The sequence below is a fragment of the Styela clava genome, chromosome 12 (assembly GCF_964204865.1).
Source record: "Styela clava chromosome 12, kaStyClav1.hap1.2, whole genome shotgun sequence".
Lineage (NCBI taxonomy): Eukaryota > Metazoa > Chordata > Ascidiacea > Stolidobranchia > Styelidae > Styela > Styela clava.
Window position 1 is genome coordinate 19,842,093 of NC_135261.1, and position 72,089 is coordinate 19,914,181.

General features: G+C 32.2%; 1 protein-coding gene and 2 long non-coding RNA genes across 3 annotated transcripts; 1 reads left to right on the forward strand and 2 right to left on the reverse strand.

Annotated features, from left to right (window-relative positions):
* Positions 1–15,682: 15,682 nt before the first annotated feature.
* Positions 15,683–17,624, reverse strand: LOC144430772 (uncharacterized). Its single transcript, XR_013479712.1, has 2 exons — positions 17,379–17,624; positions 15,683–16,838 (listed from the first exon to the last, which is right to left on the reverse strand). It is a non-coding gene; the product is annotated as an uncharacterized LOC144430772 (long non-coding RNA).
* Positions 17,625–35,397: 17,773 nt separating this feature from the next.
* Positions 35,398–37,206, reverse strand: LOC144430714 (uncharacterized). Its single transcript, XR_013479682.1, has 2 exons — positions 37,067–37,206; positions 35,398–36,529 (listed from the first exon to the last, which is right to left on the reverse strand). It is a non-coding gene; the product is annotated as an uncharacterized LOC144430714 (long non-coding RNA).
* A 3,223-nt stretch (positions 37,207–40,429) lies between these two features.
* On the forward strand, positions 40,430–48,087 carry LOC144430838 (uncharacterized). The gene is made up of 2 exons (XM_078118962.1): positions 40,430–40,537; positions 47,449–48,087. The coding sequence occupies exon 2, from the start codon at positions 47,540–47,542 to the stop codon at positions 48,035–48,037; it is 498 nt and encodes a 165-aa protein (XP_077975088.1). The 5' UTR covers positions 40,430–40,537; positions 47,449–47,539; the 3' UTR covers positions 48,038–48,087.
* The last annotated feature ends 24,002 nt before the right edge of the window (positions 48,088–72,089 follow it).

Consider the following 72,089-nt stretch of genomic DNA (forward strand, 5'->3'; position numbering starts at 1 on the left):
TTGATCGGATTATATTGTCCTCAACAGAGATGTGTTTTCGATTGCGACCTCAAATTTTGAGAATTGGAAACGTATTAAAACTTTTTATAGATTTTTAAATAACCTCAAAGCACACGAACAGTCAATATTTAAATTTAATAACCCTTTTTGACCATTGTTTAAACATCAGTTGAGACTGCAATTTTTAGAATTTTCAACAATGGTGCGTTGATTCGTGTTGAGCAAACAATTGATCTATGAACAAGTCTTCGAAAACGATTGCTCTCTGGACCCAAATGCCGAGAGAGTGGGTAAAAAAGAAAAACAAGCGAACTGGTGTGAAACTATTTTAAACGCAAAAATGCTCATGAAATATGATTATTTTAAAAATGAACACAGTCATATATTCTATACGCCAAAATCAGTTAATTTTAAACCTACTGAATATAGCGTGGAAGAAAATTTTATAAAGCATTCGCATGAAATGGTTCGTTTATTACAGTTTTCCCATTTTTGTAATCATTACTTATCGATCTTAAGATCGGTAAGTATATTGATAGGTATTTGTCTGTATGTATGTCTGTATGTATGTCTGTCTGTCTGTGTGTCTGTTAGATGACCGCGATATCTCACGAAAGCGAGATTGAATCTGCTCCAGATTTTGCATGTGCATTCATCTTATCTCGGACCAGAAGCCTTTCGATTTTGGGCGAATTATGTCGTATAATTAGCGAGTTATCAATCAATTATTGATATAGTGATCTAGATTTTTGTAAAGCGAGAGAATTTTGAAACCCGCCGAGTGTGTGTGTGCGATGCGCAGTGCGCAAGTTACAAGAGCGGATGAATCGAAACTGCAGTTTCTGTTTTGGGGGATCCCCTAACTATCGATCGATAAGTCTTCGGTTTCCAACCGATATTCTCGTTCAATTATTATTTGAATATCACCTAATTCAGGGTGGTCCAAACTGCGACCCGCCGACACATTCCGTGCGACCCGCAGAACAATTTCAGTGTACACTACTAAACCATTGGCAGATATTTATATTTATTAGCAGAACAATTTTGATTTATTTTTAAACTATTCCAACAGGGAATAGTCCTTTTTCTAATCCCGAAGTCGGGATTGATGTTTGTTAAAATCACGAAATTTCATAGTTGTATCTTGAAACGTCGAGACGGTGCCTATATGGGAATGGAGTCCTGTGAAATGAAGAATGGGTTGTATTATGCAGACAGCAGGACTAAGCCGACGAGATTAGCACGGTCAAAAAATTCTCCATTTGAAAAAACCTCTTGTGCCTATATTTTAGTCAAAACACTCCTCTATTTTCAAGCGTTGGCCGGGTGACAGCAGTGACAAACGAAGATCTGACTTAGTGCGCAATCCAGTTTTTTTCATCTGGGTCGGAGTTTTGTTTTTATCTGGGTCCGAGGTACAAACTTAGACGAACTTGATTGTATTTTGACGGTAGCACTAGGCCTGCTCACGCTACAAGTAATAAATCTTTTCAAGTATAACAATTCGCCATACAATGAATGTAGAAAATCGGTGACCGAAGTAAACTCAGAGGAAATGTATTTCCTTACGCACCACAGTGTCTGGTGTGTTTTCAAGTAATATCCGTTACGAAAGAATATAATTTTAAGCGACTTTTAATTACAAAACCAAACACGAGAAATGATTCCGAAAATACCACGATATTTCTCGGAAAGCAATTTTAAAATATAGTTTCCGTGAAAAACTTATTAGAATGATAAAGTCTTATTATGAAATATATTTAAAGTGAAGAGGTCTCGCGATGGTTTTATCTCTTTTGAGTTTTCTCTGATTTGCGGCCCGCGAGACCTCTTTGTGGTACGAAAAAAGTTTTCATACTAAGCCGTGTACAAAACTGTATAGTTTTCTTTTTTTGCCTGACTGAATACGCCCATGGCAAAATCTACATTCTTTTGAGATGAAATAAAACAATTTTTATTTCGGAATAATATTTTTACCTAAAACTAAAAACTTTCATTGTCAATGTTGTAAACGCGTTCTATATAAAAACCAGTACAGTGTCGTAGAATTTTTAAATCAAACATTTCTTATTGTATACAATATATAATTAATATACTCCTTATTATTTAATATACTCCTTATGTCTATTATGATTTCAGCTACATATTTCCAAGAAAAATTTAATTACTTCTATATGGTGGCAGATATGCTGTAAATAACGTAAATGTAAAAGTAGTACAAATTTATGATTGCGCCACACCTAAGAATCTAACTTTTATCTTCTGAAGGCGTACAGGTCTTATAAACCTTGCCATAAACAAAAATTATGTCGGAGTAGACAAATAACAACATCAACAACAATATATTAGTACGCCGATTCGTCAATTTCTTCGGTGTCCAACAAATATAAAATGTGTTTCTAGTACATCCAAGTACCAGAGAAAAAATAACGTCATTACTTGAATATTAGTCTAAAATTCAAACTAAAGATTCTTCACAGGCGAATGATTCTTTATAAAGTTAGTTGACATGGGTGCCTAATAAACCTTTAAACTAATAATACAAAGAGTTATAAGGTAAATTGCTCCTCCAAAGTTATTTTTAATATGTCATAGCAGTAGACTACTTTATGAAACTACAGATTATAGTTCAACATGTACAATTATCGTGTTAATTTCTATAAGTCGTATGTCTCCATGAAAGAACAATCTATGTGGCGAAACTCCTAAATTTGTGTTCGAAGTCACAATCTCAGCAATTAATGTCTATATACAGGGCATTTAGGTCGTTAGGTATTTTATATAATAATCAAAAATCACGTATTTGAAAGGTCTCCGCGACTATTTCGTGTACCACCGAACAAAGTTTATAGTGTTATAATACAGAAGTAAAAATGGTTATTGGCATCTCTTGCAAATGCACATATTCATTTCACCCGGAGTTTTATTTGTAAGTTACATCAAGCTTAAACTTTTAATTTTCTAACACAGAGTACAACATTGATGTTTATAAAAAATTTTGGAAATGTTCGAATTAGTTGGGAGACTCAAATTGCGACATCGATATAGTAAATCGACGAAAAACTAAGTGCAAATCACATAGAAAAAATGTAAGGAGAATGTGCGGATAAAATGGTGTGACCATTTGCCATTGGTTATTCGATTTGATTACTCAATAAGGGCCTATTTAGCAGCAAATCTAAAATCTCATCTTATACTTATGCCCTCGTGATCTTTATTAGTTTTTCATAAAAAAATGGGCGTCATACATGCTATATCTCGTCACTGAAAGTCGAATCCACTGAGGTTCAAGCGGGTTGCACAAGACTTCTAGGCGGCTGCTTCAGCTAATTCTATTTAATTATCCATACTTATATCAGATCAAGTATTGTCGGAAATAGAGAAATGTATACGATTGTGGTTTGGATTTAAGAGATTACAAAGAAGCATCAAAACTTTTTATAGCTTTAAAAATGTTAAAAAACCTCAAAGCACACGAACAGTCATTAATTAAAATTTAATAAACAGTTTTAGATCAGTGCTTAAGTATAAGTTAAGGCTGCAATTAGGAATATTATTAACACTGCCACGCTTCATTTGTGTCGGAGAAACATAATTAGCCTGGGAACAAGCTTTGAAAAACAAATGCAATCTTAACGCAGGAACCGAGAGAATGAAACAATAAGAAGAGATGTCAAACTGTAGTGAAACTGTTAAAATGTATATTGTCGGTTTGTCTCAAATAGAACCTACGAACTCTACTTTTACTTTCAAAATTACATATAATCAATAATGTTGAAGTCATTTTAATAAATTAGATACTTTGGAGAATAAATTTTGCAATTTGATTGGATGAATATTATTTTTTTTAATACTACTGGGAAACTATACCAAAAATCTATTCATTGTACTTTTCAAAATTAAATCTAGTTAAATCTGGTCCTAGACCAAACGTTGTTCACAAATAAAATGAAAACAAGGTCGTTGAGGCTGTTTATTTGACCTTTAAATCAAATTTGTATTTATGTTAATAAATAATAGCTATTTGAAAAAAATCTTTACTTATAGTCAGATAATTTAAATCTCACTGAATAATTGAAATGTAAGGCTTTAGCAAATTTCATACGAGACTTTCTGAGGTATCTTCTTTACTATATTTACCTTCCAATTATCCATTCTTGTCTTTTATTTGGCTCAAAAAGTTCACTCCTCGAATTGACATCAGGCATATAAATCTTCATAAACAAAATTGTTTTGCCCTTCACTTTGTCCTCCATTTGAAGACTTTTAGGGCTAAATACACTTTCTTTTAGAATGTAATAAAACATGTTTTATATTGCAACAACATCCACAGATGTATTGGCTATGTTAACTTTTTTATACTGTTCGAAGCAGTCATGATTAATTATGGCACAAGCTTGATTGCTACATCTGATTTTGCATTTTGTTTATATATAAATAATAAAAAGTAGTTTATTTGAAATTGCAATTGGGATTATTCATATAACTAAATACAGGGTAGTATTAACTATTACTACTGCTTGAACTATTAAAAAAATAAATTACTTAATTTGAGGACTGTATTCTTTGATGCAATTATTGTTTTAATTCCGGTTTAAAATTATCATACAATCATCCAGTTAGCCAAGAGATTTGAAATTTGCAGCCAAACAGGAACTTTCCGAATAGATTTATCGAATAAATAATAGCAAATGTTTACACCATTTTATCCGCACATTCTACGCACATTCATTTTCCGCCTTTTTTAGTTATGATATTTTTGGTATTATTTGATTGAATTAGTATATCGATGAATAATGAAAATGCAAAATGAAATAAAATGCCTCTTCTCCCTGAATGTAGACGTTAATTGCAGAGATTATGCTTTCAACCACAAATTTAGGAGTTCCGTCACATAGATATATTGTTCTTTCATAGAGACATACGACTTATAGAAATTAACATGATAATTGTACATGTTGAACTATAATCTGTAGTTTCATAAATTACTGGACTGCTATAACAAATTAAAAATAACTTTGGAGGAGCAATTTTCCTTAAAACTCTTTGTATTATGGGTTTATTCGGCACCCCTATCAAAAACGTTTAGTTTTAACCTTTATAAGAGATCATTCGCATGTAAAGAATTCTTTATTTGAATTTTAGACTAATATTCATGTAGTGACGTTATTTTTTTTCTGGTACTTGGATGTACTAGAAACACATTTTATATTTGTTGGACACCGGGAAAATTGACAAATCGTCTTACTAACATTTTGTTGTTGATGTTGTTATTTGTGTACTCCGGCATAAATTTTGTTTATGGTAAGATTCATAAGACTCATACGCCTTCAAAAGATAAATATTAAATTCTTAGGTGTGGCGCAATTATAAATGTGTACTACTTTTACATTCACGTTATTTACAGCATATCTACCACCATATAGAAGTAATTAAATTTTTCTTGGAAATATGTGGCTGAAATCATAATAGACTTAAGGAGTATATTAAATAATAAGTATATTAATTATATATTGTATACAATAAGAAATGTTTGATTTAAAAATTTTATGGCACTGTACTGGTTTTTATATAGAATGCGTTTACAACATTGACAATGAAAGTTTTTAGTTTTAGGTATTAATATTATTCCGAAATAAAAATCTCAAAAGCATGTAGATTTTGCCATGGGTGTATTCAGTCAGGCAGTCAGGCAAGATTTGTGGTCGAAGTCACAATCTCAGCAATTAATGTCTATATACAGGGCATTCAGGTCGTTAGGTATTTTATATAATAATCGAAAATCACGTATTTGAAAGGGGTCCGCGACTATTTCGTGTACCACCGGAACAAAGTTTATAGTGTTATAATACAGAAATAAAAATGCTTATTGGCATCTCTTGCAAATGAACATATTCATTTTAGCTTACATCAAGCTTAAACTTTTAATTTTCTAACACAGAGTACAACATTGATGTTTATAAAAAATTTTGGAAATGTTCGAATTAGTTGGGAGACTCAAATTGCGACATCGATATAGTAAATCGACGAAAAACTAAGTGCAAATCACGCGTCATACATGCTATATCTCGTCACTGAAAGTCGAATCCACTGAGCTTCAAGTTGGTTGCACAAGACTTCTAGGCGACTGCTTCAGCTAATTCTATTTAATTATTCATAGTTTGATCAGATCAAGTATTGTCGGGAATAGTGCAATGTAGACGATTGTGGTTTGGATTTAAGAGATTACAAAGAAGCATCAAAACTTTCTATAGCTTCAAAGCACACGAACAGTCATTAATTAAAATTTAATGAACAGTTTTAGATCAGTGCTTAAGTATCAGTTAAGGCTGCAATTAGGAATATTATTAACAATGCCACGCTTCATTTGTATCGGAGAAACATAATTAGTCTGGGAACAAGCTCTGAAAAACAAATGTAATTTTAACGCAGCAACCGAGAGAATGTATATAGTCAGATAATTTAAATCTCACTAAATATTTGAAATGTAAGGCTTTAGCGTATTTCATACTTTCTGAGATATATTCTTTATTATATTTACCTTCCAATTATCCCTTCTTGTCCTTCATGGATTTGAAAAATTTCACTTCTCGTAGTGACAATAGGCTTATAAATTTTCATAAACAACAATTGTTTTGCCCTTCATTTTGTGCTCTCTTTGAAGACTTACGAGGCTAAATACACTTTCTTATAAAATGAAATGAAACATGTTTTATATCGCAACAACATTTACAGATGTATCGGTTATGTTAACTTTTTTATATTGTTTGAAGCAGGCATGATTAATTATGGGACGAGCTATAATGCTCCATCTGATTTTGCTTTTTGTTTAACGCTATATATAAAAAAAAGTATTTCATTTGAAATTGCAATTGGGATTATTCATCTAAATAAATACAGAGTAGTATTAACTATTACTACTGCTTGAACTATTGAAAAAATAAATTACTTAATGTGAGGACTGTATTCTTCGATGTGGTGTTGATTGATGATAAAATATTTAATTTACCTTAACTGACTGATTCCATTTGTGCATTAGCCTTCGAACAATTCACCGATAACGAGATATTTTTCGAAACACAAAACGAGAGAAAAAAACTTTTTCATCACAGTCAATACCATAACGTATATAAACAACCGCTAGACGCATATGCCTGTAGAATATTCTGTTAACGAGACTAGTACAAGATTGTTCAACAATATGGCAATCCTGCAGATCGTTGAAATATCTGGAATCATCGAGGAAAGCAAATCAACGAGCAAGTCGAAACAATCAAATTGTGGACAAAAAAGTAGAAAATCAAAAATAGAATCGACTTATGGGTTTACCGTTACTACTGGACAATATTCATCTGAAAAATTGAAGCATAAAATGAAAAAAAAGTCAACAAGAACATCATTTCTTCATAACAATTTATCTAACATTGTCGAGGAAATTGAACCAAATGAAATATCCGAGATCGATTCCACAAATTTACTTCAACGGAAAAGAATGGAACTCATTATTCGCCGTAATTCTCATTCTAATCGATTTTCGTCAACATGGCAGAAAAGATTTTCAAGATATCAAAATGTTTTGCCTATTATTTTGGAAGAAAGAACAGAACAGTATAAAATTCAAGTTTGTCGACCACAAAAATCAATTTTTTTAAACCATTCAAGATTTTGTACTATTGGAACAATGATAAGAAGTCGATAAATACTCAACTTTGATGTTTCTTTATGCTCACGTGTTTTTATTTATTTACTATTCACTTGAACTATATATGCAATACAACAAATAAATGTCAGAAAATTATTCTCTGAGATTTTATGGGTGTTGGGCTTGGTATGATCAGAAGTTTTTCACGTGGTTACGTTAATTGTTATATTGGGAAAGCGCGATAACCTCAACACGATAACAGATAGCAGCTCTCAGATTTTGTCATTAAGTATAGGTAATCTTATGTCCGAAAAACAATTCAGAAAGTACCATCTTCGATAAGTTCCCACCACAGAAAGTTTCCATGACGTATTCCGACCCTACAACACCCAATCCAAATTTCCATTAAGAGGAAATTTCTAGATGAATGAGTTGTGTATGTGTGTGAAACATGTATATACATCATTATTCGAAATGTTCGTATTCATTTTGATTATACGTAGGTTATGCGATTTTGTTTCATCCCCAATGTCCACTAATTGGTTATACAGTCGTTATCAGCATTGCAAGTCAAAAAATCTCAGTTTTGCGTTTCAAACATGCAGGCAGATATATGCTGCTTACGATTTCTGCTGCGTAGTTCAACAAGGTAAACTCAACTCACGATAAATTTTATACAACAAGTTTAAAAAGTAATAGGGTACAGAATCAGCGTACAAAACATATACACTTAGTTACCAGATTATTACATTAACATGAATTCACAATCAGAATATTACCTGTATCAAGAACAACTAACTACTGGATGTACAATAATCGTATAATTCGTTAGCTTTCTGGCTTTCATCTTAGATTTCTGTTGCAAAAATAAATTGAAGTAATATCAACTTCTATAATATTTCATACCACATAATTCCTATATACGCATTTGTTCTGTATATCGATCAATTCTGTATTAATTTGTAAGCATCATTAACTAAAGGCAATATTTCATAATAATTTGCGAACTATTCAACACACAACTCCATATTATTACAAGGAAATACGATATATAATCTTTACATATTTTGAACCGTTCGATTCAAGTTCAATTGAGTTCAGTGAACAGATGATTTTGTAATTATAAGTATTGATTTATCTCAATTGTTTAAAAAAGAACCATCTATGTTGTTTTAAACAAAATACAATTACTACATCACCGATGTCAAATCTCTGGAGAGCGTCAGTTATTAGCGTTGTAACTAAATGTTACGTAAGTTTAAATTCTAGTTTACAACCAGACTGTTTACGTGTTGTCTTAAAACACAAATGCTTCTTTATCAAAATAATGACTAACAGAGATAAATACGTGGAAATAGGTTGCCATTTTCATCTCATATTTAAAATCATATTTTTAAAATATGCGGAGATATAACAGCATAAATGGATGACCAGCTAATAAAAGGTGAATAAAACGGGGCATGAACATAGAGCATAATGGCCAAATGAGATGGGTATATGAAAAGAAGTAAAAGTTGCTTGTGGCGAAATAATGATCAATACCACGAAATCACATTTGAGGTATTTTGCGTAAAGTTGTATACATTGAAATAATTTAATAGAATCATGCCATACCTAACTTTACGTACAAGCCGGAAAACTCGCTAGAATCTTTTTATTTTCGGTCTATTAAAGCATTACATATTGGCTAATCCACAAATCTCTGCCAAAATAAATCATATTAGCCAGATTGAACCACTAGTATAGAGTTTCTACAATTTTCCAATCAGAGATTTTATTTGTAAGCTACTTACTTTAATTACTTACACATATAGAATTAAATATATCTAATGAGATGGTTATTTCATTGATTTTACAAGACAATTACAAAGTGGAAACAGAACTTTATGAATGAAAATGATTTCGACCTTCCTCCCATAACATCATCATAGGCATGGCCGGATCAATGTCTTCAAACGCCCTAAGACTATGGTGCCCTATATTTATGAAATAGTAATAATACGAATGTAACTCGTGTTCCATGTTATCTGAAATTAAATAAGTAAGTTTCAATATTCATAAAGACCAAGTTATGATAAATTTACATGATATTTTTTGAAAATAGTTCTCATACCTCATAGTTCTCCAACATTTATAGAGAAGGCTAGAATGATACTTGACGGAACAAATAAGCAAAATTTATTTTAACCGAGCCATCATTGAGCCCTGAATCGTTTGACTAATTCGAATCACTTCATTGAAGACGGAGATACTATTGAAAACTCGGTTGGGAAAATTTCTGTGGTGCCGTCTTTTCATTGGTGCCCTAATCGCGCTCTTATTTTGTTTAATTGTTAATTCAGTCCTGACCCAAGATGAAATGGATTGGGTGGCAAATGCCGAAACGTACGTTTGTCTTTTTATACCACAAATAGTTGTTTCGTGCGTATTAGTTTCTTCTTGAACAGAGCCCTGTTGTAGTGTTGTGCCTCAAAAAAAAAAAATAGTTGTAAAATTACATTCAGAGTATACCCAAATATGTAATAAATTAACAATTTCTGTAATAAAAAGTGTTTGGGAAGTATTTATGTTAGTCGATCCCGCAAGTTCAATTTTGATTATGTCGAAACTAACTAAGTATGGGTGTTAACAGATTTCGTATAATTTTTTTTAGATTTTTTGTCAAACTTGAATCATAACTAGGAATTGGACGTCTAACTATAAGTCAACTAATAATATAATTATATACGCATTTGTGTTTCCGCTTTCGATAACATAATTATGGTACATATAGTGTTGTTTGCATGACCTCTGACTTTCGATAATGACAAGTAACTATTTTTCTATTATTATTGGTATTGTTGTTTTGGGCTATTGACCAGGAGTTTGCATGGACTTCGACCTAATTTTTGATGAAATGGTTTCTTTCAAATTATTGATCTTCTATGAGTTTCGTCGGAATTCAGTACAGATTGTTTAAACGAATTTGATAAATTGATGATGAATAAGTTCTTTATCTAGACACAATTTGTTTTAAAAAAAAACTTCTGTTTTAGTGACTTAAACAATAATTGCTAGAATTCTTGTTTAAAATTGTCATACAATCAACCAAGTAGGTGAAAGATTTGAAATTTGCAGCCAAATAGGCACTTGCCGAGTAGGGAAATCGAATAACCAACGGCAAATGGTCACACACACCACTTTATCCGCACATTCTACGTCTTTTCTCATATTCCCCCCTTTTGAGTTATGATATTTTGGGCCCTATTTGATCGATTTACTTAATCGATGAAAAAGGAAAATGTGAAATGAAATAAAATGGATATGTAAATTTCCTACAAACAGATACCAATAAACATTTATATTTCTGCATCATAACACTATATCCAAGGAGTCCTCGAGTTCCGATGGTCGTGACTTGCGCTGCTTCGAGGTTACGAACGCACTCCATAAAAATACATAAGATAATACTGCACTGTAATATCTAAGCCTGTAAACTGGATCATTGTGATCTAGAAAATCAGTGCTTTGGACTCATTGGTTTTCGACAATTGCGAACTATTACGATTATGAAAAAATAATTATATACTAATCTTTAGTCTCGTGGTAAACAGTTTCAGTGATACTGTACGCCAGGCCTGCACAACTCAAATTACCACGAGGGCCGTAAGCATAAATATGAAGGCACGGTGGGCCGCAAACTTTGCCACATACATATTTCACAAGATGAACTGCAAATCAAAATAATATTGTGAAACAGTTGAATTTAATGAAACACTTTCATTACTAGGGAGCTTAAAAATATGAGGAATCTTATTTTCTTTAGTAAAAACAAGGTACAGAATTTTTGCATATGAAACGGCAAATATGTATTTAATGGCTCATCTACCTTGAAAACCCACCCTTGATTTCCCAAACTGGAGGGCGAGGGGTCGAGCGACGAATTTTGGGGGTCGCGAAGGGCACACCAATTTTACACAAAGTTCGATATTTATTGAAACTAGTGCAAATCATAAATCTCAGGATTTCGAATATGATCAGAGTAGCGGCGCCCTTGCATAACAACGCCGGCTTTGATTGTTACCCGAGAAGTGGCGTGTGGCAAACTACCCGCGGGCAGCACAGAAGTATCTAGCGGGCCGTATGTTGTGAAGGCCTGCTGTACCGCGATTTTGGTTGTTCCGACTTACACTGAAATTTGGGTTACACCGCGTCTCAAGAACGGAGCAACGTCGTAAGTCGAGGACTCCCTTTACTTTGTTGCAGTGGTACACAAACTAGTCGCGGAATTTTTCCAAATACGCGATTTTTATTATTATGTAAAATGCCAGAATGTCTCATGTCCCTGTTTGTAAACGTTAATTTCAGAGATTGTGCTTTCGACCACAAATTTAGGAGTTCCGCCACATAGAGATATTGTTCTTTCCTAGAGACACACGATTTTATGAAAATTAACATGATAATTATACATGTTATACTATAGTCGATAGTTTCATAAAGTACTGAACTGCTATAACAAATTAAAAATAACTTTCGAGGTGTAATTTTCTTATAACTCATAGGTTTATTAGGCACCCACATCATAAACTCTTAGTTTTGACCTTACTTACCAAGTTGCTAAAAACTTCACTCTATTGTCAGGTATTTATTTTTGGAAATATTGCTCACCCACTCTGTGTTTAGTATATCAAACTGCCAATTCTTGACCGAGGCGATCTATGAAACTGTTAAGCTATATTCTGTACTTTCATATAAGATACTGGCCTGCTATGACAAGATAAATATAACTTTCGATGTGCATACTTTCCCTTTCCCATATCGAGTAGGTTTATTAGGCAGCACCCAGTTCAAAAACTTTTAGTTTTGACCTTACGAGGATCATTCGCATGTGAAGAATCTTTAATTGTAATTATAGACTTACATTTGTGTAACCACGTCATTTTTCCTCGTTTCGGTCTTTGTTTTACAATATATTTGTCAGCCCCACAAAAACTTTTAGACCCTCGATATAATACAATGTCGTAAATACATTTAAACACATTAGAACAAGTCAAACACATATGCGCAAGTAATATCGCCGGCCATTCATTTACGTATTGAAAAATAAAAAGTTTGTACATACCATAGCATGAGTTATGCTAATACAAAAAAACTGTAGTTATGCTGGGAAATGAGTGCTTGTAAATCCGCATAGAATACTGCATGGAATGGTAGGAAGAATCGTATTGTGTACAAACATTTTGAAATCTAGTTTAACCGACAATATAATTTGACAGTCCTATCTGCGCTATAATATCTTTAGTTTGGAAGCATAATGCTTAGATGTACAAAGTTACACATTTGCACAATACATTACTATTCATTTAATGAATTTCACACATTTAGTTTTTGACTCGGTCGCGGTCATACACTGGAATTATCATATGTTGTAGTTTTGATAAAGCCTTCGTCTGTGGGGATTTTATTTACTGTGCAATAATAAGGCAATTGAAAGCACATTATTTGATGCAAAAATTTTTACAGTCAAATACTCAAGTATTAAAATAAAATAATAAGAAGTCAAATCCAGAGTGAATATTTTGATTATCACTGAACTTTGTATGTGGTATGTTGTATATTGGACAACATTTGTCAGCTACCATTCTGCATTAGTTCTAATTAGCTGTGCCTGACGTGCATATCTATCTGGTGTACTGAAATGACAATAAGAATGACCAAGAATCTCGATTATTCCGACGTTATTATCAAAATTAGACATAAATTTTGAACCAGTGTTTTGAAGACAATGCGAGAAAAGTAGGTAATATATTTCATTAACTCCACTTGATCGGTGGTTTCAATCGCATTCATCAGTTTTTTTTACGAATATTAATTCCAGCGAATTTTTGCGACAACCCACAATCTAATACTTCCACGAATTCTAAATATGTAATTCAATTTTATGGCTGTAATTTGCGGTTATATGTTAAATACGTTGGGAGTACGCAATAAATTTTGACGTTATTCAAAAAACTGTTTAACAAGAAGAAGTCAAAATATAGAACCGGATATTTAAGATAATAGCATTTCCAGATAAATATACTGCACGATAAGAAATATCAGTGCATCTCATCTGAAATACAAGTTAACAAGTCACCCCATCTATGTCCACAAATGTTATGTTACCACAAATTACTTCGAGAATATGACTGAATATGCTGAATATTTTTGTTAGTGTATATTTGTATACATAAAAAGTGGGATAAACGGCATGATCCAAACTAATGAATAGGAAATTTTCCAAATATTTTTTTTATGTTTTGAAAATTCGGCGCAAATTTTTCCGAAGTTGAACTTCTGCTCATTCTGTTTATATACACATAATCCCGCAAATTGTATAGACGAGAGACGCGTTCGGTCGCACAAGTATTGTTGTAATACTTTTTTAAATTATTCAATTTTTGAAAAGTTTATTCAGGTCGGATATTTGTAATTTGCGCTGATGTATTATTTGTTTTATATTATTTGAGATGGCTTCCCAACTGTTACTTAGGTGAAAAATATGATGCTTTTATCTTGAAGTATTTGCGAGGGACCGGGAGCTATTCCATACTGTCGAGAACAAAATCATGCTTGATTGGCTATCTCATGAGAAAGTAACAGTTTTTATGATCTTAATACCGATGACAACATAAATCAACGAACGAATTTTCAAACTGGACCCATTGCTAAAATAGCTTCTTTAAACCAAAGAATCAGCTTTCAATACGAACAATATAAATATGTTATCCGAAGTCGTTTTGAGCAGTTCAAGGCCGTAGCTAAAACGAATATTTTAAGGTCAATGTTGCGCTCACCACTATAAAGATTTTATACTCCCACATGAACTTCACTGAGCGATTGTAAATCTATAACACTTCCAGTGAAAACTATCGTACATTTTAATATTGTATTTCATTTATTCCGCAAATGAAATCGTAAATATAAAAAATAAGATAACGTAAAAACAAAGAATGACAGTAAAACATGGAAACACGAGTGGAAACACGAGCCTTTATCTACATCTCATCATTGTTTCAATTGTACAAAATCGTGAAAGGTTTTATAATATTGATTCCTGTCGTCGACAAACTTGAATATCATTCTGTTTAGCCGCTTCTTCCGAAATTGAAGGTAACTTATTTATAAAGCTTTGTAATCTTTTCAAAATTCACATCATGACAAGTTCTATTATTTTCCGTTGAAGTAAATTCTTTAAATTCGGCTCTGCTGTTTTAGTTGGTTCAATTTCCTCGACAATGTTGGAAATATTTTTATAAAGACATGTTTTTGTTAATAACTTCTTTGTTAAGTTATTCTTTTATTAAGTTATTCTTTTATTTATCGAATGAATATTGTCTCGAAGGAGTAAACATATCTCTACCGCAGTATTCAATTTTTATTCCAAGAAATTTTTGTCTACGATAAAAATGTATCAACTTGGTAGCGACACCGTTTAAGAATGATTCGTTTTCCTAAATAACTTATGATGTTTCAATGATATGTAAAGTTGTCATTTCCTTGAATCGACAAGACTCAATTATACGAGAATATCGGTCGGAGACCGAATGACTTATCGATCGGAGGTTAGGGGGACCCCTAAAACAGCGCTCTTACTCCATAGTGACACCGTGTGTCCCATCACTAATTAATTAATAACTCGCAAATTATACGACATAATTCATCGAAAATCAATAGGCTTCTGATCCGAGCTGTGATGAATGCACATGCAAAATTTTGAGCAGATTTAACCTTGCTTTCGTGAGATATTTGCGTGCATCTAACAGACAGACAAACAAACAAACAAACAGACAAATACTTATCAACATACTCACCGATCTTATGATCGATAAGTAATGAGGAGTAATGTAACAATGCGGCAATGATGCAAAGTTCCCACTCTCGTTTTGTATTTTAAAAATATATCTCTTCATTGGTTTCCGAATTATAAGAGTGCTGACGTTTTTAACAATATATGTACAACATGTAGAGTTAATTTAATTTTACCCGGAAATATGTGGTTGAATTCTTAATAGACTTAAGGAGTATATTAATTATATATTATATACAATAAGAAACGTTCAATTTAAAAATTCGATGTCACTGCACTGGTTTTACAACGAAATCGTTTATAGCATTAAAAATGAAAAGGGTTATTTAGTTTTAGGTAGAAATATGATTCCAAAATAAAAATTGTTTTATTTCATCTCAAAAGCATGTCGATTATGCCATGGGTGTAATCAGTCAAGCAATGAAAATTAGGAAAGCTAAACAGTTTACGGCTTTATATAAAAAACTCATTTCCGTACCACAAACTTTTGAAATGTCGAAGCATTTTGCCATTTTTAATTACTTGGGTGATATTCTAATATTAATTAAACGATTATAGAAAAGGGGAAAACTTAATAGTCTCATCATTTCATTGCAATTGCTTTATGAATTTTCTTTTACGATATAAGGAAAAATTATCTGATATTGAAATATAGCAAATATCATCGTGTTTATTCTAAAAATAATCATATTTCATGAGCATTTATGCGTTTAAAAACGTTTTAAAACAGTTCTGCACCAGTTTGCTTGTTTTTCTTTTTTACTCAAACCCTCGATATTTGAGTTTAGACAACAATCATTTTCGAAGACTTATAAATAGACCAATTAGGTTTGCTTGACATAAATCACCCGCCATTGTTGATTACAGTACTTAGAATTGCATTCTCAACTGATGCTTAAATAGTAGTCAGAAATGATTATTAAATTTTAATTATTGAATGTTCGTGTGCTTTGAGATTATTTAGGATCTATAAAAAGTTTTGATGCGTTTTCAATTTTCAAAATTTGAGGCCGAAATCGAAAACACATCTCTGTGAGGACAATATATAATCCGATCACACTAAAAAATAATTATATAGAATTAACTAAAGCATCCGCCTAGAAGACTTGTTTAAGCAACACGATCCTAAATAAATTAGTATCATAATTACTCGCTATATGCTGATTTACAGACATCTAGTTTGCGGTTGCGATGGCGTGTTAGTTAGGGCGTTCGTAGGCGCCGCAGATGTACGATCTAATTTTCATGTCCATCATCTCATACAGGATAAAATATGTTGTAGGGTAGGCAAGATCGGGCCAAAAAAGTTTGTTGTTTCAAATGAAGTACCTCTCACCCAATCTGTTGCTCTTTTTCTCTGTCCATCACCTTTTAGTTAAAAAATGACCCATTTTTTTTAAAAAGCATCAGCCAAGAAATTGAAAATGTTTCGAAGACACAACATACGTTTGCACCATTTATTTCAATCAACTTCGTCTTTTAATTTGTCGTTATCAAAAAATAAAAATGAAAAAAAGTAATGGCGTACCCTGTGCTTAGTTGTATAGCACATGTTTAGAAGTTAGAACAATGATATTAAACACTGCCAAAATGAAACGATAGACGCCAGCAGCGATAAAGAATTTAACTTTCTGAGGCATTGTACTATTACAAATCCGTAATCTTTTTTTTTTTGATAACATATTTTGCAGTACAATATGCATCAATATGTCCATTGTGACTAATTTAAAATGTTTTTTTTTCTGAATCTGTTGGTGCTGTCGGGGTCAAAACAGTATTTTCCCATGAGTGTCAATAGTTCTGCTAACTTGTTTATTTGAAAGGAATATTCGGAAAAAAACATGACTAGATAACTCGATTTTTTTATTTGAAATAAGGGGTATAAATCGACAAATAAAAATGACAAACCCCATAATTCTCTGATGCTCTGGCGAGTGTCTTATCAACCATAATCAAGACATGCACTCGATATTTCTATGAAGAATCATTTTGCCACGCGACTTTAAACATCTTTCCGTTGCCGAAGCAATCTAAATTAATTGCACGAGAATAACTAGCAAATAAATAGCGCTGTTAAAAGGAGTTGTAGACGTTTAAAGCAAGTTAATTCACTACAATTGATGATTTTTAGTCGTATATCTCGATTCATTTCATATTCAACTGTTCATACTGGACTTCAGATAACACAAGATGAGGTGTAAGAAATTTCCAGCGTTAAAAAAACTTGAACGTTATCAAACTATTGCTATTGTACTTCCTATCCTACTGCGGAAAATAAGATTTTACGGTCGCAGACCAAATAGTGTTTTGTTTTATAAGTCCCTGAAACGCATAAAATTGTTTATTTACTCTAATACACGGTTTCCTAAACTTTTTGATCATAGGCAGCCTTCGGACAATTTATAGATCGCTCGTGTACCCCCAAAACTCTCTCATATTATCGGCTCTGATATTTTCTTTAGCTGCGACAACTATTACATTTCCTCTAAATTTGCTGGATAAATATGGGAACACTGCGTGATCAGTTCTAATCAAACCCATGACAATGTAATCCAAGCTTAATCAAACACTACAATCAAACTAACAAAATATCGACAAACTAAACCAAGCAATCCTGTATCTAATTTGATGAATGAATATCTCCCTCTATTTTCAGTCAATATAAACATCAAACTATTTCATGAGGTGAGTTACATGCCGATGTTTGAAAGCTTTTACTTTTCATTTGAAGATTTAATACAATTTTGAAGAAGAAAATGAAAAAATAAAAAAATATTTTTCTATTTTTGAACGTCTTGATACATAAAGAATATATTGACGTTTCTGGAAAGTTTTTATCTAATCAAACCCGATCAAGCTAGAAAATGCATCGAGAAATACTATGTCTACGTCTATATTGTTCATTCTACTTACCTATACATAAATATATCTTAAAAACTTTTTTGGCTATGTGTGTTAGAATACACATCGTTCTTGATCTATCATAAATTTTAAATGGTTAAATTTATTCTCATGCTCCCCAGTTGGATAAACAATGACATCTTCAATACTGCAATAATCTAGCCCTCCTCCAAATCAAATATCTTGATGCGCCACTGAGTTCAATACTCAAACATGATACTATGTTGTTATTGTTGTTTGCATTTAAGTTACCGTGATTCTGCATCGTACGTATTCGAAGTCAATTTAGTAATTACGCTTGATTGCAATTTATGTACATCCAAGCACTGTGTACCGTTTCAATTCAATCAGTCAACTAATTGAGATCGGCATCTTGACAGCTTGTATGGTGTTTTGCATGAAATGCTGATGTGACTGAGGATGTTGAAAGTTTGATAACAATACACAATATATAAGTAGGTTTTAGATTTCTAACTTTTGCACTGAACAATCACTGAACATTGAGTGATGGTCAAACTTTAAGCGTATGATTGGCGATAAAAAAAAAAAATTGGTACTTCAATGTGAATAGAAGAACAGTCGTGGAATAAAACTTAAAAACAATGGGCCAATCGCTCTTACGCGAGATAGAATTCTCATATACATTTGAATTTTTCACGCATGCAAGCTGAAATACACGCAAGCATCAAGATATTAGATCATTAGATGTAGTCACTAGTCAGCAGTCATACGGAATACTTTGATCACTATAGTTTGTTTAATATTAGGCACCATTAGTGTACCAAACTGCATTGCCTCTCAATTTCAATTGTCGCGAATATGAAGATTTGACGCAAATACTTATCTGGCTTTGACATGATGATAAGCATAATCAAGAATAATTTCATAGTTACGAGGTCACGCGCTTTATCTCTCTATCTCAAGAAATATATTCGCAACAGTCTTTTGTCTACATCTTATCATTGTTCCAATTGTAGAGAATCGTGAATGATTTGTAAAAATCGATTTTTGCCGCAGACAAAGTTGAATTATTTTCTGTATCTCAACAACTTTGATCAAGACATCAATTCTAAACATTGCTACCAGCTATTCAGACGCCGGTCTGAAATTTTGACTGATTGAAATAAACACAGTACTTCTGATTTGCATTTCATATTGTGTATACTATTTTCAAATATTGTTCGAAGAATAAATAAAATAAGAAATAAAAACAACGCACTTGCTGAACTCGATTTTTTTTATTAATTTACATTCTGTATTACTTACTGTATTGTTTTATCTCAAAACCCAATGCGAAGTTTCAGATTGCATACGTGAGAAGTTAAAATGATTTTAGGCCAAGCGCGGTGTTATCAAGTTTCATGAAATAAAGGAGTTGCATTGTTCTAATTGGCATCGGCGTCCAGCTAGAAAATACATAAATTTATTTATTAAAATGATTGAAATTGAATTCGCAATGTTACTCCAGCCGAGTGAAAAGACTCATCATGTCGATACTAGGGTATTTAAGTTAAAACGTTGTTTGGCCATATGACTACAGGTTGAAGATATGCGATTTCAAACTCATTCACATCTTCCCGTTCAGAGTGTAATAAATTGTCGTAGGCCAAAGGGAACGATTCCAGACCCTCCGGTAACATTAGCTTCTTCCTTATATAAGCAGCCACTCATATATATCTTAGTTCATGGCATATTTTGAAAAACGTATTATTGAAATGTACCACTAAAAAGTTCTCCTTCGCCTTATGTCCCACCCCATTACGTCAATTCCGAACCATACTTTTGCGGAACAGTTTGTTTACTTCTATGTTTACCTCATTTACCAATATGTTAATAAAAAAAAATATAGTGCAATACGGCATGGTTTGTGGTAAACTTTGATCAATTGAAAGTTAGATGAAAGTTAGAAGTGGTAAAATATTCATCTTATTTTGATGGTTTGGATTGTACCATTACAAATCAGGAAGCTGTATTACCTGTGACATCATATTTTAATGTTTAATTCTTGTGCATCGGTATGCCCAACGTGTTTAGATATTTGTTATAAAGATATCCTATTTTTCACCATTGGCCAATTCCACGAAACACTGATGGATTGAAAACAATATGTTTTAGTCAATATTATCTGTATTATTACCCGCGATGTTCGTGGACAGCAGGTGACATCAATTGCATTCATGTAATAAGTCATTTGTGAGAAATCTTTAATTTTCTGTCGCGCCGGCTAATGTGCTACATCAATCACAATTAAGACGTGCAATTAATATTTCATTTAGGATTATTTTGCCACGCGACTTTCATGAGACTTAGTTTTAAATGTAGATATTTATCCAATTATCTATGACTTACAGTTGCTCGGCAAAAGGTCATAGCTGTTTACAAAATATGGCTTCAATAATTATGTTTCAAAAACTATATTTTAATTAGGGAGTTGCAGTTTTCACTTGTAGAAGAACTATACAGATCAAGATTGCCTCAGCCCATACTTAAGTATATGAAATACTAGGCAACGATAAACCAAAGAATAAAGAGGTGGATCTATCATTTAAATGAAAATAAAAAAACTTCTTCAAACTACTCTACTCAGATCAAACATTGATAAGTAAAATACAATTGAAAGTCCACAGAATGCTGTTTCCAATTGATCAAGAGACCAGGGATGGCAAACACTTCGATCACGATTGAGCGATCGATGGCCACATACTGAGTGTCGATCGCGTGTGATATTGAGTGAACCTGACAGAATGCCTAAAAAAAAATTCAACAAATATTCGAGCAGCGCTTGTTTTGTGTTTTATTTTGAAGAAAAGTTTTAATAGAACATTTTGTTTTGTCACTGAAAGGTTATTCCACTGAGATTCAAGTTGGTTGAACAAGACTCCTAGGCGGCTGCTTTAGCTAATTCTATTTAATTATCCATACTTTGATCGGATCAAGTGTTGTTCGCAATAGGGCAACGTATACGATTTTGGTTTGGATTCAAGAGAATTACAAAGAATTACAAGAATTACAATTACAAAGAAACATCAAACCTTTTTATAGCTTTTTGAAATTGTAAAAAACCTCAAAGCACACGAACAGTCATTAATTAAAATTTAATAAACAGTTTTAGATCAGTTCTTAAGTATATGTTAAGGCTGCAATTTGGAATATTATTAACAATGCCACGCTTCATTTGTGTCGGAGCAACATAATTAGTCTGGGAACAAGCTTTGAAAAACAAATGCAATCTAACGCAGCAACCGAGAGAATGAAATAATAATAAGGGATGTCGAACTATAGTGAAACTGTTAAAATGTGTATTGTCGGTTCATCTCAAACAGAACCTACGAACTCTACTTTCACTTTCAAAATCACATATAATCAATAATGTTGAAGTCATTTTATTAAATTAGATTCTTTGAATAAAATTTTTTGCAATTTTTACACTACTACTGCGAAATTATACCATCAATTTCTTCATTTTACTTTTCAAAATTAAATCTAGTTAGATCTAGTCTCAGACCACACATCATTCGAAAATGAAATGCAAATAAAGTCGTGGAGGACCTTTGTCTAACTTTTAAATCAAATTTGTATTTATGACTAAATACTAGCTATTTAGAAAAAAACTAGATATCTTCTTTAGTACAATTCCCTCTCCAATCATCCCTTCTTGTTCTTCATTTGGCTCGAAAAAATTCACTCCACGTATTGACAATAGGCGTTTGAATCTTCATAAACAATATTGTTTAGCCCTTCTCTTTCTCCTCTCTCTGAAGACTTTCGAGGCTAAATACACTTTCTTTTAGAATAAAATAAAACATGTTTTATATCGCAACGACATTTACCTATGTATTGGCTATGTTAAACTTTTTATACTGTTGGAAGAAGTCATGATTAATTATGTGACGAGCTACAATGCTGCATCTTATTTTGCATTTTGTTTATATCTATATAAAAAAGTATTCCATCTGAAATTGCAATTGGGATTATTCATATAAATAAATACAGGAAAGTATTAACTATTATTACTGCTTGATCTATTGTCAAAAATAAATTACTTAATGTGAGGTCTATATTCATTGATGTGCTGTTGATTGATGATAAAATATTTTATATTCTATATACCCTAACTGACCGATTCCATTTCTGTCATTTGTGCATTAGCATTCGAACAATTCTTAAACCGATAACGAGATATTCTTCGAAATACTACAAAACGAGAGAGAAAACACTTTTTCATCACAGTCAATACTATACCATATATAAAGAACCGCTGGACGCATATGCCTACAAAATATTCTGTTCAACGAGACTAGTATCAAGTTTGTTCGACAATATGGCAATCCTGCAGATCGTTGAAATATCTGGAATTATCAAGGAAAGCAAATCAACGAGCGAGTCGAAACATTCAAATCGTGGACAAAAGAATAGAAAATCAAAAATAGAATCGACTTATGGAGATACCGTTATTACTGGACAATTTTTTTCTGAAAAACTGAATCATAAATTGACAAAGAAGTCAACAAGAAGATCATTTCTTCATGACAATTTATCTAACATTGCCGAGGAAATTGAACCAAATGAAATACCCGGGATCGAATCCACAAATTTACTTCAACGGAAAAGAATGGAACTCATTCTTCGCCATAATTCTCATTCTAATCGATGTTCTTCAAAATGGCAGAAAAGACTCCCAAGATATCAGAATGCTTTGCCTATTATTTTGGAAGAAAGGACAGAACAGAATAAAATTCAAGTTTGTCGACCACAAAAATCAATTTTTTCAAACCATTCAAGATTTTGTACTATCGGAACAATGATAAGAAGTCGATAATTACTCAACTTTGATGTTTTTTTATGCTTACGTGTTTTTATTTATTTACTATTCACTTAAAATATATGCAATACAACAAATAAATGTCAGAAAATTATTCTTTGAGATTTTATGGGTGTTAGACTTGGTATGATCAGAAGTGTTTATATCACGTGGGTACGTTAATTGTTATATTGGGAAAGCGCGTAAATCTCAACACAATATAAATAATAGCAGCTCACAGATGGCTACTCTTGTGTCGGAATAGCCAGTCAGAAATCATCATCCCCTGCCAGTTCCTACCACGGAGAGTTTCCATGAGATATTCCGCACCGACAAGATTCAACCAAAAACTCTTTGATAGTAAATGTCTAGAGAAATGAATTTGTGAGTGTGTGAAACATGCATTTCCAACATTATTTGCAATTTTCGAATTCATTTTGATTATCCGTAGGTTATGCGATTTTGGTTCAGCCCCAAAGTCCAGTTATTGCGTTTACAGTCGTTAACAGCATTCCAAGTCATCGAAATATCTCAATTTTTCATTTTAACCAGGCAGATAACAAAAACAATTTGCGGTCGGAGGTGCAAGATGTTTTTTTCTATAAGATGCAACTTCTGCTGCGTAGTTCCCGAAAATAAGTTTAACTTACTATACATTTTAAACAACAGCAGGTTTAAAAGGTGGTAGGGTACAGAATCATCATATAAACATATAACTTAATTACTAAATCATTGCATTAACATCAGATCACAATCAGAATAATATCTTTATCAAGAACAACTACACGATGAACAAAAATCGTATTATTTCTGACTTGCATTTTAGATTCCTGTGATGAAAATAAATTAAAATAAAGTCAGCTTCTATAATATTTCATACCACATATTGTCGGTATACGCATTTGTTCTGTATATCGATCAATTCTTTAACAATTATTCAAGAAACAATAAAATAGATCAGTATAATAGGTTACGAATTATTCAACACATAACTCCATATTAGTACCATGAAATTCAATTATATTTATTACATATTTAGATTCAAGTTAAATTGAGTTCAGTGAACAGATGAATTTGTAATTATAAGTATTGATTTATCTCAATTGTTTAAAATACCACCTAACTAGCTATGTTGTTTCAAAATGAAGAATAAATAGATGAAAATGAAGAATTATAAAGTAAGTCCAGAATAAATTACAAGCATAGACATTTGCGTCATTACATAAACAGTACTTGAATTTCAAGTTGTTGTTCAGAGTGAAATAAACTAATTTATAAGTAAAAATATGAAACGCAAGGACGACAATCGCGTTTGTTGTTATATATTATTGAGTGTTATTGCAAAAGTCAATTCGCTAAAGCCGATATGATTTCACGGTAAGTATGAGCACAAGCAAGTATTAGTTGCATTGGTACACAAACTAAACGTGGAGACCTTCTAAATACGTGATTTTTGATTATTATGTGAAATACCGAAATGCGTTTTCTCCCTGTATGTAGACATTATTTGCAGAGATTGTGCTTTCGGCCTCAAATTAAAGAGGTTCGACACATAGATATATTGTTCGTTCATAGAGACACACGACTTTATTGAAAATAAATGGTAATTATACATGTTAAACTATAATCTGTAGTTTCATGTAAAGTACTGGACTGTTATAACAAATTGAAAATAACTTTCGAGGTTAAATTTCAGTCCATAACTTGATTATTGAGTACCCACATCAAAAACATTTAGTTTCAATCTTATAATAAAAGATAATTTGCCTGTGACGAATCTTTAGTTTAAATTTTAGTCTAATATTCATGTAACGACGTCATTTTTTCTCTGGTACTCGGATTTACTAAAAACACATTTCATATTTTTGGACACCAAGACTTATACTGCTTCAAAAGATAATGGTTATTTCCTATGAGTGGCACAATTATAAATTTGTTCTATTTTTACATTATCAGCACGTAAGTGATGGGATTCATCTTCCTCTCTTTTTGTGTTAGCGAATCCGCTGTAAAAATTTCCTGTGTGTTTGTAAACACCAGATAGATCCAAACACGCTTTGGTATTTGATTTATAAATGCGGCCTACTATTCTGCATTAACTCTCCTTAGCTGTGCCTGACATGCATAGCTATCTGGTGTTCCGAAATGACAATGCGGCCGAAATGACCGCAGAGATATATTTTGACAGAAATTTTCTTGTTATGAGAATCACCAACCTGCAGTCTTATCTGCCCGGCCAAATCCTGAATTCAAAAAAAAAGTTCTGATTTGCATTTCATATTATGTAGACTATTTGCAAATATTGTTCGAAGAATACAAAAATATAATTTAAAAACAATGCACTTGCAGAACTCGATTTCGTTATTGATTTACATTCGAGAAAATTTGTCTGTTTTTTGTATCGCCATATCTAAAAACCCAATGCGACGTTTTAGCTTGCGTACGTGAGAAATCAAAATGATTTTAGAAAACACAAGATATATATGTTTCTATAAAGCAAATTCAATATTTATCGAAACCGAGTTGTGGTTTCATCAAGTTTCGTGAAATAGTAAAGTTGCATTACTCTTTTCGGTGTGGCTGTCCATCTAGCAATTACATACATTTTATTTAATAAAATTATTGAATTTGCATTGTTGATCAAGCGAGGTGAAAGGGCTCTACATCGTGTCGATGCTATGGCATTTTAGTTAGAACGTTGGTAGGCCGAACGGCTACAGGTCCTCTTGCCACGCGACTTTCATGAGACTTATTTCTAATTGTATATATTCATCCAATTATCTATAACTTAAGGGTGTACTGCAAAAAGTCGTCGCTATTTACAAAATAAGGCTTCATTACATATGTTTTAAAAACTATATTTCATTTAGTGAATTCCTCATCGTGAAATGTTAAGATGGTAAATAAATGTTCCCAATGAACAAACAAACTGATGTGACTAAATAGATGGGATGGCCAACACTTCGATCGCGATTGGACCGTCGATTGTCAGATTCTGAGTGGTCGTTCGCGTCTGATATTGAGTGAACGCAGCAGAATGCATAAAAAAAAATTTTCAACAAATATTGGAGCACCGCAAGTTCTGTGTTTGAAAAGGGATATTTTGTGCAAGCGCAAAAGATTACAAGTTTCGTCACTGAAAGTCGAATCCACTGAGCTTCAAGTGGGTTGCACATGACTTCTAGGCGGCTGCTCCAGCTAATTCTATATAATTATTCCTAGTTTGGTCGGATCAAGTATTGTGCAGAATGGGGGAATGTATACGATTGTGGTTTAGATTAAAGAGAATTATAAAGAAGCATCAAAACTTTTTATAGCTTTTAAAATGTTAAAAAACCTCAAAGCACACGAACAGTCATTAATTAAAATTTAATAAACAGTTTTAGATCAGTCCTTAAGTATAAGTTAAGGCTGCAATTAGGAATATTATTAACAATGCCACGCTTCGTTTGTGTCGGAGCAACATAATTAGTCTGGGAACAACTTTTGAAAAACAAATGCAATCTAACGCAGCAACCGAGAGAATGGAATAATAATAAGAGATGTCAAACTGTAGTGAAACTGTTAAAATGTGTATTTTCGGTTTATCTCAAACAGAACCCACGAACTCTACTTTCATATCCAAAATCACATATAATCAATAATGTTGAAGTCATTTTATTAAATTAGATTCTTTGAAGAAAATTTTTTGCAATTTAATTGGATGAATATTATTTTTTATTTTTACACTACTACTGCGAAGTTATACCATCAATTTCTTCATTTTACTTTTCAAAATTAAATCTAATTATATCTAGTCCTAGATCACACATCATTTAAAAATAAAATGCAAATAAGGTCGTTGAGGCCCTTTATCTAACTTTTAAATCAAATTTGTATTTATGACTAAATACTAGCTATTTTCTTTTTATACTGTTGGAAGAAGTCATGATTAATTATGTGACGAGCTACAATGCTGCATCCTATTTTGCATTTTGTTTATATCTATATAAAAAAGTATTCCATCTGAAATTGCAATTGGGATTATTCGTATGAATAAATACAGGGAAGTATTAACTATTATTACTGCTTGATCTATTGAAAAAATAAAAATAAATTAATGTGAGGTCTGTATTCATTGATGTGCTGTTAATTGATGGTAAAATATTTATGTTTAATTTACCTTAACTGACCGATTTCATTTCTGTCATTTGTGCATTAGCATTCGAACAATTCTTTTAAACCGATAACGAGATATTCTTCGAAATACAAAACGAGAGAAAAAAAACTTTTTCATCACAGTCAATACTATACCGTATATAAAGAACCGCTGGACGCACATGCCTACAGAATATTCTGTTCAACGAGACTAGTATCAAGTTTGTTCGACAATATGGCAATCCTGCAGATCGTTGAAATATCTGGAATTATCAAGGAAAGCAAATCAACGAGCGAGTCGAAACATTCAAATCGTGGACAAAAGAATAGAAAATCAAAAATAGAAACGACTTATGGAGATACCGTTATTACTGGACAATTTTTATCGGAAAAATTGAATCATAAATTGACAAAGAAGTCAACAAGAAGATCATTTCTTCATGACAATTTATCTAACATTGCCGAGGAAATTGAACCAAATGAAATAACCGAGATCGATGCCACAAATTTACTTCAACGTAAAAGAATGGAACTCATTCTCCGCAATAATTCTCATTCTAATCGATGTTCTTCAACATGGCAGAAAATATTTCCAAAATATCAGAATGCTTTGCCTATTATTTTTGAAGAAAGAACAGAACAGAATAAAATTCAAGTTTGTCGACCACAAAAATCAATTTTTTCAAACCATTCAAGATTTTGTACTATCGGAACAATGATAAGAAGTCGATAATTACTCAACTCAGATGTTTCTTTATGCTTACGTGTTTTTATTTATTTACTATTCACTTAGAATATATGCAATACAACAAACAAATGTCAGAAAAATATTCTCTGAGATTTTATGGGTGTTAGACATGGTATGATCAGAAGTGTTTATCACGTGGATACGTTAATTGTTATAATGGGAGAGCGCGATAATCTCAACACGATATAAAAATAGCAGCTCTCAGATTTTGTCATTGTGTATAGATATTCTTGTGTCGGAAAAACAATTCAGAAAATACCATCCTCGATAAGTTCCTACCACAGAAAGTTTCCATGAGGTATTCCGCCCCGACAAGATTCAACCCAAATTTCCAAAAGACTCTTTGAAAGGAAATTTCTAGATGAAGGAGTTTGTGGGTGTGTGAAGCATGTATTTACATCACTATTTGTTCGGATTCATTATGATTATCCGTAGGTTATGCGATTTTGTTTCATTCCCAATGTCTTCTTATTGGTTATACAGTCGTTATCAGCATTGCATGTCAAAAAATCTCAGTTTTGCGTTTCAAACATTCAGGCAGATATATGTTGCCTACGAGTCCTGCTGCGTAGTTCAACAAGGTAAATTCAACTCACGATAAATTTTATACAACAAGTTTAAAAAGTAATAGGGTACAGAATCAGCGTACAAAACATATACACTTAGTTACTAGATTATTACATTAACATGAATTCACAATCAGAATATTACCTGTATCAAGAACAACTACTGGATGGACAACAATCGTATAATTCGTTGGCTTTCTGGCTTTCATCTTAGATTTCTGTTGCAAAAATAAATTGAAGTAATATCATCTTCTATAGTATTTTATACCACATATCCCCTGTATACACATTTGTTCTGTATATCGATCAATTCTGTATTAATTTGTAAGCATCATTAATTAAAGGCAATATTTCATAATAATTTACAAACTATTCAACACATAACTCCATAATATTATGAGGAAATTCAATATATAATCATTACATATTTTGAACCGTTCGATTCAAGTTCAATGAGTTCAGGGAACAGATGATTTTGTAATTATAAGTATTGATTTACCTTAATTGTTTAAAATAGAACCACCTTTGTTGTTTCAAACAAAATACAATTACTACACCACCGATGGCAAATCTCTGGAGAGCGTTAATTTGTTTGTAACTCAATGTTACGTAAGTTTAAATTCTAGTTTACAACCAGACTGTTTACGTGTTGTCTGAAAACTTCTCGTCTAAATGCTTCTTTATCAAAATAATGACTAACAGAGATAAATACTCGGAAATCACATTTGAGGTATTTTGCGTAAAGTTGTATACAGTGAAATAATTTAATAGAATCATGCCATACCTAACTTTACGTACAAGCAGGAAAACTCGCTAGAATCTTTTTATTTTCGGTCGATTAAAGCATTACATATTGGCTACTCCACAAATCTCTGCCAAAATAAATCATTTTAGCCAGATTGAACCACTAGTATAGAGTTTCTACGATTTCTCAATCAGAGATTTTATTTGTAAGTTACTTACTTAAATTACTTACACATATAGAATTAAATATCTAATGAGATGGTTATTTCATTGATTTTACGAGACAATTACAAAGTGGAAACAGAACTTTATGAATGAAAATGGTTTCGACCTTCCTCCCATAACATCATCATAGGCATGGCCGGATCATGGTCTTCAAACGCCCTAAGACTATGGTGCCCTATATTTAAAAAAAATAGTAATAATACGAATGTAACTCGTGTTCCATGATATCTGAAATTGAATAAGTATGTTTCAATATTCATTACTATGTAAAGGCCACGTTATGATTAATTTACATGATATTTTTTGGAAATAGTTCTCATACCTCATAGTTCTCCAACATTTATAGAGAAGTTTAGAATGATACTTGACAGAACAAATAAGCAAAATTTATTTTACCCGGGCCATTATTAAGCCCTGAATCGTCTGACCAATTCGAATCATTTCATTGAAGACGGAGATACTATTAAAAATTTAATTTGTTAAATCAGTCCTGACCCAGGGTGTAATGGATTGGCTGGCAAATGCCGAAACGTACGTTTGTCTTTTTATACCACAAATAGTTGTTTCGTGCGTATTAGTTTCTTCTTCAACAGAGCCCTGTTGTAGTGTTGTGCCTCAAAAAAAAATAATTGTAAAATTACATTCAGAGTATATCCAAATATGTAATAAATTAACAATTTCTGTAATAAAAAGTGTTTGGGAAGTATTTATGTTAGTCGATCCCGCAAGTTCAATTTTGATTATGTCGAAACTAACTAAGTATGGGTGTTAACAGATTTCGTATAATTTTTTTTAGATTTTTTTGTCAAACTTGAATCATAACTAAGAATTGGGCGTCTAACTATAAGTCAACTAATAATATAATTATATACGCATTTGTGTTTCCGCTTTCGATAACATATGGTACATATAGTGTTGTTTGCATGACCTCTGACTTTCGATAATGACAAGTAACCATTTTTCTATTATTAAATTGTGTTAGGTATTGTTGTTTTGGGCTGTTGACCAGGAGTTTGCATGGACTTCAACATAATTTTTGATGAAATGGTTGCTTCAAATTATTGATCTTCTATGAGTTTCATCGGAATTCAGTACAGACTATTTAAACGAATTTGATCAATAGTAATATTATTGACGTAATTAAGACACAACATCAACAAAAAGTGATGGAAAATAATGATGTTTGAGGACTCTTAGTGATTTTTGTTGTTCAATTGTACACAGTTACACATAAATAGCGAATAAAGCTTTAATAATTGATATAATGTCGACCCGAAGACACGCGGATAACTAACTAATAAATGTAACATCATTGATGAAGAAGTTCTTTATCTAGATTCTAGACACAATTTGTTATAAAAAATAACTTCTGTTTTAGTGACTTAAACAATAATTGCTAGAATTCTTGTTCAAAATTGTCATACAATCAACCAATTAGGTAAAATATTCAATATTTGCAGCCAAATAGACACTTGCCGAGTAGGGAAATCGAATAACCAACGGCAAATGGTCACACACACCACTTTATCCGCACATTTTACGTCTTTTCTCATATTCCTTCCCCCTTTTGAGTTATGATATTTTGGGCTCTATTCGATCGATTTACTAAATCGATGAAAAGGGAAAATGTAAAATGAAATAAAATGAATATGTGAATTTCCTTACAAAAGATATCAATAAACATTTATATTTCTGCATCATAACACTCTAAACAGGGAGTCCTCGGGTTCCGACGGTCGCGACTTGCGCTGTTTCGAGGTTACGAACGCACTCCATAAAAATATAAAAGATAATACTGTACTGTAATATCTAAGCCCGTAAACTGGTGACCAAGAAAATCAGTGCTTTGGGCTCATTGGTTTTCGACAATTGCGAACTATTACGATTATGAACAAATAATCACTAAGCTTCAGTCTCATGGTACACAGTTTCAGTGATACTGTACGCAATTTTTGGTTGATTCCGACTAACACTGAAATTCGGGTTACACCGCGTCTCAAGAACGGAGCAACGTCGTAAGTCGAGGACTCCCTGTACTTTGTTGCAGTGGTACACAAACTAGTCGCGGAATTTTTCCAAATACGTGATTTTTATTATTATGTAAAATGCCAGAATGTCTCATGTCCCTGTTTGTAGACGTTAATTTCAGAGGTTGTGCTTTCGACCACAAATTTAGGAGTTCCGCCACATAGATCTATATTGTTCTTTCCTAGAGACACACGATTTTATGGAAATTAACATGATAATTATACATGTTATACTATAGTCGATAGTTTCATAAAGTACTGAACTGCTATAACAAATTAAAAATAACTTTCGAGGTGTAATTTTCTCATAACTCGTAGGTTTATTAGGCACCAACATCAAAAACTTTTAGTTTTGAACTTACCAAGTTGCTAAAACTTCACCCTATTGTCAGGTATTTATTTTAATCTGGCGCCGAATAATTTAATAAACGTTGATATTTAATAATTAAAAATATTGCTCACCCTTTCTGTGTTTGGTATATCAAACTGCCAATTGTTGACCAAGACGCTCTATGAAATTGTTAAGCAATACTGTACTTTCATTAAGAATACATGACCGCTATGACAAATTAAAAATAACTGTGCAATCTTTCCCTTTCCCTTAACGCGTAGGATTATTAGGCACCCAGATCGAAAACTTTCAGTTTTGAACTCACAGGAATCATTCGCCTGCGAATAATTTTTAATTGTAATTTTAGACTGATATTTGTGTAACCACGTCATTTTTTTCTCGTTTTGGTCTCTGCTTTAATAATGCGGTCGACAACACAAAAACTTTTAGGCTCCTGATGCAATACAATGTCGTAAATACGTTTAAACACATTAGAACAAGTCAAACACATATGCGCAAGTAATATCGCCGGCCATTCATTTACGTTTTGATAGATAAAAAGTTTGTACATACCATGAGTTATGCTAATACAAAAAAAACTGTAGTTATGCTGGAAAATGAGTGCTTGTAAATCCGCATAAAATACTGCATGGAATAGTAGGAAGAATCGTATTGTGTACAAACATTTTGATATATAGTTTAACCGACAATATAATTTGAGAGTCCTATCTGCGCTATAATATCTTTAGTTTGGAAGCATAACGATTAGATGTAGAAAGTTACACATTTGAACAATACATTTCTATTCATTTAATGAATTTCACACATTTAGTTCCTGACTCGGTTGCGCCCATACACTGGAATTATCATATGTTGTAGTTTTGATAAAGCATTCGTCTGTGGGGATTTTATTTACTGTGCAATAATAAGGCAATTGAAAGCACATTATTTGATGCAAAAAATTCTACAGTCAAATACTCAAGTATTAAAATAAAATAATAAGAAGTCAAATCCAGAGTGAATATTTTGATTATCACTGAAGTTTGTAGGTGGTATGTTGTATATTGGACAACATTTGTCAGCTACCGTTCTGCATTAATTCTCATTAGATGTGACTGACGTGCATATCTATCTGGTGTACTGAAATGACAATAAGAATGACCAAGAATCTTGATTGTTCCGACGTTATTATCAAAATTGGACATAAATTTTGATTCAGTGTTTTGAAGACAATGCGAGAAAAGTAGGTAATATATTTTGCATTACCTCCACTTGATCGGTGGTTTCAATCGCATTTATCAGTTCGAATTTCCGCAACAACCCACAATCTAATACTTTCACGAATTCGAAATATGTAATTCAATTTTATTGGCTGTAATATGTTAAATATTTCGGGAGTACGCAATAAATTTTGACGTTATTAAAAGAACTGTTTAAACAAGAGGAAGTCAAAATATAGAATCAGATATTTAAGATAATTGCATTTCCAGATAAATATACTGCACGATAAGAAATATCAGTGCATCTCATCTGAAATACAAGTTAACAAGTCACCCCATCTATGTCCACAAATGTTATGTTACCACGAATTACTTCGAGAATATGACTGAATATGCTGAATTTGTATACATAAAAAGTGAGGCATGATCCAATCTAATAAATAGGAAATTTTCCAAATATTTTTTTTTATGTTTGAAAATTTGGCGCAAATTTTTCCGAAGTTAAACTTCTGCTCATTCTGTTTATATACACATAATCCCGCAAATCGTATTGACGAGAGACGCGTTCCGTCGCACAAGTATTGTTGTAATACTTTTTTAAATTATTCAATTTTTGAAAAGTTTATTCAGGTCGGATATTTGTAATTTGCGCTGATGTATTTTTTGTTTTATACTATTTGAGATGGCTTCCCAACTGTTACTTAGGTGAAAAATATGATGCTTTTATCTTGAAGTATTTGCGAGGGACCGGGAGCTATTCCATACTGTCGAGGACAAAATCATGCTTGATTGGCTATCTCATGCGAAAGTAACCGTTTTTATGATCTTAATACCGATGACAACATAAATCGACGAAACAATTTTCAAAATGGACTTATTTCTAAAATAGCTTCTTTAAACCAAAGAATCAGCTTTCAATACGAACAATATAAATATGTTATCCGAAGTCGTTTTGAGCAGTTCAAGGCCGTAGCTAAGACGAATATTTTAAGGTCAATGTTGCGCTCACCACTATGAAGATTTTATACTCCCAGATGAACTTCACTGAGCGATTGTAAATCTATAACACTTCAAGTGAAAACTATCGTACATTTCAATATTGTATTTCATTTATTCCGCAAATAAAATCGTAAATATAAAAAATAAGATAACGTAAAAACAAAGAATGACAGTAAAACATGGAAACACGAGTGATATATCCATAACAGCCTTTATCTACATCTCATCATTGTTTCAATTGTACAAAATCGTGAAAGGTTTTATAATATTGATTCCTGTCGTCGACAAACTTGAATATCATTCTCTTTAGCCGCTTCTTCCGAAATTGAAGGTAACTTATTTATAAATTTGTAATCTTTTCAAAATTCACATCATGACAAGTTCTATTATTTTCCGTTGAAGTAAATTCTTTAAATTCGGCTCTGCTGTTTTAGTTGGTTCAATTTCCTCGACAATGTTGGAAATATTTTTATAAAGACATGTTTTTGTTAATAACTTCTTTGTTGAGTTATTCTTTTATTTATCGAATGAATATTGTCTCGAAGGAGTAAACATATCTCTACCGCAGTATTCAATTTTTATTCCAAGAAATTTTTGTCTACGATAAAAATGTATCAACTTGGTAGCGACACCGTTTAGGAATGATTCGTTTTCCTAAATAACTCATGATGTTTCAATGATATGTAAAGTTGTCATTTCCTTGAATCGACAAGACTCAATAATGGAACAATACGAGAATATCGGTCGGAGACCGAAAGACTTATCGATCGGAGGTTAGGGGACCCCTAAAACAGCGTTCTTACTCCATAGTGACACCGTGTGTCCCATCACTAATTAATTAATAACTCGCCAATTATACGACATAATTAATCGAAAATTGATAGGCTTCTGATCCGAGCTGTGATGAATGCACATGCAAAATTTGGAGCAGATTTAACCTTGTTTTCGTGAGATATCGCGTGCATCTGACAGACAGACAAACAAACAAACAAACAGACAAATACTTATCAACATAATCACCGATCTTATGATCGATAAGTAATGAGGAGTAATGTAACAATGCGGCAATGATGCAAAGTTTCCTCTCTCGTTTTGTATTTTAAAAATATATCTCTTTATTGGTTTCCGAATTATGAGAGTGCTGACGTTTTTAACAATATATGTACAACATGTAGAATTAATTTAATTTTACCCGGAAATATGTGGTTGAATTCATAATAGACTTAAGGAGTATATTAATTATATATTATATACAATAAGAAACGTTCAATTTAAAAATTCGATGTCACTGCACTGGTTTTACAACGAAATCGTTTATAGCATTAAAAATGAAAAGGGTTATTTAGTTTTAGGTAGAAATATGATTCCAAAATAAAAATTGTTTTATTTCATCTCAAAAGCATGTCGATTATGCCATGGGTGTAATCAGTCAAGCAATGAAAATTAGGAAAGCTAAACAGTTTACCGCTTAATATAAAAACTCATTTCCGTACCACAAACTTTTGAAATGTCGAAGCATTTTGCCATTTTTAATTACTTGGGTGGTATTCAAATAATAATTAAACGATTATAGAAAAGGGGAAAACTTAATAGTCTCATCATTTCATTGCAATTGCTTTATGAATTTTCTTTTACGACATAAGCAAAAATTATCTGATTTTGAAATATAGCAAATATCATCGTGTTTATTCTAAAAATAATCATATTTCATGAGCATTTTTGCGTTTAAAATCGTTTAAAACAGTTCTGCACCAGTTTGCTTGTTTTTCTTTTTTACTCAAACCCTCGATATTTGAGTTCAGACAACAATCATTTTCGAAGACTTATAAATAGACCAATTATGTTTGCTTGACATGAATCAACCCGCCATTGTTGATTACATTATTAAGAATTGCATTCTCAACTGATGCTTAAACAGTAGTCAAAAATGATTATTAAATTTTAATTATTGAATGTTCGTGTGCTTTGAGATTATTTAGGATCTATAAAAAGTTTTGATGCGTTTTCAATTCTCAAAATTTGAGGCCGAAATCGAAAACACATCTCTGTGAGGACAATATATAATCCGATCACACTAAGAATAATTATATAGAATTAACTAAAGCATCCGCCTAGAAGACTTGTCCAAGCAACACGATCCTAAATAAATTAGTATCATAATTACTCGCTATATGCTGATTTACAGACATCTAGTTTGCGGTTGCGATGGCGTGTTAGTTAGGACGTCCATCATTTTCATGTCCATCATCTCATACAGGATAAAATATGTTGTAGGGTAGGCAAGATCGGGCCAAAAAAGTTTGTTGTTTCAAATGAAGTACCTCTCACCCAATCTGTTGCTCTTTTTCTCTGTCCATCACCTTTTAGTTAAAAAATGACCCATTTTTTTAAAAAGCATCAGCCAAGAAATTGAAAATGTTTCGAAGACACAACATACGTTTGCACCATTTATTTCAATCAACTTCGTCTTTTAATTTGTCGTTATCAAAAAATAAAAATGAAAAAAGGTAATGGCTTACCCTGTGCTTAGTTGTATAGCACATGTTTAGAAGTTAGAACAATGATATTAAACACTGCCAAAATGAAACGATAGACGCCAGCAGCGATAAAGAATTTAACTTTCTGAGGCATTGTACTATTACAAATCCGTAATCTTTTTTTTTTGATAACATATTTTGCAGTACAATATGCATCAATATGTCCATTGTGACTAATTTAAAATGTTTGTTTTCTGAATCTGTTGGTGCTGTCGGGGTCAAAACACTATTTCCCCGTGAGTGTCAATAGTTCTGCTTACTTGTTTATTTGAAAGGAATATTCGGAAAAAAACATGACTAGATAACTCGATTTTTTTATTTGAAATAAGGAGTATAAATCGACAAATAAAAATGACAAACCCCATAATTCTCTGATGCTCTGGCGAGTGTCTTATCAACCATAATCAAGACATGCACTCGATATTTCTATGAAGAATCATTTTGCCACGCGACTTTAAACATCTTTCCGTTGCCGAAGCAATCTAAATTAATTGCACGAGAATAACTAGCAAATAAATAGCTCTGTTAAAAGGAGTTGTAGACGTTTAAAGCAAGTTAATTCACTACAAATGATGATTTTTAGTCGTATATCTCGATTCATTTCATATTCAACTGTTCATACTGGACTTCAGATAACACAAGATGAGGTGTAAGAAATTTCCAGCGTTAAAAAAACTTGAACGTTATCAAACTATTGCTATTGTACTTCCTATCCTACTGCGGAAAATAAGATTTTACGGTCGCAGACCAAATAGTGTTTTGTTTTATAAGTCCCTGAAACGCATAAAATTGTTTATTTACTCTAATACAAGGTTTCCTAAACTTTTTGATCATAGGCAGCCTTCGGACAATTTATAGATCGCTCGTGTACCCCCAAAACTCTCTCATATTATCGGCTCTGATATTTTCTTTAGCTGCGACAACTATTACATTTCCTCTAAATTTGCTAATAAATATGGGAAAACTGCGTGATCAGTACTAATCAAACTCATGACAATGTGATCTAAGCTTAAACAAACACTACAATCAAACTAACAAAATATCGACAAATTAAACCAAGCAATCCTGTATCTAATTTGATGAATGAATATCTCCCTCTATTTTCAGTCAATATAAACATCAAACTATTTCATGAGGTGAGTTACATGCCGATGTTTGAAAGCTTTTACTTTTCATTTGAAGATTTAATACAATTTTGAAGAAAAAAAGGAAAAAATAAAAAATATTTTTTTAATTTTGAACGTCTTGATACATAAAGAATATATTGACGTTTCTGGAAAGTTTTTATCTAATCAAACCCGATCAAACTAGAAAATGCATCGAGAAATACTATGTCTACGTCTATATTGTTCATTTTACTTAACTTTTTTGTCTATGTGTGTTAGAATACACATCGTTCTTGATCTATCATAAATTTTAAAGGGTTAAATTTATTCTCATGCTCTCCAGTTCGATAAACAATGACATCTTCAATACTGCAATAATCTAGCCCTCCTCCAAATCAAATATCTTGATGCGCCACTGAGTTCAATACTCAAACATGATACTATGTTGTTATTGTTGTTTGTATTTAAGTTACCGTCATTATGCATCGTACGTATTCGAAGTCAATTTAGTAATTACGCTTGATTGCAATTTATGTACATCCAAGCACTGTGTACCGTTTCAATTCAATCAGTCAACTGATTGAGATCGGCACCTTGACAGCTTGTATGTTGTTTTGCATGAAATGCTGATGTGTTTGAGGATGTTGTAAGTTTGATAACAATACACAATACATAAGTAGGTTTTTCTAACTTTTGCACTGAACAAGCACTGAACATTGAGTGGTAGTCAAACTTTTAGCGTATGATTGGCAGTAAAAATGAAAAAAAAATTGTTAATCCAATGTGAACAGAAGAACAGTCGTTGAATAAAATATTATATGAAATAAAACTTAAATACAATAGACCAATCGCTTTTACGCAAGATAGAATTCTCATATTCATTTGAATTTTTCACGCATACAAGCTGAAATACACGCAAGCATCAAGATATTAGATCATTAGATGTAGTCACTAGTCAGCAGTCATACGGAATACTTTGATCACTATAGTTTGTTTAATATTAGGCACCATTAGTGTACCAAACTGCATTGCCTCTAAATTTCAATTGACGCGAATATGAAGATTCTGACGTAAATACTTATCTGGCGTTGACATGATGATAAGCATAATCAAGAATAATTTCATAGTTACGAGGTCACGCGCTTTATCTCTCTATCTCAAGAAATATATCCGCAACAGTCTTTTGTCTACATCTTATCATTGTTCCAATTGTAGAGAATCGCGAATGATTTGTAAAAATCGATTTTTGCCGCAGACAAAGTTGAATTATTTTCTGTTTCTCAACAACTTTGATCAAAACATCAATTCTAAACATTGCTACCAGCTATTCAGACGCCGGTCTGAAATTTTGACTGATTGAAATAAACACAGTACTTCTGATTTGCATTTCATATTGTGTATACTATTTTCAAATATTGTGCGAAGAATAAATAAAATAAGAAATAAAAACAACGCACTTGCTGAACTCGATTTTTTTATTAATTTACATTCGAGAGCATTTGTCTGTTTTACTTACTGTATTGTTTTATCTCAAATTCCAATGCGAAGTTTCAGATTGCATACGTGAGAAGTTAAAATGATTTTAGGCCAAGCGCAAGTTTCATGAAATAAAGGAGTTGCATTGTTCTAATTGGCATCGGCGTCCAGCTAGAAAATACATAAATTTATTTATTAAAATGATTGAAATTGAATTCGCAATGTTATTCCAGCCCAGTGAAAAGACTCATCATGTCGATGCTAGGGTATTTAAGTTAGAACGTTGGTTGACCAAATGACTACAGGTTGACGATATGCGATTTCAAACTCATTCCCATCTTCCCGTTGAGAGTGTAATAAATTGTCGTAGGCCAAAGGGAACGATTTCAGACCCTCCGGTAACATTAGCTTCTTCATTAGCTTAGCTATTGAAATGTACCACTAAAAAGTTTTCCTTCCCCTTATGTCCCACCCCTTTACGTCAATTCCGAACCATACTTTTGCGGAACAGTTTGTTTACTTCTATGTTTACCTCGTTTTCCAATATGTTAATAAAAAAAAAACAATATAGTGCATGGTTTGTGGTAAACTTTGATCAATTGAAAGGTAGGTGAAAGTTAGAAGTGGTAAAATATATTCATCTTATTTTGATGGTTTGGATTGTACCATTACAAATCAGAAAGCTGTATTACCTGTGACATCATATTTTAATGTTTAATTCTTATGCATCGGTACGCCCAATGTGTTTAGTTTTTTTGTTATAAAGATATCCTCTTTTTCACCATTGGCCAATTCCACGAAACACCGATGGATTGAAAACAATATGTTTTAGTCAATATTATCTGTATTATTACCCGCGATGTTTGTGGACAGCAGGTGACATCAATTGCATTCATGTAATAAGTCATTTGTGAAGAATCTTTAATTTTCTGTCGCGCCTGCTAATGTGCTACATCAATCACAATTAAGACGTGCAACTAATATTTCATTTAGGATTCTTTTGCCACGCGACTTTCATGAGACTTAGTTTTAAATGTAGATATTTATCCAATTATCTATGACTTACAGTTGCTCGGCAAAAGGTCATAGCTGTTTACAAAATATGGCTTCAATAATTATGTTTTAAAAACTATATTTTAATTAGGGAGTTGCAGTGTTAACTTGTAGAAGAACTGTACAGATCAAGATTGCCTCAGCCCATACTTGAGTATATGAAATACTAGGAAACGATAAACCAGAGAATAAAGAGGTGAATCTACCATTTGAATGAAAAAAAAATTCTTCAAACTACTCCATTCTAAAATCAACAAATATTCGAGCAGTGCTTGTTTTGTGTTTTATTTTGAAGAATAGTTTTAAAGGAATATTTTATTTTGTCACTGAAAGGGTATTCTACTGAGCTTCAAGTTGGTTGAACAAGACTCCTAGGCGGCTGCTTTAGCTAATTGTATATAATTATCCATACTTTGATCGGATCAAGTGTTGTTCGCAATAGGGCAACGTGTACGATTTTATTTCGGATTTAAGAGAATTACAAAGAAACCTCAAACCTTTTTATAGCTTTTTGAAATTATAAAACACCTCAAAGCACACGAACAGTCATTAATTAAAATTTAATAAACAGTTTTAGATCAGTGCTTAGGTATAAGTTAAGGCTGCAATTAGGAAATTATTAACAATGCCACGCTTCATTTGTGTCGGAGCAACATAATTATAGTCTGGGAACGAGTTTTGAAAAACAAATGCAATCTAACGCAGAAACCGAAGGAATGAAATATTAAGAAGAGATGTAGTGAAACTGTTAAAATGTATATTGTCGGTTCATTTCAAACAGAACCTACGAACTCTACTTTCATATTCAAATTTACATATAACCAATAATGTTGAAGTAATTTTATTGAATTAGATTTTTTGAAGAAAATTTTTTGCAATTTAATTGGATGAATATTATTTTTTATTTTTACACCACTACTGCGAAGTTATACATACCATCAATTTCTTCATTTTACTTTTCAAAATCAAATCTAGTTATATCTTGTCCTAGATCACACATCATTTAAAAATAAAATGCAAATAAGGTCGTTGGGGCCCTTTATCTAACTTTTCAATCAAATTTGTATTTATGACTAAATACTAGCTATTTTCTTTTTATACTGTTGGAAGAAGTCATGATTAATTATGTGACGAGCTGCAATGCTGCATCTTATTTTGCATTTTGTTTATATATATATGAAAAAGTATTCCATCTGAAATTGCAATTGGGATTATTCATATAAATAAATACAGGGAAGTATTAACTATTACTACTGCTTGATCTATTGAGAAAAAAAAATTAATTAATGTGAGGTCTGTATTCATAGTTGTGGTGTTGATTGATGATAAAATATTTAATATTTAATTTACCCTAACTGACTGATTCCATCCTTGTCTTTTGTGCACTAGCACTCGAACAATTCTTAAACCGATAACGATATATACTTCGAAACACAAAACGAGAGAAAAAAAAACTTTATCATCGCAGTCAATACCATAACGTATATAAAGAAACGCTAGACGCATATGCCTATAGAATATTCTGTTAACGAGACTACTACAAGTTTGTTCAACAATATGGCAATCCTGCAGATCGTTGATATATTTGGAATTATCGAGGAGAGCGAATCAACGAGCAAGTCGAAACATTCAAATTGTGGACAAAAAAATAGAAAATCAAAAATAGAATCGACTTATGAAGATACAGTTACTACTGGACAATATTCATCTGAAAAACTGAATATTAAATTGACAAAGAAGTCAACAAGAAGATCATTTCTTCATAACAATTTATCTAACATTGCCGAGGAAATCGAACCCAATGAAATAACCAAGATCGAATCCACAAATTTACTTCAACGGAAAAAAATGGAACTCATTCTCCGCCATAATTCTCATTCTAATCGATGTTCTTCAAAATGGCAGAAAAGACTCCCAAGATATCAGAATGCTTTGCCTATTATTTTGGAAGAAAGGACAGAACTGAATAAAATTCAAGTTTGTCGACCACAAAAATCAATTTTTTTAAACCATTCAAGATTTTGTACTATTGGAACAATGATAAGAAGTCGATAATTACTCAACTTTGATGTTTCTTTATGCTACGTGTTTTTATTTATTTATCATTCACTTAAAATATATGCAATACAACAAATAAATGTCAGAAAATTATTCTTTGAGATTTTATGGGTGTTAGACTTGGTATGATCAGAAGTGTTTATCACGTGGGTACGTAAATTGTTATATTGGGAAAGCGCGTAAATCTCAACACAATATAAATAATAGCAGCTTACAGATGGCTACTCTTGTGTCGGAATAGCCAGTCAGAAATCATCATCCCCGGTCAGTTCCTACCACGGAGAGTTTCCATGAGATATTTCGCACCGACAAGATTCAACCAAAATACTCTTTGATAGTAAATGTCTAGAGAAATGAATTTGTGGGTGTGTGAAACATGCATTTCCAACATTATTTGCAATTTTCGGATTCATTTTGATTATCCGTAGGTTATGCGATTTTGGTTCAGCCCCAAAGTTCAGTTATTGCGTTTACAGTCGTTAACAACATTCCAAGTCATCGAAATATCTCAATTTTTCATTTTAACCAGGCAGATAACAAAAACAGTTTGCGGTCGGAGTTGCAAGATGTTTTTTCCTATGAGATGCAACTTCTGCTGCGTAGTTCCCGAAAATAAGTTTAACTTACTATACATTTTATACAACAGCGGGTTTAAAAGGTGGTAGGGTACAGAATCATCATACAAACATATAACTTAGTTACTAAATCATTACATTAGCATCAGATCACAATCATAATAATATCTTTATCAAGAACTACACGATGAACAAAAATCGTATTATTTGCTGACTTGCATTTTAGATTTCTGTGATGAAAATAAATTAAAATAAGTCAGCTTCTATAATATTTCATACCACATATTGTCGGTATACGCATTTGTTCTGTATATCGATCAATTCTCTAACAATTATTCAAGAAACAATAAAATAGATCATTTTAATAAGTCCCGAATTATTCAACACATAACTCCATATTAGTACCATGAAATTCGATTATATTTATTACATATTTAGATTCAAGTTAAATTGAGTTCCGTGAACGGATGAATTTGTAATTATAAGTATTGATTTATCTCAATTGTTTAAAATACCACCTAACTAGCTATGTTGTGTCAAAATGAAGAATAAATAGATGAAAATGAAGAATTATAAAGTAAGTCCAGAATAAATTACAAGCATAGAAATTTGCGTTATTACATAAACAGTACTTGAATTTCAAGTTGTTGTTCAGAGTGAAATAAACTAATTTATAAGTAAAAATATGAAACGCAAGGACGACAATCGCGTTTGTTGTTATATATCGTCACGCTAATAACCGAATTGCGTAAGTCATTTTAGCAGTTTTGAGAAAAACGTAAAAAACTTCCTAATGAAGTTGCTATGCCATTGAGAGTCAATAATTTGCCATGGTTGAATTTTTTGATCGTAGCCGGATTTAAGTTAATTTGTATGACGCATTCATGTGGCGTCATAATGACGCACTGTGACTTAGGCAGAAATGTGTCTATGACTAGGGGACATACGCAATTTTGCAACTTGACTATATGTACCAGTCCTGAAAACCAAACAATCCAAAAACGAATGTAATTCTTAGTATATACGAAGTCTAATCCCCAAAATAGCTAATCTGTTTCAATTACAATATTTTTTATGTTCAAAATATATATTTCATCAATACAACACGCTCTGCACATCCACCGAAATAAGACTAAAGTTGAATATGAAGAATAAAACAGCGATGTACCCTTATATAAAAGCCAACCAAGGTGAATTGGACTCAGACAGTGAATATCACAAGTGCACGCCTTCCTATACTGTAGTATAAATTGAAATTTATAAGCGCTAAGCTAGAATCTGAGATGCAAAAACTCGAAAATCCTTCGCCGAGTTTATTTTGCCTTTGTGACGTCACAATAGTCCTGTGTTAACAGTGATAATTCATTATGAAGAAACAATTGAACAAATTTGCATATTATACAAAATCTCTATTTTTATGGGTTTCGGAATTCTTAAAATAAAATCTGAGTTAACAGACAGGTGCGCAGCATTACATAAATACCTGTTTTATAAAAATTTCAAAACCGCCAAAAATGACTTACGCAATTCGGTTATTAGCGTGACGATATTATTGAGTGTTATTGCAAAAGTCAATTCGCTAAAGCCGATATGATTTCACGGTAAGTATGAGCACAAGCAAGTATTAGTCGCATTGGTACACAAACTGAACGTGGAGATCTTCTAAATACGTGATTTTTGATTATTATGCGTTTTCTCCCTGTATGTAGACATTATTTGCAGAGATTGTGCTTTCGGCCACAAATTTACGAGGTTCGACACATAGATATATTGTTCGTTCATAGAGACACACGACTTTATTGAAAATAAATGGTAATTATACATGTTAAACTATAATCTGTAGTTTCATATAAAGTACTGGACTGTTATAACAAATTAAAAATAACTTTCGAGGTTAAATTTCACCCCATAACTTGTTTATTGAGCACCCACATCAAAAACATTTAGTTTCAACCTTATAATAGAAGATAATTTGCCTGTGACGAATCTTTAGTTGAAATTTTAGTCTAATATTCATGTAACGACGTCATTTTTTCTCTGATACTCGGATTTACTAAAAACACATTTCATATTCTTGGACACCAAGACTTATACTGCTTCAAAAGATAATGGTTATTTCCTATGAGTGGCACAATTATAAATTTGTTCTATTTTTACAATATTAGCACGTAAGTGATGGGATTCATCTTCCTCTCTTTTTGTGTTAGCGAATCCGCAGTAAAAATTTCCTGTGTGTTTGTAAACACCAGATAGATCCAAACACGCTTTGGTCTTTGATTTATTAATGCGGCCTACTATTCTGCATTAACTCTCCTTAGCTGTGCCTGACATGCATAGCATCTGATGTTGCGAAATGACAATGCGGCCGAAATGACCGCAGAGATATATTTTGACAGAAATTTTCTTGTTATGAGAATCACCAACCTGCAGTCTTATCTGCCCGGCCAAATCCTGAATTCGAAAAACAGGTTCTGATTTGCATTCCATATTATGTGTAGACTATTTGCAAATATTGTTCGAAGAATACAAAAATATAATTTGAAAACAATGCACTTGCGAAACTCGATTTCGTTATTGATTTACATTTAAGAAAATGTGTCTGTTTATTGTATCGCCACATTCAAAAACCCAATGCGACCATTTAGCTTGCGTACGTGAGAAATCAAAATGATTTTAGAAAACACAAGATATATATATATGTTTCTATGAAGCAACTTCTTTATTTATCAAAACCGAGTCGTGGTGTTATCAAGTTTCATGAAATAGTAAAGTTGCATTACTCTTTTCGGCATGGCTGTCCAGCTAGCAATTACATACATTTTATTTATTAAAATTATTGAATTTGCATTGTTAATCGAGCGAGGTGAAACGGGCTCTACATCGTGTCGATGCTATGGCATTTTAGTTATAACGTTGGTAGGCCGAACGGCTACAGGTCCTCTTGTCATGCGACTTTCATGAGACTTATTTCTAATTGTATATATTCATCCAATTATCTATGACTTAATGCTTACTGCAAAAGGTCGTCGCTATTTACAAAATAAGGCTTAATTACAAATGTTTTAAAAATTATATTTCATTTAGAGAATTGTCTATCGTGAAATAATCAGATGGTAAATAAATGTTCTCAATGAACAAACAAACTGATGTGACTAAATATATGGGATGGGATGGCTAACACTTCGATCGCGATTGAACCGTCGATCGCCAGATTCTGAGTGGTCGATCGTGTCTGATATTGAGTGAACGCCGCAGAATGTCTAAAAAATTGTTTTCAACAATTTTTGGAGCACTGCAAGTTCTGTGTTCGAAAAGGGGTATTTTGTGCAAGCGCAAAAGATTACAAGTTTCGTCACTGAAAGTAGAATCCACTGAGCTTCAAGCGGGTTGCACAAGATTTCTAGGCGGCTGGTCCAGCTAATTCTATATAATTATCCATAGTTTGATCGGGTCAAGTATTGTGCAGAATAGGGCAATATATACGATTATGGTTTAGATTAAAGAGAATTATAAAGAACCATCGGAACTTTTTATAGCTTTTAAAATGTTAAAAAACCTCAAAGCACACGAACAGTCATTAATTAAAATTTAATAAACAGTTTTAGATCAGTCCTTAAGTATAAGTTAAGGCTGCAATTAGGAATATTATTAACAATGCCACGCTTCATTTGTGTCGGAGCAACATAATTAGTCTGCGAACAAGTTTTTAAAAACAAATGCAATCTAACGCAGCAACCGAGAGAATAAAATAATAAGAAGAGATGTCAAACTGTAGTGAAACTGTTAAATTGAGTATTGTCAGTTCATCTCAAACAGAACCTACGAACTCTACTTTCACTTTCAAATTTACATATAACCAATAATGTTGAAGTAATTTTATTAAATTAGATTCTTTGAAAAACATTTTTTGCAATTTAACTGGATGAATATCATTTTTTATTTTTACACTTCATTTTACTTTTCCAAATTAAATCTAGTTATATCTAGTCCTAGATCACACATCAATTAAAAATAAAATGCAAATAAGGTCGTTGAGGACCTTTATCCAACTTTTAAATCAAATTTGTATTTATGACTAAATACTAGCAATTTTCTTTTTATACTGTTGGGAGAAGTCATGATTAAATATGTGACGAGCTACAATGCTGCATCTTATTTTGCATTTTGTTTATATATATATAAAAAAGTATTCCATCTGAAATTGCAATTGGGATTATTCATATAAATAAATACAGGGAAGTATTAACTATTATTACTGCTTGATCTATTGAAAAAAATAAATAAATTAATGTGAGGTCTATATTCATTGATGTGCTGTTGATTGATGATAAAATATTTTATATTCTATATACCCTAACTGACCCATTCCATTTCTGTCATTTGTGCATTAGCAATCGAACAATTCTTTTAATAAACCGATAACGAGATATTCTTCGAAATACAAAACGAGAGAAAAAAAACTTTTTCATCACAGGCAATACTGTACCGTATATAAAGAACCGCTGGACGCACATGCCTACAAAATATTCTGTTCAACGAGACTAGTATCAAGTTTGTTCGACAATATGGCAATACTGCAGATCGTTGAAATATCTGGAATTATCCAGGAAAGCAAATCAACGAGCGAGTCGAAACATTCAAATCGCGGACAAAAGAATAGAAAATCAAAAATAGAATCGACTTATGGAGATACCGTTATTACTGGACAATTTTTATCTGAAAAATTGAATCATAAATTGACAAAGAAGTCAACAAGAAGATCATTTCTTCATGACAATTTATCTAACATTGCCGAGGAAATTGAACCAAATGAAATAACCGAGATCGATGCCACAAATTTACTTCAACGGAAAAGAATGGAACTCATTCTTCGCAATAATTCTCATTCTAATCGATGTTCTTCAAAATGGCAGAAAAGACTCCCAAGATATCAGAATGCTTTGCCTATTATTCTGGAAGAAAGGACAGAACTGAATAAAATTCAAGTTTGTCGACCACAAAAATCAATTTTTTTAAACCATTCAAGATTTTGTACTATCGGAACAATGATAAGAAGTCGATAATTACTCAACTTTGATGTTTCTTTATGCTTACGTGTTTTTATTTATTTACTATTCACTTAAAATATATGCAATACAACAAATAAATGTCAGAAAATTATTCTTTGAGATTTTATGGGTGTTAGACTTGGTATGATCAGAAGTGTTTATCACGTGGGTACGTTAATTGTTATATTGGGAAAGCGCGTAAAACTCAACACAATATAAATAATAGCAGCTCACAGATGGCTACTCTTGTGTCCGAATAGCCAGTCAGAAATCATCATCCCCTGACAGTTCCTACCACGCAGAGTTTCCATGAGATATTCCGCACCGACAAGATTCAACCAAAAAACTTTTTGATAGTAAATGTCTAGAGAAATGAATTTGTGAGTGTGTGAAACATGCATTTCCAACATTATTTGCAATTTTCGGATTCATTTTGATTATCCGTAGGTTATGCGATTTTGGTTCAGCCCCAAAGTCCAGTTATTGCGTTTACAGTCGTTAACAGCATTCCAAGTCATCGAAATATCTCAATTTTTCATTTTAACCAGGCAGATAACAAAAACAATTTGCGGTCGGAGGCGCAAGATGTTTTTTCCTATAAGATGCAACTTCTGCTGCGTAGTTCCCGAAAATAAGTTTAACTTACTATACATTTTATACAACAGCGGGTTTAAAAGATGGTAGGGTACAGAATCATCATACAAACATGTAACTTAGTTACTAAATTATTGCATCAACATGAGTTTACAATCAGAATAATATCTTTATCAAGCACAACTACACGATGAACAAAAATCGTATTATTTGCTGACTTGCATTTTAGATTTCTGTGATGAAAATAAATTAAAATAAAGTCTGCTTCTATAATGTTTCATACCACATATTGTCGGTATACGCATTTGTTCTGTATATCGATCAATTCTTTAACAATTATTCAAGAAACACTAAAATAGATCATTATAATAGGTTACGAATTATTCAACACATAACTCCATATTAGTACCATGAAATTCAATTATATTTATTACATATGTAGATTCAAGTTAAATTGAGTTCCGTGAACAGATGAATTTGTAATTATAAGTATTGATTTATCTCAATTGTTTAAAATACCACCTAACTAGCTATGTTGTTTCAAAATGAAGAATAAATAGATGAAAATGAAGAATTATAAAGTAAGTCCAGAATAAATTACAAGCATAGAAATTTGCGTCATTACATAAACAGTACTTGAATTTCAAGTTGTTGTGAAATAAACTAATTTATAAGTAAAAATATGAAACGCAAGGACGACAATCGCGTTTGTTGTTATATATTATTGAGTGTTATTGCAAAAGTCAATTCGCTAAAGCCGATATGATTTCACGGTAAGTATGAGCACAAGCAAGTATTAGTTGCATTGGTACACAAACTAAACGTGGAGACCTTCTAAATACGTGATTTTTGATTATTATGTGGAATACCGAAATGCGTTTTCTCCCTGTATGTAGACATTATTTGCAGAGATTGTGCTTTCGGCCTCAAATTAAAGAGGTTCGACACAGATATATTGTTCGTTCATAGAGACACACGACTTTATTGAAAATAAATGGTAATTATACATGTTAAACTATAATCTGTAGTTTCATATAAAGTACTGGACTGTTATAACAAATTAAAAATAACTTTCGAGGTGTAATTTTCTTATAACTCATAGGTTTATTAGGCACCCACATCATAAACTCTTAGTTTTGACCTTACTTACCAAGTTGCTAAAAACTTCACCCTATTGTCAGGTATTTATTTTTGGAAATATTGCTCACCCACTCTGTGTTTAGTATATCAAACTGCCAATTGTTGACCGAGGCGCTCTATGAAACTATTAAGCTATATTCTGTACTTTCATATAAGATACTGGCCTGCAATGACAAGATAAAAATAACTTTCGATGTGCATTCTTTCCCTTTCCCATAACGAGTAGGTTTATTAGGCAGCACCCAGTTCAAAAACTTTTAGTTTTGACCTTACGAGGATCATTCGCATGTGAAGAATCTTTAATTGTAATTATAGACTTACATTTGTGTAACCACGTCATTTTTCCTTGTTTCGGTCTATGTTTTACAATATATTTGTCAGCCCCATAAAAACTTTTAGACCCTCGATATAATACAATGTCGTAAATACATTTAAACACATTAGAACAAGTCAAACACATATGCGCAAGTAATATCGCCGGCCATTCATTTACGTTTTGATAAATAAAAAGTTTGTACATACCATGAGTTATGCCAATACAAAAAAACTGTAGTTATGCTGGGAAATGAGTGCTTGTAAATCTGCATAGAATACTGCATGGAATGGTAGGAAGAATCGTATTGTGTACAAACATTTTGAAATATAGTTTAACCGACAATATAATTTGACAGTCCTATCTGCGCTATAATATCTTTAGTTTGGAAGCATAATGATTAGATGTAGAAAGTTACACATTTGCACAATACATTTCTATTCATTTAATGAATTTCACACATTTAGTTTTTGACTCGGTCGCGGCCATACACTGGAATTATCATATGTTGTAGTTTTGATAAAGCATTCGTCTGTGGGGATTTTATTTACTGTGCAATAATAAGGCAATTGAAAGCACATTATTTGATGCAAAAATTTTTACAGTCAAATACTCAAGTATTAAAATAAAATATTAAGAAGTCAAATCCAGAGTGAATATTTTGATTATCACTGAACTTTGTATGTGGTATGTTGTATATTGGACAACATTTGCCAGCTACCATTCTGCATTAGTTCTAATTAGCTGTGCCTGACGTGCATATCTATCTGGTGTACTGAAATGACAATAAGAATGACCAAGAATCTCGATTATTCCGACGTTATTATCAAAATTAGACATAAATTTTGATCCAGTGTTTTGAAGACAATGCGAGAAAAGTAGGTAATATATTTCATTAACTCCACTTGATCGGTGGTTTCAATCGCATTCATCAGTTTTTTTTACAAATATTAATTCCAGCGAATTTTTGCGACAACCCACAATCTAATAATACTTTCACGAATTCTAAATATGTAATTCAATTTTATGGCTGTAATTTGCGGTTATATGTTGAATACTTCGGGAGGTACGCAATAAATTTTGACGTTATTCAAGAAACTGTTTAAACAAGAGGAAGTCAAAATATAGAACCGGATATTTAAGATAATAGCATTTCCAGATAAATATACTGCAAGATAAGAAATATCAGTGCATCTCATCTGAAATACAAGTTAACAAGTCACCCCATGTATGTCCACAAATGTTATGTTACCACAAATCACTTCGAGAATATGACTGAATATGCTGAATTTGTTGTTAGTGTATATTTGTATACATAAAAAGTGAGATAAACGGCATGATCCAAACTAATAAATAGAAAATTTCCAAATATTTTTTTTATGTTCTGAAAATTAGGCGCAAATTTTTCCGAAGTTGAACTTCTGCTCATTCTATTTATATACACATAATCTCGCAAATCGTATAGACGAGAGACGCGTTCCGTCGCACAAGTATTGTTGTAATACTTTTTTAAATTATTCAATTTTTGAAAAGTTTATTCAGGTCGGATATTTGTAATTTGCGCTGATGTATTTTTTGTTTTATATTATTTGAGATGGCTTCCCAACTGTTACTTAGGTGAAAATATGATGCTTTTATCTTGAAGTATTTGCGAGGGACGGGGAGCTATTCCATACTGTCGAACACAAAATCATGCTTGATTGGCTATCTCATGAGAAAGTAACAGTTTTTAAGATCTTAATACCGATGACAACATAAATCAACGAACGAATTTTCAAACTGGACCCATTGCTAAAATAGCTTCTTTACACCACAGAATCAGCTTTCAATACGAACAATATAAATATGTTTTCCGAAGTTGCTTTGAGCAGCTTAAGGCGGTAGCTACAACCAATATTTTAAGGTCAATGATGCGCTCACCACTATGAAGATTTTATACTTCCACATGAACTTCACTGAGCGATTGTAAATCTATATCACTTCAAGTGAAAACTATCGTACATTTCAGTAATGTATTTCATTTCTTCCGCAAACGAAATCCTAAGTATAAAAAAATAAGATAACGTAAAAACAAAGAATGAATTTAAAACATGGAAACACGAGTAATATTTCCATAACAGCCTTTAACTACATCTTATCATTGTTTTAATTGTACAAAATCGTGAAAGATTTTATAATATTGATTCCTGTCGTCGACAATTTTGAATATCATTCTGTCTAGTCGTTTCTTCCAAAATTGAAGGTAACTTATTTCTAAAGCTTTGTAATCTTTTCAAACACGTTAAAGAACGTCGAACAGAATTCACATCATGACGTAGATTAAGTTCTGTTTTTTTCGTTGAAGTAAATTCTTTCAATCCGAATCTGCTGTTTCAGTTGGTTCAATTTCCTCAACAATGTTGAATAGATTTTTATGAAGAAATGCTTTTTATTGAATCGACAAGACTCAATAACGAAATAATATGAGGTGTAATGTAACAATGCGGCAATGATGCAAAGTTTCCTCTCTCGTTTTGTATTTTGAAAATATATCTCTTTATTGGTTTCCGAATTATAAGAGTGCTGACGTTATTAACATCATATCTACCACATGTAGAGTTAATTTGATTTTACCCGGAAATGTGTAGTTGAATTCATAATAGACTTAAGGTGTATATTAAATATAATGTTTTATATACAATAAAAACGTTCAATTTAAAAATTCGATGTCACTGCACTGGTTTTACAACGAAATCGTTTATAGCATTAAAAATGAAAAGGGTTATTTAGTTTTAGGTAGAAATATGATTCCAAAATAAAAATTGTTTTATTCCATCTCAAAAGCATGTCGATTATGCCATGCGTGTAATCAGTCATGCAATGAAAATTAGGAAAGCTAAACAGTTTACGGCTTAATATAAAAAACTCATTTCCGTACCACAAACTTTTGAAATGTCGAAGCATTTTGTCATTTTTAATTACTTGGGTGATATTCAAATAATAATTAATCGATTATAGAAAAGGGGAAAACTTAATAGTCTCATCATTTCATTGCAATTGCTTTATGAATTTTCTTTTACGATATAAGGAAAAATGATCTGATTTTGAAATATAGCAAATATCATCATGTTTATTCTAAAAATAATCATATTTCATGAGCATTTATGCGTTTAAAATCGTTTAAATCAGTTCTGCACCAGTTTGCTTGTTTTCTTTTTTACTCAAACCCTGGATATTGAGTTAAGACAACAATCATTTTCGAAGACTTATAAATAGACCAATTATGTTTGCTTGACATAAATCAACCCGCCATTGTTGATTACAGTACTAAGAATTGCATTCTCAACTGATGCTTAAACAGTAGTCAAAAATGATTATTAAATTTTAATTATTGAATGTTCGTGTGCTTTGAGATTATTTAGGATTTATGAAAAGTTTTGATGCGTTTTCAATTCTCAAAATTTGAGGCCGAAATCGAAAACACATCTCTGTGAGGACAATATATAATTCGATCACACTAAGAATAATTATATAGAATTAACTAAAGCATCCGCCTAGAATACTTGTTAAAGCAACACGATACTAAATAAATTAGTATCATAATTACTCGCTATATGCTGATTTACAGACATCTAGTTTGCGGTTGCGATCTCGTGTTAGTTAGGGCGTTCGTAGGGGCCGCAGATGTACGATCTAATTTTCATGTCCATCATCTCATACAGGATAAAATATGTTGTAGGGTAGGCAAGATCGGGCCAAAAAATTTTGTTGTTTTAAATGAAGTACCTCTCACCCAATCTGTTGCTCTTTTTCTCTGTCCAACACCTTTTAGTTAAAAAATGACCTATTTTTTTTTTAAAAAGCATCAGCCAAGAAATTGAAAATGTTTCGAAGACACAACATACGTTTGCACCATTTATTTCAATCAACTTCGTCTTTTAATTTGTCGTTATCAAAAAATAAAAATGAAAAAAAGTAATGGCGTACCCTGTGCTTAGTTGTATAGCACATGTTTAGAAGTTAGAACAATGATATTAAACACTGCCAAAATGAAACGATAGACGCCAGCAGCGATAAAGAATTTAACTTTCTGAGGCATTGTACTATTACAAATCCGTAATCTTTTTATTTTATAACATATTTTGCAGTACAATATGCATCAATATGTCCATTGTGACTAATTTAAAATGTTTGTTTTCTGAATCTGTTGGTGCTGTCGGGGTCAAAACAGTATTTCCCCATGAGTGTCAATAGTTCTGCTAACTTGTTTATTTGAAAGGAATATTCGGAAAAAAACATGACTAGATAACTCGATTTTTTTATTTGAAATAAGGGGTATAAATCGACAAATAAAAATGACAAATCCCATAATTCTCTGATGCTCTGACGAGTGTCTTATCAACCATAATTAAGACATGCTCTCGATATTTCTATGAAGAATCATTTTGACATCTTTCCGTTGCCGAAGCAATCTAAATTAATTGCACGAGAATAACTAGCAAATAAATAGCTCTGTTAAAAGGAGTTGTAGACGTTTAAATGAAGTTAATTCACTACAATTGATGATTTTTAGTCGTATATCTCGATTCATTTCATATTTAACTGTTCATACTGGACTTCAGATAACACAAGATGAGGTGTAAGAAATTTCCAGCGTTAAAAAAAACTTGAACGTTATCAAACTATTGCTATTGTACTTCCTATCCTACTGCGGAAAATAAGATTTTACGGTCGCAGATCAAATTAGTGTTTTGTTTTCATAAGTCCCTGAAACGCATAAAATTGTTTAATTACTCTAATACACGGTTTCCTAAACTTTTTGATCATAGGCAGCCTTCGGGCAATTTATAGATCGCTCGTGTACACCCAAAACTTTTTCATATTATCGGTTCTGATATTTTCTTTAGCTGCGACAACTATTACATGTCCTCTAAATTTGCTAATAAATATGGGAAAACTGCGTGATCAGTACTAATCAAACCCATGACAATGTAATTCAAGCTTAATCAAACACTACAATTAAACTAACAAAATATCGACAAACTAAAACAAGCAATCCTGTATCTTATTTGATGAATGAATACCTCCCTCTATTTTCAGTTAATATAAACATCAAACTATTTCATGAGGTGAGTTACATGCCGATGTTTGAAAGCTTTTACTTTTCATTTGAAGATTTAATACAATTTTGAAGAAAAAAAAGGAAAAAATAGAAAAATATTTTTCTAATTTTGAACGTCTTGACACATAAAGAATATATTGACGTTTCTGGAAAGTTTTTATCTAATCAAACCCGATCAAACTAGAAAATGCATCGAGAAATACTATGTCTACGTCTATATTGTTCATTTTACTTACCTATACATAAATATATCTTAAAAAACTTTTTTGTCTATGTGTGTTAGAATACACATCGTTCTTGATCTATCATAAATTTTAAATGGTTAAATTTATTCTCATGCTCTCCAGTTCGATAAACAATGACATCTTCAATACTGCAATAATCTAGCCCTCCTCCAAATCAAATAGCTTGATGCGCCACTGAGTTCAATACTCAAACATGATACTATGTTGTTATTGTTGTTTGCATTTAAGTTACCGTCATTCTGCATCGTACGTATTCGTAGTCAACAATACACAATTCATAAGTAGGTTTTAGATTTCTAACTTTTGCACTGAACAATCACTGCACATTGAGTGATAGTCAAACTTTTAGCGTATGATTGGCGATAAAACTGAAAAAAGAAATTGTTACTTCAATGTAAATAGAAGAACAGTCGTGGAATAAAACTTAAAAACAATAGGCCAATCGCTCTTACGCGAGATAGAATTCTCATATTCATTTGAATTTTTCACGCATGCAAGCTGAAATACACGCAAGCATCGAGATATTAGATCATTAGATGTAGTCACTAGTCAGCAGTCATACGGAATACTTTGATCACTATAGTTTGTTTAATATTGGGCACCATTAGTGTACCAAACTGCATTGCCTCTCAATTTCAATTGACGCGAATATGAAGATTTGACGCAAATACTTATCTAGCGTTGACATGATGATAAGCATAATCAAGAATAATTTCATAGTTACGAGGTCACGCGCTTTATCTCTCTATCTCAAGAAATATATCCGCAACAGTCTTTTGTCTACATCTTATCATTGTTCCAATTGTAGAGAATCGTGAATGATTTGTAAAAATCGATTTTTGCCGCAGACAAAGTTGAATTATTTTCTGTTTCTCAACAACTTTGATCAAAACATCAATTCTAAACATTGCTATCAGCTATTCAGACGCCTGTCTGAATGTTTGACTGATTGAAATAAACACAGTACTTCTGATTTGCATTTCATATTGTGTATACTATTTTAAAATATTGTTCGAAGAATAAATAAAATAAGAAATAAAAACAACGCACTTGCTGAACTCGATTTTTTTATTAATTTACATTCGAGCGCATTTGTCTGTATTACTTACTGTATTGTTTTATCTCAAAACCCAATGCGAAGTTTCAGATTGCATACGTGAGAAGTTAAAATGATTTTAGGCCAAGCACGGTGTTATCAAGTTTCATGAAATAAAAGGAGTTGCATTGTTCTAATTGGCATCGGCGTCCAGCTAGAAAATACATAAATTTATTTAATAAAATGATTGAAATTGAATTCGCAATGTTAATCCAGCCGAGTGAAAAGACTCATCATGTCGATGCTAGGGTATTTAAGTTAGAACGTTGGTTGACCAAATGACTACAGGTTGACGATATGCGATTTCAAACTCATTCTCATCTTCCCGTTCAGAGTGTAATAAATTGTCGTAGGCCAAAGGGAACGATTTCAGACCCTCCGGTAACATTAGCTTCTTCATTAGCTTAGCTAATGAAATGTACCACTAAAAAGTTTTCCTTCCCCTTATGTCCCACCCCATTACGTCAATTCCGAACCATACTTTTGCGGAACAGTTTGTTTACTTCTATGTTTACCTCGTTTTCCAATATGTTAATAAAAAAAAAACAATATAGTGCAATACGGCATGGTTTGTGGTAAACTTTGATTAATTGAAAGGTAGGTGAAAGTTAGAAGTGGTAAAATATTCATCTTATTTTGATGGTTTGGATTGTACCATTACAAATCAGAAAGCTGTATTACCTGTGACATTTTAATGTTCAATTCTTATGCATTGGTACGCCCAATGTGTTTAGTGTTTTGTTATAAAGATATCCTCTTTTTCACCATTGGCCAATTCCACGAAACACCGATGGATTGAAAACAATATGTTTTAGTCAATATTATCTGTATTATTACCCGCGATGTTCGTGGACAGCAGGTGACATCAATTGCATTCATGTAATAAGCCATTTGTGAAAAATCTTTAATTTTCTGTCGCGCCTGCTAATGTGCTACATCAATCACAATTAAGACGTGCAACTAATATTTCATTTAGGATTCTTTTGCCACGCGACTTTCATGAGACTTAGTTTTAAATGTAGATATTTATCCAATTATCTATGACTTACAGTTGCTCGGCAAAAGGTCATAGCTGTTTACAAAATATGGCTTCAATAATTATGTTTTAAAAACTATATTTTAATTAGGGAGTTGCAGTGTTAACTTGTAGAAGAACTGTACAGATCAAGATTGCCTCAGCCCATACTTGAGTATATGAAATACTAGGAAACGATAAACCAGAGAATAAAGAGGTGAATCTACCATTTGAATGAAAAACAAATTCTTCAAACTACTCCATTCTAAATTCAACAAATATTCGAGCAGTGCTTGTTTTGTGTTTTATTTTGAAGAAAAGTTTTAAAGGAATATTTTATTTTGTCACTGAAAGGGTATTCTACTGAGCTTCAAGTTGGTTGAACAAGACTCCTAGGCGGCTGCTTTAGCTAATTGTATATAATTATCCATACTTTGATCGGATCAAGTGTTGTTCGCAATAGGGCAACGTGTACGATTTTATTTTGGATTTAAGAGAATTACAAAGAAACATCAAACCTTTTTATAGCTTTTTGAAATTATAAAACACCTCAAAGCACACGAACAGTCATTAATTAAAATTTAATAAACAGTTTTAGATCAGTGCTTAGGTATAAGTTAAGGCTGCAATTAGGAAATTATTAACAATGCCACGCTTCATTTGTGTCGGAGCAACATAATTATAGTCTGGGAACAAGTTTTGAAAAACAAATGCAATCTAACGCAGAAACCGAAGGAATGAAATATTAAGAAGAGATGTCAAACTGTAGTGAAACTGTTAAAATGTATATTGTCGGTTCATTTCAAACAGAACCTACGAACTCTACTTTCATATTCAAATTTACATATAACCAATAATGTTGAAGTAATTTTATTGAATTAGATTTTTTGAAGAAAATTTTTTGCAATTTAATTGGATGAATATTATTTTTTATTTTTACACCACTACTGCGAAGTTATACATACCATCAATTTCTTCATTTTACTTTTCAAAATCAAATCTAGTTATATCAAGTCCTAGATCACACATCATTTAAAAATAAAATGCAAATAAGGTCGTTGGGGCCCTTTATCTAACTTTTCAATCAAATTTGTATTTATGACTAAATACTAGCTATTTTCTTCTTATACTGTTGGAAGAAGTCATGATTAATTATGTGACGAGCTGCAATGGTGCATCTGATTTTGCATTTTGTTTATATATATAAAAAAGTATTCCATCTGAAATTGCAATTGGGATTATTCATATAAATAAATACAGGGAAGTATTAACTATTATTACTGCTTAATCTATTGAAAAAAATAAATAAATTAATGTGAGGTCTATATTCATTGATGTGCTGTTGATTGATGATAAAATATTTTATATTCTATATACCCTAACTGACCCATTCCATTTCTGGCATTTGTGCATTAGCAATCGAACAATTCTTTTAATAAACCGATAACGAGATATTCTTCGAAATACAAATCGAGAGAAAAAAAACTTTTTCATCACAGGCAATACTGTACCGTATATAAAGAACCGCTGGACGCACATGCCTACAAAATATTCTGTTCAACGAGACTAGTATCAAGTTTGTTCGACAATATGGCAATACTGCAGATCGTTGAAATATCTGGAATTATCCAGGAAAGCAAATCAACGAGCGAGTCGAAACATTCAAATCGCGGACAAAAGAATAGAAAATCAAAAATAGAATCGACTTATGGAGATACCGTTATTACTGGACAATTTTTATCTGAAAAATTGAATCATAAATTGACAAAGAAGTCAACAAGAAGATCATTTCTTCATGACAATTTATCTAACATTGCCGAGGAAATTGAACCAAATGAAATAACCGAGATCGATTCCACAAATTTACTTCAACGGAAAAGAATGGAACTCATTCTCCGCCATAATTCTCCTTCTAATCGATGTTCTTCAAAATGTCAGAAAAGACTCCCAAGATATCAGAATGCTTTGCCTATTATTCTGGAAGAAAGGACAGAACTGAATAAAATTCAAGTTTGTCGACCACAAAAATCAATTTTTTTAAACCATTCAAGATTTTGTACTATCGGAACAATGATAAGAAGTCGATAATTACTCAACTTTGATGTTTCTTTATGCTTACGTGTTTTTATTTATTTACTATTCACTTAAAATATATGCAATACAACAAATAAATGTCAGAAAATTATTCTTTGAGATTTTATGGGTGTTAGACTTGGTATGATCAGAAGTGTTTATCACGTGGGTACGTTAATTGTTATATTGGGAAAGCGCGTAAATCTCAACACAATATAAATAATAGCAGCTTACAGATGGCTACTCTTGTGTCCGAATAGCCAGTCAGAAATCATCATCCCCTGTCAGTTCCTACCACGGAGAGTTTCCATGAGATATTCCGCACCGACAAGATTCAACCAAAAAACTTTTTGATAGTAAATGTCTAGAGAAATGAATTTGTGGGTGTGTGAAACATGCATTTCCAACATTATTTGCAATTTCCGGATTCATTTTGATTATCCGTAGGTTATGCGATTTTGGTTCAGCCCCAAAGTCCAGTTATTGCGTTTACAGTCGTTAACAGCATTCCAAGTCATCGGAATATCTCAATTTTTCATTTTAACCAGGCAGATAACAAAAACAATTTGCGGTCGGAGGCGCAAGATGTTTTTTCCTATAAGATGCAACTTCTGCTGCGTAGTTCCCGAAAATAAGTTTAACTTACTATACATTTTATACAACAGCGGGTTTAAAAGGTGGTAGGGTACAGAATCATCATACAAACATGTAACTTAGTTACTAAATTATTGCATCAACATGAGTTTACAATCAGAATAATATCTTTATCAAGAACAACTACACGATGAACAAAAATCGTATTATTTGCTGACTTGCATTTTAGATCTCTGTGATGAAAATAAATTAAAATAAAGTCAGCTTCTATAATATTTCATACCACATATTGTCGGTATACGCATTTGTTCTGTATATCGATCAATTCTTTAACAATTATTTAAGAAACAATAGAATAGATCATTATAATAAGTTCCGAATTATTCAACACATAACTCCATATTAGTACCATGAAATTCAATTATATTTATTACATATTTAGATTCAAGTTAAATTGAGTTCCGTGAACAGATGAATTTGTAATTATAAGTATTGATTTATCTCAGTTCTTCAAAATACCACCTAACTAGCTATGTTGTTTCAAAATGAAGAATAAAAAGATGGAAATGAAGAATTATAAAATAGGTCCAGAATAAATTACAAGCATAGAAATTTGCGTTATTACATAAACAGTACTTGAATTTCAAGTTGTTGTTCAGAGTGAAATAAACTAATTTATAAGTAAAAATATGAAACACAAGGACGACAATCGCGTTTGTTGTTATATATTATTGAGTTTTATTGCAAAAGTCAATTCGCTAAAGCCGATATGATTTCACGGTAAGTATGAGCACAAGCAAGTATTAGTTGCATTGGTTGTATTAGTTGCACAACCTAAACGTGGAGATCTTCTAAATACGTGATTTTTGATTATTATGCGTTTTCTCCCTGTATGTAGACATTATTTGCAGAGATTGTGCTTTCGGCCACAAATTAAAGAGGTTCGACACATAGATATATTGTTCGTTCATAGAGACACACGACTTTATTGAAAATAAATGGTAATTATACATGTTAAACTATAATCTGTAGTTTCATATAAAGTACTGGACTGTTATAACAAATTAAAAATAACTTTCGAGGTTAAATTTCACCCCATAGCTTGTTTATTGAGCACCCACATCAAAAACATTTAGTTTCAACCTTATAATAGAAGATAATTCGCCTGTGACGAATCTTTAGTTGAAATTTCAGTCTAATATTCATGTAACGACGTCATTTTTTCTCTGGTACTCGGATTTACTAAAAACACATTTCATATTTTTGGACACCAAGACTTATACTGCTTCAAAAGATAATGGTTATTTCCTATGAGTGGCCCAATTATAAATTTGTTCTATTTTTACATTATTAGCACGTAAGTGATGGGATTCATCTTCCTCTCTTTTTGTGTTAGCGAATCCGCAGTAAAAATTTCCTGTGTGTTTGTAAACGCCAGATAGATCCAAACACGCTTTGGTCTTTGATTTATTAATGCGGCCTACTATTCTGCATTAACTCTCATTAGCTGTGCCTGACATGCATAGCTATCTGGTGTTCCGAAATGACAATGCGGCCGAAATGACCGCAGAGATATATTTTGACAGAAATTTTCTTGTTATGAGAATCACCAACCTGCAGTCTTATCTGCCCGGCCAAATCCTGAATTCAAAAAACAGGTTCTGATTTGCATTTCATATTATGTAGACTATTTGCAAATATTGTTCGAAGAATACAAAAATATAATTCAAAAACAATGCACTTGCAGAACTCGATTTCGTTATTGATTTACATTTGAGAAAATTTGTCTGTTTTTTGTATCGCCATATCTAAAAACCCAATGCGACGTTTTAGCTTCGCGTACGTAAAATCAAAATGATTTTAGGAAACACAAGATATATATGTTTCTATAAAGCAACTTCAATATTTATCGAAACCGAGTCGTGGTTTCATCAAGTTTCGTGAAATAGTAAAGTTGCATTACTCTTTTCGGCGTGGCTGTCCATCTAGCAATTACATACATATTATTTATTAAAATTATTGAATTTGCATTGTTGATCAAGCGAGGTGAAAGGGCTCTACATCGTGTCGATGCTATGGCATTTTAGTTAGAACGTTGGTAGGCCGAACGGCTACAGGTCCTCTTGCCACGCGACTTTCATGAGCCTTCTTTCTAATTGTATATATTCATCCAATTATCTATAACTTAAGGGTGTACTGCAAAAAGTCGTCGCTATTTACAAAATAGGGCTTCATTACATATGTTTTAAAAACTATATTTCATTTAGTGAATTCCCCATCGTGAAATGTTAGGATGGTAAATAAATGTTCTCAATGAACAAACAAACTGATGTGACTAAATAGATGGGATGGCCAACACTTCGATCGCGATTGGACCGTCGATTGTCAGATTCTGAGTGGTCGTTCGCGTCTGATATTGAGTGAACGCAGCAGAATGCATAAAAAAAAATTTTCAACAAATATTGGAGCACCGCAAGTTCTGTGTTTGAAAAGGGATATTTTGTGCAAGCGCAAAAGATTACAAGTTTCGTCACTGAAAGTCGAATCCACTGAGCTTCAAGTGGGTTGCACATGACTTCTAGGCGGCTGCTCCAGCTAATTCTATATAATTATTCCTAGTTTGGTCGGATCAAGTATTGTGCAGAATGGGGGAATGTATACGATTGTGGTTTAGATTAAAGAGAATTATAAAGAAGCATCAAAAGTTTTTATAGCTTTTAAAATGTTAAAAAACCTCGAAGCACACGAACAGTCATTAATTAAAATTTAATAAACAGTTTTAGATCAGTCCTTAAGTATAAGTTAAGGCTGCAATTAGGAATATTATTACCAATGCCACGCTTCATTTGTGTCGGAGCAACATAATTAGTCTGGGAACAACTTTTGAAAAACAAATGCAATCTAACGCAGCAACCGAGAGAATGAAATAATAATAAGAGATGTTAAACTGTAGTGAAACTGTTAAAATGTATATTGTCGGTTTATCTCAAACAGAACCCACGAACTCTACTTTCATATTCAAATTTACATATAACCAATAATGTTGAAGTCATTTTATTAAATTAGATTCTTTGAATAAAATTTATTGCAATTTAATTGGATGAATATTATTTTTTGTTTTTACACTGCTACTGCGAAGTTATACCATCAATTTCTTCATTTTACTTTTCAAAATTAAATCTAATTATATCTAGTCCTAGATCACACATCATTTGAAAATAAAATGCAAATAAGGTCGTTGAGGCCCATTATCTAACTTTTAAATCAAATTTGTATTTATGACTAAATACTAGCAATTTTCTTTTTATACTGTTGGAAGAAGTCATGATTAATTATGTGACGAGCTACAATGCTGCATCCTATTTTGCATTTTGTTTTTATATCTATATAAAAAAGTATTCCATCTGAAATTGCAATTGGGATTATTCGTATGAATAAATACAGGGAAGTATTAACTATTATTACTGCTTGATCTATTGAAAAAATAAAAATAAATTAATGTGAGGTCTATATTCATTGATGTGCTGTTGATTGATGGTAAAATATTTATGTTTAATTTACCTTAACTGACCGATTTCATTTCTGTCATTTGTGCATTAGCAATCGAACAATTCTTTTAAACCGATAACGAGATATTCTTCGAAATACAAAACGAGAGAAAAAAAACTTTTTCATCACAGGCAATACTGTACCGTATATAAAGAACCGCTAGACGCACATGCCTACAGAATATTCTGTTCAACGAGACTAGTATCAAGTTTGTTCGACAATATGGCAATACTGCAGATCGTTGAAATATCTGGAATTATCCAGGAAAGCAAATCAACGAGCGAGTCGAAACATTCAAATCGCGGACAAAAGAATAGAAAATCAAAAATAGAATCGACTTATGGAGATACCGTTATTACTGGACAATTTTTACCTGAAAAATTGAATCATAAATTGACAAAGAAGTCAACAAGAAGATCATTTCTTCATAACAATTTATCTAACATTGCCGAGGAAATTGAACCAAATGAAATAACCGAGATCGATTCCACAAATGTACTTCAACGGAAAAGAATGGAACTCATTCTTCGCAATAATTCTCCTTCTAATCGATGTTCTTCAAAATGGCAGAAAAGACTCCCAAGATATCAGAATGCTTTGCCTATTATTTTGGAAGAAAGGACAGAACTGAATAAAATTCAAGTTTGTCGACCACAAAAATCAATTTTTTTAAACCATTCAAGATTTTGTACTATCGGAACAATGATAAGAAGTCGATAATTACTCAACTTTGATGTTTCTTTATGCTTACGTGTTTTTATTTATTTACTATTCACTTAAAATATATGCAATACAACAAATAAATGTCAGAAAATTATTCTCTGAGATTCATGGGTGTTATACTTGGTATGATCAGAAGTGTTTATCACGTGGGTACGTTAATTGTTATATTGGGAAAGCGCGTAAATCTCAACACAATATAAATAATAGCAGCTTACAGATGGCTACTCTTGTGTCGGAATAGCCAGTCAGAAATCATCATCCCCTGTCAGTTCCTCCTACGGAGGGTTTCCATGAGATATTCCGCACCGACAAGATTCAACCAAAATACTCTTTGATAGTAAATGTCTAGAGAAATGAATTTGTGGTTGTGTGAAACATGCATTTCCAACATTATTTGCAATTTTCGGATTCATTTTGATTATCCGTAGGTTATGCGATTTTGGTTCAGCCCCAAAGTTCAGTTATTGCGTTTACAGTCGTTAACAGCATTCCAAGTCATCGAAATATCTCAATTTTTCATTTTAACCAGGCAGATAACAAAAACAGTTTGCGGTCGGAGGTGCAAGATGTTTTTTCCTATGAGATGCAACTTCTGCTGCGTAGTTCCCGAAAATAAGTTTAACTTACTATACATTTTATACAACAGCGGGTTTAAAAGGTGGTAGGGTACAGAATCATCATACAAACATGTAACTTAGTTACTAAATTATTGCATCAACATGAGTTTACAATCAGAATAATATCTTTATCAAGAACAACTACACGATGAACAAAAATCGTATTATTTGCTGACTTGCATTTTAGATCTCTGTGATGAAAATAAATTAAAATAAAGTCAGCTTCTATAATATTTCATACCACATATTGTCGGTATACGCATTTGTTCTGTATATCGATCAATTCTTTAACAATTATTTAAGAAACAATAGAATAGATCATTATAATAAGTTCCGAATTATTCAACACCTAACTCCATATTAGTACCATGAAATTCAATTATATTTATTACATATTTAGATTCAAGTTAAATTGAGTTCCGTGAACAGATGAATTTGTAATTATAAGTATTGATTTATCTCAATTCTTTAAAATACCACCTAACTAGCTATGTTGTTTCAAAATGAAGAATAAAAAAATGGAAATGAAGAATTATAAAATAGGTCCAGAATAAATTACAAGCATAGAAATTTGCGTTATTACATAAACAGTATTTGAATTTCAAGTTGTTGTTGAGAGTGAAATAAACTAATTTATAAGTAAAAATATTAAACACAAGGAAGACAATCGCGTTTGTTGTTATATATTATTGAGTTTTATTGCAAAAGTCAATTCGCTAAAGCCGATATGATTTCACGGTAAGTATGAGCACAAGCAAGTATTAGTTGCATTGGTTGTATTAGTTGCACAAACTAAACGTGGAGACCTTCTAAATACGTGATTTTTGATTATTATGTGAAATACCGAAATGCGTTTTCTCCCTGTATGTAGACATTATTTGCAGAGATTGTGCTTTCGGCCACAAATTTAAGAGGTTCGACACATTGTTCGTTCATAGAGACACACGACTTTATTGAAAATACATGGAAATTATACATGTTAAACTATAATCTGTAGTTTCATATAAAGTACTTGACTGCTATAACAAATTAAAAATAACTTTCGAGGTTCAATTTCACCCCATAACTTGTTTATTGAGCGCCCACATCAAAAACATTTAGCTTCAACCTTATAATAAAAGATAATTCGCCTGTGAGGAATCTTTAGTTGAAATTTTAGTCTAATATTCATGTAACGACGTCATTTTTTCTCTGGTACTCGGATTTCCTAAAAACACATTTCATATTTTTGGACACCAAGACTTATACTGCTTCAAAAGATAATGGTTATTTCCTATGAGTGGCACAATTATAAATTTGTTCTATTTTTACATTATTAGCACGTAAGTGATGGGATTCATCTTCCTCTCTTTTTGTGTTAGCGAATCCGCAGTAAAATGTTCTGTGTGTTTGTAAACACCAGATAGATCCAAACACGCTTTGGTCTTTGATTTATCAATGCGGCCAGCCCGAGCAAAAAAATCTTGGACCTGTGATGTAACACAATGTCATAATTACATGAACACAGCAAAACAAATGGAACACATATGCGCGAGCATATTAATGTCCACCATTTACGTATTGATAAATAAAAAGTTTGGGTACATAAGATGAGCTATGTTGAAACATTAAATCTGTGGTTATGCTAAAAAATGGGTGCTTGTTTATCCGCATAAAATACTGCATGGAATAATAGGCAGAAACTTATTGTGTACAAACTTTCCGAAATATAGGTCAGAGTTTGAGAGTTTTATCTGCGCTTTATATCTTTAGTTTGAAAGCATGATGATTAGAGAAAAAAAGCTCCACATTTGCACAGTACATTCCTATTCATTTATTGGATTTCACACATTTGGTTCCGAACTCGGTTGCGTTATATGCTTCCTAAGTGAAGTTTGGTCCATACACTGCTATTATCAAATGTTGTAGTTTTGCAAAAGCATACATCAGTGGTAATTTTATTTAGTTCGCAATATTGAAGCAATTGAAGGCACATTATTTGATGCAAATATTTCTACAGTCAAATACTCAAGTTTTTAAATAGAATATCAAGTCAAATTCAGTGTAAATATTTTGATTATCACTCAAGTTTTTATGTGATTTGTTGTATATTTGACAACGTTTGTCAGCTACCATTCTGCATTAACTCTCCTTAGCTGTGCCTGACATGCATAGCTATCTGGTGTTCCGAAATGACAATCAAAATGACCAAGAAATATTTCTCCATGGTTCCGACGTTATTATCAAAATTAGGCATAAATTTTGCTCCAATGTTTTTGGCAATGCGAAAAAAGTAGGTAATATATTTTGCGATATCTTCACTTGATCGGTGGTTTCAACCGCATTTATCAGTTTTGTTTATGAATAATAATTCCAGTGAATTTTTGCGACAATCCACAATACTTTCACGAATTCTAAATAGGTAATTCAATTTGATGACTGTAACTTGCGGTTATATGTTAAATACTTAGGGATGTAGGCAATAAATTTTGACGAAACTGTTTAAACAAGAGGAAGTCAAAATATAGAATCAGATATTTAAGATAGCAATTCTAGATAAATATATATTCTGCATGATAAGAAATACCAGCGCATCTCATCTGAGATACAAGTTAACTAGTGACCCCATCAATGTCCACAAATGTTATGTTACCACAAATTACTTCGAGAATATGACTGAATATGCTGCATTTATTTGTTTATGTATATTTGTATACACAAAAAGTGGAATAAACGGCATGACATCTTGTAATATAACACTTCAAGTGAAAACGATCTACATTTCAACAATGTATTTCATTTAATCCGCAAATGAAATCGTAAATAGAAAAAAGGGTGAATAGTGTCTCAAAGGTATAAACGTGACTCTACCGCTATATTCAATTTTTATTCCAAGAAATTTTTGTCTACGATAAGAATGTATCAACTTGGTATCGACACCGTTTAGGAATGATTCGTTCTCCTCAATAACTTCTGATAATTCAATGATGTGTAAGATTGTCATTTTCTTGAATCGACTTCGTACAAAACTCAATAATGGAATAATGTGCGTGGTAATGTACCAATGCGGTAGTTTATATACGATAAACTAAACTATTGAGGGTTAGAACTGCTTCCTCTATCGTTTTGTATTTTGATAATATATCTCTTTATTGGTTTTCGAATTATAGGAGTGCTATCGTTATTTATAACATATCAACCACCATGTAAAGGTAATTATATATTTCTTGGAAATATGTGGCTGAAATCATAATAGACTTAAGGAGTATATTAATTATATATTATATACAATAAGAAACGTTCGATTTAAAAACTCTATGTCACTGCACTGGTTTAACATTAAAATCGTTTACAGCATAGAAAATGAAAAGGCTAATTTAGTTTTAGATAGAAATATAATTCCAAAATAAAAACTTGTTTATTTCATCTCAAAAGCATGTAGATTTTGCCATGGGTGTACTCAGTCACGCCAAAAAAAGAAGAGAACTAAACAGTTTTGTTTACGCCTTGATATGGATACTATTTTTTCGTAACACAAAATTCGGAAATGTCAAAATATTTTGTCGTTTTTAATGAATTGGGTTATTTTTAAATACTAATTGAATGATTATAAATAAGGAAAAACGTCAATAGGCTCATAATTTCAGTGCAAATGCTTTATAATAATTTATTTTAGGCTATTCAGAAGATTTGAAATGATCTTATTTTGGATTCTATGGGCATTTTTGCGTTTAAAATCGTTTAAAACATTTTTACATAAGTTTGCTTGTTTTTCTTTTTACTCACGCTCTCGATATTTGAGTTTAGACAGCAATCGTTTTTGAAGACTTGTTCATAGACTAATTATGGTTGCTCGACACAAATCAATGCGCTATTGTTAACAATACTGAGAATAGCAGTCTCAACTAATGTTCAACCAATGGTCAAAATAAAGAATTGAACAGCAATGTACCCAATATAAAAGCCAACCAAGGTGAATTGGACTCAGACAGTGAATATCACAAGTGCACGCCTTCCTATACTGTAGTATAAATTGAAATTTATAAGCGCTAAGCTAGAATCTGAGATGCAAAAACTCGAAAATCCTTCGCCGAGGCTATTTTGCCTTTGTGACGTCACAATAGTCCTGTGTTAACAGTGATAATTCATTATGAAGAGACAATTGAACAAATTTGCATATTATACAAAATCTCTATTTTTATGGGTTTAGGAATTCTTAAAATAAAATCTGAGTTAACAGACAGGTGCGCAGCATTACATAAATACCTGTTTTATGAAAAATTCAAAACCGCCAAAAATGACTTACGCAATTCGGTTATTAGCGTGACGATATTATTGAGTGTTATTGCAAAAGTCAATTCGCTAAAGCCGATATGATTTCACGGTAAGTATGAGCACAAGCAAGTATTAGTTGCATTGGTACACAAACTAAACGTGGAGATCTTCTAAATACGTGATTTTTGATTATTATGCGTTTTCTCCCTGTATGTAGACATTATTTGCAGGGGTTGTGCTTTCGGCCACAAATTTACGAGGTTCGACACATAGATATATTGTTCGTTCATAGAGACACACGACTTTATTGAAAATAAATGGTAATTATACATGTTAAACTATAATCTGTAGTTTCATATAAAGTACTGGACTGTTATAACAAATTAAAAATACCTTTCGAGGTTAAATTTCACCCCATAACTTGTTTATTGAGCACCCACATCAAAAACATTTAGTTTCAACCTTATAATAGAAGATAATTTGCCTGTGACGAATCTTTAGTTGAAATTTTAGTCTAATATTCATGTAACGACGTCATTTTTTCTCTGGTACTCGGATTTACTGAAAACACATTTCATATTTTTGGACACCAAGACTTATACTGCTTCAAAAGATAATGGTTATTTCCTATGAGTGGCACAATTATAAATTTGTTCTATTTTTACATTATTAGCACGTAAGTGATGGGATTCATCTTCCTCTCTTTTTGTGTTAGCGAATCCGCAGTAAAAATTTCCTGTGTGTTTGTAAACACCATATAGATCCAAACACGCTTTGGTCTTTGATTTATTAATGCGGCCTACTATTCTCCATTAACTCTCCTTAGCTGTGCCTGACATGCATAGCTATCTGGTGTTCCGAAATGACAATGAGGCCGAAATGATCTCAGAGATATATTTTGACAGAAATTTTCTTGTTATGAGAATCACCAACCTGCAGTCTTATCTGCCCGGCCAAATCCTGAATTCAAAAAACAGGTTCTGATTTGCATTTCATATTATGTAGACTATTTGCAAATATTGTTCGAAGAATACAAAAATATAATTTAAAAACAATGCACTTGCAGAACTCGATTTCGTTATTGATTTACATTCGAGAAAATTTGTCTGTTTTTTGTATCGCCATATCTAAAAACCCAATGCGACGTTTTAGCTTGCGTACGTGAGAAATCAAAATGATTTTAGGAAACACAAGATATATATGTTTCTATAAAGCAACTTCAATATTTATCGAAACCGAGTCGTGGTTTCATCAAGTTTCGTGAAATAGTAAAGTTGCATTACTCTTTTCGGCGTGGCTGTCCATCTAGCAATTACATACATATTATTTATTAAAATTATTGAATTTGCATTGTTAATCGAGCGAGGTGAAAGGGCTCTACATCGTGTCGATGCTATGGCATTTTAGTTAGAACGTTGGTAGGCCGAACGGCTACAGGTCCTCTTGCCACGCGACTTTCATGAGACTTATTTCTAATTGTATATATTCATCCAATTATCTATAACTTAAGGGTGTACTGCAAAAAGTCGTCGCTATTTACAAAATAAGGCTTCATTACATATGTTTTAAAAACTATATTTCATTTAGTGAATTCCCCATCGTGAAATGTTAGGATGGTAAATAAATGTTCTCAATGAACAAACAAACTGATGTGACTAAATAGATGGGATGGCCAACACTTCGATCGCGATTGGACCGTCGATTGTCAGATTCTGAGTGGTCGTTCGCGTCTGATATTGAGTGAACGCAGCAGAATGCATAAAAAAAATTTTCAACAAATATTGGAGCACCGCAAGTTCTGTGTTTGAAAAGGGATATTTTGTGCAAGCGCAAAAGATTACAAGTTTCGTCACTGAAAGTCGAATCCACTGAGCTTCAAGTGGGTTGCACATGACTTCTAGGCGGCTGCTCCAGCTAATTCTATATAATTATTCCTAGTTTGGTCGGATCAAGTATTGTGCAGAATGGGGGAATGTATACGATTGTGGTTTAGATTAAAGAGAATTATAAAGAAGCATCAAAACTTTTTATAGCTTTTAAAATGTTAAAAAACCTCAAAGCACACGAACAGTCATTAATTAAAATTTAATAAACAGTTTTAGATCAGTCCTTAAGTATAAGTTAAGGCTGCAATTAGGAATATTATTAACACTGCCACGCTTCATTTGTGTCGGAGCAACATAATTAGTCTGGGAACAACTTTTGAAAAACAAATGCAATCTAACGCAGCAACCGAGAGAATGGAATAATAATAAGAGATGTCAAACTGTAGTGAAACTGTTAAAATGTGTATTGTCGGTTTATCTCAAACAGAACCCACGAACTCTACTTTCATATTCAAAATCACATATAATCAATAATGTTGAAGTCATTTTATTAAATTAGATTCTTTGAATAAAATTTTTTGCAATTCAATTGGATGAATATTATTTTTTGTTTTTACACTGCTACTGCGAAGTTATACCATCAATTTCTTCATTTTACTTTTCAAAATTAAATCTAATTATATCTAGTCCTAGATCACACATCATTTAAAAATAAAATGCAAATAAGGTCGTTGAGGCCCTTTATCTAACTTTTAAATCAAATTTGTATTTATGACTAAATACTAGCTATTTTCTTTTTATACTGTTGGAAGAAGTCATGATTAATTATGTGACGAGCTACAATGCTGCATCCTATTTTGCATTTTGTTTATATCTATATAAAAAAGTATTCCATCTGAAATTGCAATTGGGATTATTCGTATGAAT

Bases quoted from the DNA above. Each gene is read 5' to 3' on its own strand.
- LOC144430838 (XM_078118962.1), top strand. From the start codon at position 47,540: ATGGCAATACTGCAGATCGTTGAAATATCTGGAATTATCCAGGAAAGC.